The sequence below is a fragment of the Puma concolor genome, chromosome E4, assembly GCF_028749965.1.
Source record: "Puma concolor isolate L17-30 chromosome E4, mPumCon1.1.hap2, whole genome shotgun sequence".
Taxonomy (NCBI): Eukaryota; Metazoa; Chordata; class Mammalia; order Carnivora; family Felidae; genus Puma; species Puma concolor.
The window spans coordinates 11,042,903-11,114,536 of NC_141683.1; the positions used below are offsets into that span (position 1 = coordinate 11,042,903).

At 46.7% G+C, this 71,634-nt stretch overlaps 1 protein-coding gene across 1 annotated transcript; it reads left to right on the forward strand.

The window, feature by feature from the left end:
* The first annotated feature begins 18,063 nt into the window (after window positions 1-18,063).
* On the forward strand, window positions 18,064-59,418 carry DUSP10 (dual specificity phosphatase 10). Its single transcript, XM_086694471.1, has 4 exons — window positions 18,064-18,537; window positions 20,757-21,595; window positions 53,063-53,434; window positions 57,019-59,418. The coding sequence occupies exons 2-4, from the start codon at window positions 20,800-20,802 to the stop codon at window positions 57,282-57,284; spliced, it is 1,434 nt and encodes a 477-aa protein (XP_086550597.1). The 5' UTR covers window positions 18,064-18,537; window positions 20,757-20,799; the 3' UTR covers window positions 57,285-59,418.
* Window positions 59,419-71,634: the final 12,216 nt, after the last annotated feature.

The window sequence follows — 71,634 nt, forward strand, 5'->3', positions numbered from 1 at the left end:
GGGCAGCTCTGTCCCCTGGTGGGCTCGACAGGGTCAGGGTGCCTGCCCCCGGGAATGTGGTACTTACACTCCTTGGTGATGGACGGGGATGTTCCCCCCAAGGTGAGGATGGCCTTAGCATGGTGGCTTACAGCAGGAAGAACGCACTTGGAGAAGACCTAGAAGATGGTTCGAGGAGCCACGGAGCATCGGAAGCAGGCATCTGACCCACTGGGCTGGTGGACTGTTTGCTCAGGTCCGGAGAAGGAGAAGGCAAAGCCACGTTGTCTTAGGTGCCCGGGCGGGAGGGAAGGGGTCATCTGCAGTTTCGTAGCCACACTCCTCACAGGCAAGGGAGCATCTGTGAAGGTAGATATGGTGACAGAAGTGAGCCAAGGCTAGACATTCCCTTTCTGAAAATTTATTTATTTACTTCAGTCATCAAATATGCATAGCGCTCCTCCTGTGTCCCAGGCTGTGGCTAAGTACTGGGCGTCCAGGACCGAACAAGAGAGACAAATGCCCCTGCCCGTAGAGGTTTAATTTGAGAGCCTCTCGCAGCACGTGAATCAATCAGCCACCAACAGGCACCAGATCGTGCTGGTGACGTGGGATGCCGGCTCTGAAGGTGAGCACTGTTCGAGCTGTCAAAGGAATGGATCCGACAGCAAATATTCACTGTAAGAAGCTTCTTGGCTACACAGCAGAAGTCTATTCGGAAGTCCTTTCAAAGGTGCACCAGAGAGAGATCCCTGAGAACCTGCAAAATAGAATCTAAATAATCAGAAGTGTATTTATGCCCAACGTTTCAGAACAGGATGTTCCAGTGAGCAGGTACTAATCAGGTGGCCTAATTTCCACGACTGACTCTATTAATACCTGGCGGAGTTACTAGTTCTGCAAGTCGTTTGATAGTAAGGTTATTCCAAACATTGCAATTAACGCGCATCTAGTGATGACAACCAGAAATTACAGTCTCTAATATTCACTTTGTAACTAACGTTTTTTGTGACCTTGAATAAGTCATTTAATTTTTAAAAAGTTTTAATGTTTATTTATTTTTGAGAGAGAGAGAGTGTGTGTGTGCGCACGTGTGTGTGAGCAGGGGAGGGGCAGAGAGAGGGGGGACACAGAATCCGTAGCAGGTTCCAGGCTCTGAACTGTCAGCACAGAGCCTGAGGCAGGGCTCGAACTCATAAACGGTAAGATCATGACCCGAGCCAAAGTCGGAAGCTTAACCGACGGAGCCACCCAGGTGCCCCAAGTCATTTAATTTTTATAAATTCCATGTTCCTCTCCTGAAAGAAAGGGGGGGGGGCATGCATTACATAATTTGTATGTTGCCTTCCCACCTCACATAGTATCTCTGTAAGGTTTCATGAAAGAAATCATCACAGGGGATTAAGGACCGGAATGGAACCGAGCGGATGCTGGCACGTTGCATGCCGGATGCACGAGAAAAGCACCCCATCAACCAGAGAGGGGGTCAGTGCTGACAGCCCGGACCTGGGCATCCTCTTGTATCGGGAGCCCTGGATGAGTGGTTATATAGACTATAGGCATCACTCACTCGGGAGATATTTTGTTCTTCTCCCCGTAGTTCACAGGCATGCTGTTCGTGACCATTTGTATAAATGCTGGAGGTGACTCAAAAGCAGCTGCACCCGGACGGGGCCCTCGGAGAAGGAGGCACTCTGCATGAGTGAAGTCCCAGAACACCCAAGCTTACTTCTGCAGGCATCCACACTCTTTTCTAGCATCTAACCTACTTCCTCAGGGCCAGCACGAGGAACACCTACTACTGTTCTGTGTTGAGCTTTTGCAACACGCTGTGGCTTTTGCACCGGGGTTAGGTCTGCCCCCCAGATCACTGGGCACTTTTTATCTTGAAAGCTTTTATGTGTCTGTTTGCTTGCTTGCTGATTTCTTTTCGTTCTTCCCTCTGCAACCCCCTCTCTTATCGCCCTTGATTTTTTTTTTTTTTTGTTTCATTTTGCCTTTCTTTTACATATTATCTTTATTGCTTGGATGAGGTCCCCGAAGGCACTCTTGCTTCCCGAATGTACGTTACCTGTTCCTCAGAATGAGGCTTTTTAAACTCTCTATCAGGGTGATCTACACGGCTGATCTTCATGTGGTTACAGGGTATAAAAAAAAAATGTATTTAGCAATAAAGACTTAATTCAGGAAATAAACAATCATTTGCTTTAATGAGTCAGTTTTAAATGCGGAGGATGTGGGCACTGGGGATAAGACCTGGAGGGAAAAATCAGATGTTGTCAAGCCAGGACTAGCTCTTGCTCTGTGAAATGTGAAAGACTGCCTCCTTCCTTGCCTGTCACGCTTTTTTATCTGCAAAATGAGAATAGGAACGTGCACCGCAAGAGCTGTTGCAAAGTTCGTATGTGGTAAAAGTGTCTGAAATCACTTTGCAAAGGACAACAGGAAATACAGTTGTAACCATTCTTATGAGACAGCATTACACTATCCTTGTTCCTGGGCATACCTCATCCTGTAAACTGTAAGCTATTTTAGGACAGAAAGTTTGCCTTATATCCAAGGGTGACATTCAAAATATTTAACAACTGGTGGGGCATCAGCCAATTAGACGCTGGCTATAAACAGCCAGAGAGCCTAAGCCGATGCTCAGACCAGCCCTACTCGCACGCATGGGAATCCCACGAAGGAATGGTACAGTGCCTTAACATAAGGGATGCTCAGTGAATGAATTTAAAATATGTGAAACTTTGTGAAACTTTATTTCACTAGCAAAATTTTTAGAGGAACTTCAAAATAAAAATGAGCCACGTCCTCTCCATTTCCGCCTGATTTCTTAGGGGCGGGTGATCTCCCCCTGCCCTACTTGACTCCCCAACAGAATTGTTTTTTTTTTTTTTTTCCAAGTTCAGTTCCAGGTACTAATCCCTGAACACCCGAAGCCTCTTTTATTTTACCTGAGTTACAGATTCATTAACCCAGACTTTTTAGACATGTTATTATTAGAACTTTAATCACCCATGTCCTCCTTTTAAGGTCTTTCTAAAATTACTTTCTGGCAATAATAATTATGTCAATCAGGGGCCAGCCAAATATAGCTGTGGCCCTTGAGCCAAATCAAGACGGAGTTTCCAGCTATTATCTATTATTTGGCTCCGAAAGGCTGTGCTAGTTTCCCTCCACCCCTTCTCTGTCCTACTATGATTCTTTTGGCATAAAGTGACAATGTGACAGCGTAGCAAACAGAGTCCTGAAGACCAGGGGAGGATGTTCGACCTCAGCCTTTCTTACCAGCTAGTGCTACGTTGGAATCTGGGGCCAGATTCTGCAAGCCATCTATTACAGGAATGCAAAGGAGGCCACGGGATGTTAAGTAACAGGATCTAAGTCAAGGGCAAAAGCCCAAAGTGTAGTGGTGTCGGTGGGGCTTGGGAGGAGGGTGCCACTTGGGTTGCAAGAGAAACCAGGAAGCCTAGACGTGAAAAGTAGCCGATGATATGCACAGGTGGTAAGAATCTCATTGACAAAGTTGGTGCTTTCCAGAGGTCCAGGAGACTTTTCATGAATGTACCAGAGTCAGTGAGCGAAGCCACAGCCCGTGGCAGCATTGCGGGGAGAGCCCCCACCTCTACTGCTGGAGTTCTAGGACTCCATCCACAGGCTTAGTCCAGCCCCGGCTCTGAGACCACCTGGACCATAGTCAGGAAGCATTTCATGACCCCACTTCCAGCACCTCTGCTCAGTACAAGGTCAACTAAGTTGTCCTTTTCTGCTTGATCCATTCGTTCATTCAACAAACACGTACGGGCTGTTTACTATTTTCTGGGGACCGGGCTAGGTGTTGGTATTGCAAAGATTCTAAGGGACTGAGGTCACAGACACCCACGCCGATGATCACATGTGAAGGGAGCAGCGTGCATGAAAACTTGGAGGTCAACCAAATGGCCAATGCCAGGGGTTCAGAATGCCTGGCTGAAGGGGAGGGGCCGTGAGCCACCCCAGGGTGTTCATGTGGGCTAGAAGGAGCCACTGGAGGGGTCAGCCAAGGGAGTGAAGGGTTTAGCTGTTGGTAGCGGGGTGGAGCATGGCTTGCCTATCACCTGCGGAGATATCCAGGCAAGATGTCCGTGGTCTCGACTGGATCCTTCCAACAAGGATGGAGAGAAGAGTGGATCTGAGACCTATGTGTATATGTAGGCGGAGGGGGGCGGGGGGAGCAGGTTCTACCCGGCTGATGAATGACCATGACCGGTCAAGGTTGGAGAGGGAGATGTGAGATACAATACCCTCCCTGACATTTCTGGCTTGGAGACCCGGTCGAGGGAGATACCGACTCACGGAGGACAATGAGGGAACAGGAGCAAGTTTGGAGCTAAAGGTGATGAATTCAGTGTGGTGAGAGGCGCCTGTGGGGCACAGAGACTGAACCGCCAGTAGGAGACTGCACCGATCAGTGCTACCCAGGAGCACCTTCTCCGTGCACCGTGATGAGCAAAGGAGCCCAGCCAGAAGGTATAATAACGCTCTGCTTCATCCAGACAGAGGAAAACAATTCAGCTGAACTAAACAGCGTGCTCAGCAGTGCTGTTTATTTGCACCTGAACACAAGCTCCTTCTCTGAATTCAGACCAGCAGCAAACAGTGTGTGGTCCGGCACTGGTCCTCAGACCAGACTTCTAGAAGCCTAGGTCTGGGTTGTAAGTTCAGGAGAGCCTGGGCTGGAAGTCCTCTGGGCTGGAACACCAACCTCTGATGCCCTCCTCACTCTCCCTAGAGGGTCCTGCCTCCTTCTTCACTTCATAACGGTCCTTCTCTCCCCTCAACATAGAACTGAATATTTATCACACTCCCTTTTCATCTCAGAAGCAAAGGTGCCCCCTCACTTTCTAAGGCTACCGATCGCCCCTGTTCTGCTGACCCACTCGTCCCTCTCCCTTCTGCCAGGACTTGGGGCTCACAGCTGCTCTCGTCCTCTCTTGGACCACCTCTGCCTCCTTTTAACCAGCGGCTCAGCTCAGCTCAGCCTCCACTGCGTTCGTGTCTTCGGTTCTAAAACAAAAACAAACGGGCATCTGGGTGGCTCAGTCAGTTAAGCGTCAGACTCTTGGTTTCAGCTCAGGTCACAATCTCCCAGCTTCGTGGATTCGAGCCCCACATGGAGCTCTGTGTGGGCACCGCAGAGCCTGCTTGGGATTCTCTCTCTCTCTCTCTCTCTCTCTCTCTCTCTTTCTCCCCCTCTCTCTGCGTCTCAGTCTCTCTCAAAGGAAATTAATAAACTTTCAGAAACAAGCAAACAAAAAGCTCCCTGCTACTGCTTCCTCCATGAGGCTCTTGGCTCCCTCCTTTTCTTAACCACAAAACATCCTAAAAGAGGAGTCCTTGACATTGTCTCCAGTTCCTCACCTCCACTGCCCCTGGGTCCCCACCTCCCAGCCTCTCTACAAGCTACTTCCAGCTCTTCTCTGGCTCCAGGCACCTGCTCTCTTCTCCGACTGCTTTTCCACAAACTCTCCTCCTCTCCTTCCACAAGAGCCTGGCAGGTGTGACCGGTGTGTTCTCTCCCAAGAGGGATTGTTGGGACTGTGTTCCTGGATAAGCTGCATCAACTCTGGCTTCTATCACCTTCTGCAGATGAGGAGGTTTGTACCAGGACTCTTGGAAGGTCTGTTCCAGGTATAGTTTGACTCGAGAAATGTTGACTGAATGCTTCTTATGTGCAAAGAGTTGAGTTAGGAAATGTCGCCAAGAAGTTTGAGTTCCATCGGGGGTCAAGATTCACCTACCGTCTGCGATGTGACAACAGCCTACCCAGTTCCTACAGAACGCTTCGTAGAATGAGGCATCGTCCTACTCACGGTTCTCCAGAGAGACAGAATTGACAGGATATATACAGATATCCAGAAAAGGAGATTTACGTTTGTAATTGGCTCACATGGCTATGGAAGGGAGGCCGAAAAGTCCACGAAGTGCAAGCTGGAGAACCCAGGAAAGCCGGTGATATAGGACAATTGAGTCCAAGTTCAAAAGTCTGAGAACCCACCTGGCAGCGGGGATGGGGAGGTTGGGGAATCATCACTGGTGTAGGTCCTGGAGTTCCGAGGCCAGAGAATCAGAAGCTGTGATGTCTGAGAGCTTTTTCACCTGTTGGGCTCTGTTTGGACCCTCACTGGATTGGGTGAGGCGTACCCATGATGCTGAGGGCTATCTTCTTTCCTATCTACTGATTCAAATGCTAATCTCTTCTGGAAACAGCTCACAGACCACGCCCAGACATAATGTTTATCAGCTATCTGGGCATCCCATGTCTCAGTTGAGTTGACACATGAACTTGCCCATCACAGGCTAGCATATAAATAAGCAAACAAATAGATATGATCTGGGCTGCTCAATTTTATTTAGCCAGCCAGCAACTGTTTGCTGAGCACCTACTCTGGGTCAGACGAATGCTAGCTACGCAAATGTAATCGCTATATGTAGTCCTCACAAAACCCTGGAAGGGGGTGCCTTATTCCTGATCCAAAAATCAAACTGAGGCTCAGAAAGGATAAGGAATGTTTCACATGAAAATGAGAGATGCTGGGATAGTATTTTGTCATCTCTTTATTATATGCTTTCTAGCTTAATGTCTGTTTTCTCTTTTGAACGTTAAGCTCTTTGGGGGCAGAGAAGGTGATACTTTTGCATTGAATCCCTAGCACCTAAAAGACAAGCGTAGTATAGCTTATTGGATTAATAAATTGATCAAATTAAACTCCAGAGTCTCTTGGTTCTAAAGCCCAGGCTCTTTTTGCTAAGAGGCTCGGTCCCTTATAAAGACAGTTTGTGTGCCACAGACTTTTGGGGGAACACAAGAGAGCCCCATTAATGAATTTTTAAGAGTGTTTCCATGTCATTTTGGGCGAGGCCTTGCTAGAGAGCACTCACCCTGACTGATGGGACCCAAGATGGCCAAGCTGGCAGATGACCCAACTTTGAAAGGGGTGGGGAGCGGGGTGCCGGGGGAAACAGTAGAGCAACAGTCCTGAGGCACCACAGAGACGAATCAAGAGATGAATTCAGTGCCTGGTGAAAAGGAACCAAAAGAGTAGGGGATTCACTCCCTCACACATGTCTCCAGGGCCGGCTCTGTTGATCTGGAGCTGTTCCCTCCGAAAGACACTCAATGCAAGCCACAAATGCAAGCAGTGCATGTAATTGAAAATTTTCGAGTAACTCCATTTTTAAAAAGTAATTGGTATTGGGGCACCTGGGTGGCTGAGTCAGTTAAGCGGCCGACTTTGGCTCAGGTCATGATCTCACGGTCCGTGAGTTCGAGCCCCACGTCAGGCTCTGTGCTGACGGCTCGGAGCCTGGAGCCTGCCTCCGATTCTGTGTCTCCCTCTCTCTCTCTGGCCCTCCCCCGTTTGCGCTCTGTCTCTGTCTTTCAAAAATGAATAAATGTTTAAAAAAACTTTTCTTAAAAGTAATTGGTATTAAAGACAGTAAAAGTAGTTGCAATATGTTATTTAACCCCTTATTTCTAAAATGTCATGTCAACATGTAATCCAGATGAAACTATTAATTTGATATTTTGTCTCTTTTTTGCTACTGAACCTTCAAAACCTGGTATGTGTTTTATACTAGAGTAAATGTTAATGCAGACTAGCCCCAATTCAAATGCCCAAATGGCCACACGTGGCTGGTGGCTTCTGAATCGGGTGGTCTGGGTCCAGATGTGTGATCTGTGGACCAGCTCCATCAAAATCACTGGGAAGAGTGTTAGGCAATGTAAACTCTTCCGTCCTAGCCTCGACCTGCTGAATCAGAACCAGCATTTTAACAAGATACCCTGGTGATCTGTGGGTCCTCAGAGTTGGAGAAGCTCTGGTCTAGAGAACGGGCTTCCAGTCGACTCGAAACCCGGGAGGGTGAGGCTGAGTTATAGATTCACAGTCCAGTTCTTCACACATTCCTGATAAAGAGCCAGGGAAACCGAAAACACGAGGCAGCTGCGAAAACAGAGTACATTTTTGTCTCCAAGGTGGTTTTGTAAACTGTGACCCCTTCGTGTTGAGAAGTCCACTCTTTAGGCCCTTGCACCGAGATCTTATAATAACCTAATTGCATGTCGATTACCTTGGAAAAGCAAAAGTAACAAGAAATAAGTAACTGCAACGTTAAGTCTGCGATTTAAAGTGGTTCTTTCTTAACACATGATGGAAAATTGGGACTGCAATCTGTATTTACTATGGAAACTCCTGACAGGCTCCAAATTCAGGATGTTTAAATTTTTTTTTTTTTTTCAACGTTTATTTATTTTTGGGACAGAGAGAGACAGAGCATGAACGGGGGAGGGGCAGAGAGAGAGGGAGACACAGAATCGGAAACAGGCTCCAGGCTCTGAGCCATCAGCCCAGAGCCTGACGCGGGGCTCGAACTCCCGGACCGCGAGATCGTGACCTGGCTGAAGTCGGACGCTTAACCGACTACGCCACCCAGGCGCCCCACAGGATGTTTAGCTAAAAGATTAAATATGTATTTGGGGGAAAGCAAACATATTCATATCTTTCTTCCTTCAGGCTAAATGGACACAAATAGGGGCTCAGAAACATGACTCGGGTTTATTTTTATCTTTCCAATCTCTGGATTGCTTTAGAATCCCAAAGCCAGAAGCCTCACTGGGATTTACTAGTTTTTCCTAATAAATTGTGGAGGGGGGGGGGGGGGCGGTGAAGTGGGATATTTGTTTTCCTTCTGTATCAGTAATCCTATCTTAGATTAGGTTTAAAAAGAATTTCTGTTTTTAGATTTATCTAGTGTATCCTCATCACCCTTTCACCAGTTTTAAACTCTTGTACCTAGAGGCACTGAGACAAAGATGCTCTCAATTCAATGTCTTGAGTAATTCAGGACAGGAATGGAGATGTGTTAACATGTGATACAATGTTTCATCTCCCAAGCTTTCCTCTGCTTTGTCCACAAAAGGAAAGAAAGATATATTGGTCAGGGTTCTCCAGAGAAACAGAACCAAAGGATGTGTGTGTGTGTGCGTGTGTGTGTGTGTGTGTGTGTGTGTGTGTGTGTGTGTGTATACCCAGAGACACAGAGCGATTTATTTTAAGGAATTGGCTCATGTAATTATGAAGGCTGGCAAGTCCAAATTCTTCAGGATGGGCAGGCAGGCTGGAGACCTGGAAAAAGCCGATGTTGCACTTCAAATGCAAAGGCCATCTGCTGGTGGCATTCTTTCTTGCCTGGGTGAGATCAATCTTTGTTCTATTGATGCCATCAACTGATTAGGTGAGGCCCACCTACGTTCTGGAGAGCAACCTGCTTTACTCAAAGTCTATCAGTTTCAGGGTTAGTGTTATCCAAAAAACAACCCTCCTGGAAACATCCAGAATAATGTTTGACCAACCAGCTTGGCACCATGGCCCAGTCAAGTTGACACATGAAATTAACCAACAGAGACGAAGATCACAGTAGCTTAAACACACAGAGGGAAAAGCTCTGCCTCCTCTTAGGAGAGAGGCACCATCTGCTCCTCCTACTGTGGGATCAGAGAAACTTGCCTTTGGGGTTGCCCTGGACTTCAATAGAGTGACTCTCCATTCACTTTAACATCACGGAGCTTCCCTTCGCTCAGCTTTCCCAGAGGGCAGGGACTGGCTTCTTTCATCTTTGAGGCCCCGTGGCCCGGCACAGCAGCCGTCAGCTGCTGCCTGAGTCAGTGTCTCGGAGAGATGCATCGAGACCAAAGCCCGACCGCTTCCTTGCCACCCCAGTGTCTGCTGGGGACAACCAGGCTCAGCTTTGGTGCTGTGCGTGATCTCGCTGCACAGCCTCCCACAACCCCTTGCAGCAGCCAGATTCTGTTTGCGTCTCTGTCTTGCTTGTGAAAACGAAAATGTCTGGAACCAGCAACATTTCCTCTATTTGTCCACTCTTTGCTTTGTCTCTCTCTCCAGGTGTACCCTTCCCGACCCTGTAGTCAAAAATACAAGCGGAAAAAAAAAAAAAAAAATATATATATATATATATATATATATATACATACACACACACACACATATATATATATATATATATATATATATATATATATATATATAATGTCTGTCTTCCTTTTGCCTTCTTTCTTTCCTTCTTTTGGTCCTTCCTTCTTTCTTCCACAACTAAGTTTGATGATTGGAGGGCAGGAAGAGGGAAGGCAAAAGTTTGACCTTTTGGAAAATAGTCACGAATGCTAGATGGGCTGGGAGCAACCCTCGGTGCAATGTGTTGGATGAGCTTGGTGGGTAAAACGTCTAAGTCTCTATGCATATTCTGGAGAATGCATGTAATACGTGAGGATTGGGACTGTGCATGGAAAAGGGAATCAGAGCCTGCCGGCGTTTCTGTTCTGTGAAGAATACAGAGGAAACACTTCAATGGACGGCTTGTTGTTATTCACCTAATTTAAAGTTCACAACAGCAATTTCAAGTAGTATCCATTTTCCTAGTTCCCAGGAATAGGAATTGCACAAGGAAGCGCTGCAGGAGGCTAAGAATTCCCTGTAAATTACACGGTAATGCGTTCCTTCGAAAGGGGACACAGTCACTCAGCCGTGCGCACCTGCTACGTCCCACGCTCTGGGCTCTGGCAGGTGAGTGAGATGCAGCTCCGACTCTGTGTGGCTGCCTTCGGATCCAATCCATTTATCTTCCTTGAGTTCTGAATTTTTGTGAACACTGGAAGTGTATGGCATCGATAACATTTTCTTCTTCTCTGAGATTCCTACTTGAACTAAAAATCTAGTCAACTTCAATAGGGATCTTACTCTGACCCATTGAATAACTTGAAGTGACATGACCTGACCTGACCTGCATTCATTTGGGCACCTATTATTTTTTTTTTTTTAAATTTTTTTTTTTTCAACGTTTATTTATTTTTGGGACAGAGAGAGATAGAGCATGAACGGGGAAGGGGCAGAGAGAGAGGGAGACACAGAATCGGAAACAGGCTCCAGGCTCTGAGCCATCAGCCCAGAGCCCGACGCGGGGCTCGAACTCACGGACCGCGAGATCGTGACCTGGCTGAAGTCGGACGCTTAACCGACTGCGCCACCCAGGCGCCCCTGGGCACCTATTATTATTATTATTCAGGGTGTTACAGTGGGCTCAGTCGTCAGCCCACAGTGGATGCTTCAATTCACCCAGAAGGGGACTTCTCCACCACATTTCTATATTCGTGGCATCGGAAGCCAAGAGCATAATTCTAAAGTGGTTGCTTTATCCACCACATAAATCAGGGGCAAAACTGAACACCCACCACCCGCCCCCTCTGGGCAGGTGTCTAGGGGGACATGGGCCACATTATCACAGAACACTAGAACCAGGACTTTTCAGGTTGGAATAATGCCAGAATATCTTTCTTTTCTTTCTTTCCTTTCTTTTTCTTTTCTTTTCTTTTCTTTTCTTTTCTTTTCTTTTCTTTTCTTTTCTTTCTTTCTTTCTTTCTTTCTTTCTTTCTTTCTTATTTTTATTTATTTTTTTTCTGAGCACATCACCGACTCCCAGGAGAAGGCAAAGTGAACCTCCAGGCACCGGTCTGGATGCAATGCCTGTTTCTGAAAAAAGCGATTCATCAGCATCAGTCACATGCTGGAAAATAAACACTGGCCGGGTGGCTGGTCCGGGAGAGGAGCACACAGAAACGGATGCCTTTGGATGCTAAAAAAGGGAAGATGTTGAAAGTGAAAAAGAACGTGCCTTCCTTCTGCTCAAACTCAAGCGAGCAGGAAGGGCGAAATTTCCTGAGCGTGGAAGATAGCACAACACACAGGGGGCGGCCACATATGAAAATTCGAGGATGGACCAGAGTGAGATGTGCGCTAATGGAGATGTGCGCTATGGACCAGAGTGAGATGTGCGCTAACGAGAAAGATGCTGATGTTTGTTTGCGTGGAGGCCAGGAGAAAAACAAACTGAAGTTAAACTATGAATGGAAGACTGAGGAGCCAACGCGGCGATCCACAAGCAACGGGGCTCCCGTGGTTAATATCTGCGTTAAGTATTTCAAAAGAGGACTGAATTTAGGGACTTCCCAGGGGCCTTGACTTCCCCCTATCGCAGAAGGCCCAGATCGGTAGCTTCAAAGGCGTCAGCCCAGCCAAGCTGCGCATCTAGGGAAAAAGAGTTCAAGGGGCTGAGTTAAGAAAAATGCGCAGTGGGGCCGTCCCCTTGCGTGGAACGTTCTGCGCTCCTGCTGCGCCCTAGCTCTGGGGCCAGGCGCTGGGATGGGAGCCTGAGCGAGATGCCGTCGGGGTAATGGAGTTGTCCTAGCCTCTTCCTGGACTCTGGCAGCATAGCCTGAAGAGGGGACCAAAACACTGACCGAGTTTAGAGCACTCTTTGGGAGGATTCTGGAAACACGGTGGAGGTTTTGATCCCGTCCCAAACGTGGAGGATCCAGCAGTGAGAGAGACCATGTGAGGACATAAAGGACTCCAAGAAGTGCAGGAGAAAGCAGGGGAAAATACAGCGAAGTCTCACAAGCAGGCAATTAAAAGTACGCTGGCAGTCTGGAGGCTGAAGGGGATGTGATAGAAGTTTATAAAATCACAGAGAGAGTGAATTAAATCACACAGAATGGTTAAAAGCAGATGCTGTGGCGCCCGGTTGTCTGGGTTCAAATGTTGCCTCTGCTGCTTTGTAGCTGTGTGACCTGGGGCAGATTCTTGCCCGGTCTGTATTTCTGTTGCCTCCTCTTCCAATTAAGGCTAATCAAAGCAGTGCTTCCTTACAGCTTTCAGTGTGGATGGGAAGATTTCAACGAGTGGATGCGCCTAGATCGCCGACAACAGCAGTGGGCCCAGAGCAAAACGCTCCGTGCGTGTTAACCCGTTATGATTATGTTTCCCACTGCCAGATCCCGCAAGTCAGTGCGGTCAATGCCGAATTGTAAAGACAAGCGAGGCGCATCGTGACACGTTGGGCAAAACGGAAAGGAGTCTATTCTATCCAGGGGCGGTACCGTCCTCAGCCACCGAGGGTGTTAGATTAACGCCTTCACTCCTCAGACCTGAGGCAAGCTGGGAGGGGCTCCAGGAACCCTGAGCGGGAGTGTTTGCCTTTCCTCTTTGCAGCCGGCAGTCACAGCCTCCTGGGCTGGAGCCACTGTGGGTCCAAGAGCATTTTCTAATGAGAGAATGATTGCTCAGCCTGGCAAAGGGGAAAACGGAAAGTCTTTGATGTAGCAGCTCATAATAATAATAGGCCATCCACTGCAGAGCAAGGCATTGCTGGAAACCTACCGCCAGTGAGTTTTTGGTTTGGTATTTTCAGAAGGAAAATTGTGTCAGTGATCCACACACTCGGGCCTAGCCAGAATTCTCTCTTGACAAAGAGCAGTAGGCATCTCCGAGGTCACCAACGGAGGGACGAGCCGAGGGGGACGAAGAGCTAACTGCTCGGGAAGGGGACCGGCTTGCCTCAGTTGACACAGGGAGTTTATTAATTCCCCCAACGGGGCACTCACTGCCTGCACTGTAGGGACCACGCTGGACCTTCAAGTGAAGTTGAGGGCAAGTCCTGAGGTCAAGCATGGCTTTGACTCGGTTATCGCCATTCGCCGGACCTCAGATTGCCTTACGGGCAAAGTGATGGGCCCTGAGTAAAACACCACAAAAGAACACAAAACACCAGCCAGAGTCCTTTCTTCAAAAGCAATCTTACTTTGGAGTCTCAGGAATAAAAGAATACATCTCCAGTGTGTGAGGAAGGAGGAGTGGTCCCAGAGCTCCTTCAGCTCACCCCTCAGGACTTTTTCTCTTCTTTGTTTTTTCTTTTTAATATGTATATATTTTTTAACGTTTATTTATTATTGAGAGACAGAGGGAGATAGAGCATGAGAATGGGAGGGGCAGAGAGAGGGGGAGACACAGAATCCAAAGCAGGCTCCAGGCTCAGAGCTGTCAGCACAGAGCCCGACGCGGGGCTTGAACTCACAAACCGCGAACCGGTGACCTGAGCTGAAGCCGGAGGCTTAACCGACTGAGCCCCCCCCCCCCGGGCGCCCCCCAGGGCTCTTTCTTTAATCTTCCCCTGGCCTGGGTGTCTCTATTCCCTGTGGCTCATCCTCACACGGTTTGAAAAACACCAGCCTAGATAAGCTCTAAGGCCGGTTCAGATCTAACACTGAGTGGTTCTGGTCCCTTTGGCCCCAAAGTGACCTCAAATCAAAGGAGAAATTGCAGGTTCTAGAATGGCACTGCCCACAAACCTATGTCAAGTGCATAAGTCTTTTTGAATTTTCTAATAGCTCTATTCTAAGAAGGAAAATAAATACAAAAATAGGGAAAATTAATTTCATCAACATATTTTATTGAACCCAACATATCTGCACAGTTCCACATGTAGTTGATACAAAAATAATTGAGATATTTCACATTTTTACATGAAATTTTCAAAATCTGGCATGTGTTTTGTTACTTTATTTGTAAAGTTTGGGAAAGAAGAGAGAGAGAGCATGAGAGAGGGACAGGGAAGGGAAGAAAGAGAGGGAGAGGGAGAGAGAGGAGAGAGAGAGAGAGAGAGAGAGAGAGAGAGAGAGAGAGAGAATCCCAAGCAGGCTCCATACTCAGAACGGAGCCTGACTTGGGGCTTGATCCCATGAACCATGAGATACTGACCTGAGCTGGAATCAAGAGTTGAAAGCTTAGCCAACAGTGTCACCCAGGCACCCTCGGCATTTACTTTAAATGCACAGCACATTTTAATTCCCATTTGCCACGTCGCCAGTGTTCAGTGGTCTCATGTGGCAAATGGCTACCCTACCAGAAAGCACAGAAGCACAGAATCTTAAATGGCTCGGGCATAGGTCCATCCCATCCATGACTTTACCGGGAAACATCTGCGGGCTCCCCATTTCCAAACTCATGGAGAGAGACACGCAGATGGTCCCGCTTGTGTTTCCACGGCCGCACCAGATGCTGCGGGAGCCACTCTTCTTCTGGGCCTGGAAAGTGCTGCGCGACGTTTCATCAGGCTGGCCTCGGTGACCTCAGCTGCTCGACACCTCACCTTTCTGTCACTCAGCTCATGTTCCACCTCTTGTGGATCCGCGATCACCTTTACCCTGGGATTTATTCCTTCTAAGTTTTCCTTAAGCCTTTCTCTGCCTTCATTCTAGAATTCTAGAATTCCTCCAGGAATCCACCTTGACCCGGAGGAGTATTTTGAAAACCCGGCTGTCACACCCATCCCTACCTTCTGCCGTCAGCATCTCACACTCATCACCATTTGAGTGCGCATTAAGGAAGTCGTTTAATTAGTATGTGTTTTTTTCCCCGACGTTATCCATATTACGTCTTCTGTGTCAGTCTAAGTCGTCTCCATCTTTTGGCTTTAACACATAGTGCTTTGCGGTGAAACAGTATTTTCCTTATGATGTTTGTCGGAACAAAGATATGGCTCAGCATAATCACGTTAGAACACTCAAATATGGCGAAGATGTTTTGCTGTCTCTTTGGGACTAAAACTGAACATTAAGGCTTTGCTGGTTATTTGTATACGGATCAGGTTCATAGCCATCGACTGGCTGGTATTACGGACAGCATTCTCACATTTATGACTCAAAACAAAAAATTAAAGGAACACAATCACCTCTGTTTGTACAAAAGAAGCTCAGAAGTATAACGACTGAAACAACATCCACCTGTAAACTGTTTCCTACCATTCTATAATTTGAACATAAGCTGTACCTTTAGAGATGCTTAGTTTAAAAAAAAAATGACATGTTTGTGTGTGAATGATCTGGTAATTCTTCCATGTTTCAAGTTTGATAAATGAGGAGGAATGTTGTCGTTTTTCCTAATTTTGCAACTTGGATGGCTTCGATTCTTAGTCAACTAAATTATAATAATCCACTAGTTTGAAACTATAATAAAATAATCATCTCATTAAATGGGTTACATTTGTTTTTGAAGTGACATTCCCCTCTGGGCCTGTGGCAGAAGCTGTTATAAACTCCTCTGTAATTGTATAAAGCCTACTTTGTTTGGGCTTAGTTCGTGAGGCATTGGCAATGAATTCATAATCTAGAGATCACAAGTGCTTTGAAACAGAGGCACCCAGTTATCAACACAAGTGTTCGATTCCCCCGCCCCTCCCCACCAGGACTTTTCCTTCTTCCTTCTGGGCTGGGGTATTACCGTTTTACAGATCAACAAATGAACACAGTGACTCTGGATGAACAGACACAACAGATGTGTGTCAGAATCAGGACTTCTATCCAGAACTCTCTGACCCTGAATTAGTGAACGCTTATTCAATAGTCGTCTATGGTTAGGGAAAAGCAAGCTATTAAAGCTCCAAATAGATCCAGGGTAGACCCTCTGGGAACTTCTTCTCTGAGGTCTATGGAAATTACCCAAAACCAACTTCCTCAGCCAGGACCTGGTGATCCCCAAGGTGTAAGGACGAACGGGCTTGCCCTAAGTACTCAGTTATCATGAAGGGTGTAGGTGCCTTGGTGTGTGAATGCAGAAGGGTTACACAAAAGATGATCATATGATTTTTTAAGATGACTGTATTCACTTACTGCACGTTGAAACCCTGGAGTGAAAGCTGGACTGTGTATGTGGACACACCTATGTGAAAAACTATACAGGTATTTTCCCTCCAGAGGAACCCGAAGGGGTTGCTCTTAGTAGCTCTTGGAGCACAGCCGGCCATCGTATGGCATCTTCTGATTTCCGATCTGCACTTAAAGCAATTATAAGAATATGTCACCGCCACTTAGCTTACTTAATAGGCCTGGAGCCTGAAGAATGTCTCCAAACACCTTCAAGCTCCTAAGAGAAAAATCATCGCCAAATGTCTGCAGTGCTCCTAATGCAATGTCCTCCACTGTAATTATTTCACTCCTTCGCTCCCGTCTGAGACCAGTGAGGGGAACGGAAAAAGCTCTTTTCTCTTCAGGGCTCTGTGACGCAAGGCTCTCCGCAGTCCATTTCGTCATCTCCACCTCTTTTCGCACCTTCCCGCAGTGGCCCTGATATTTTCCCGACCAGGCGCGAGCCGGCTTCTCGCCCCCCACTCTTTTTCTCCGGACGCGTGCCTGGGCCCGCGACTTCCGCGGGCGGCAAAAGTCTGGAAAACCCAGAGGGTCGGCGCCGCCTCCTCGACGCTCCGCGAGCTACACGCAAGCTGGTTGTTTACTCTCAGCTCCAGCTCCTGTCCGCCAGCGGCGGGGTTCCAGAAGCGCCGGGCTGACTGTCCGAGGCTCGCCTGGGGCCTTGCGGGGTGGCGGGGCGGCTGCCCAGAACGCGGGAGGAGGGCGGCACGCACGGCGCGGGGATGCCGCGCGCCGGGTGGCGGACGGGTCCCCGGGGGTGTGGCGAGCGCCCTGCGAGCCCCGTCGCGACGCCGGGCCTCGTGGGCGCGCACCCTGTAGCTTCTGGCCTGGACGCAGGCCGCCGCCACCTCTGAGCAGCCCTCCGCAGCGCCGCCTCGGCCGAGCCCCGGGACGCGGGCGGGGGGACGGCGAGGGCGTGACCGGGGCGCAGATGCAGGCGAGCCAGAGGGCGCCGCGCCACCGCCGCGCGGGGTAGCAGCAGGGCAGCCGGAGGGGCAGCGACATCTGCGGGCGGGCGGGCGGCCGACGCTTCCCGGAGACGCAGAGCCGAGTCGCGCGGCCCGAAGACGCGGGGCGCAGCTCGGCTGGGTGGGCCTCGCTCCCCGGGGCCGGCCCGCCCGCCCGCTCGCCAGCCGCGCCCGCGCCCCGGCCCCCAGCGCGCGGCGGGTGCTCGCGGGCCGCCGCCGAAGCGACGCCCCTGGCAGCGCGCTCACGTCGGTCCCACGGCTGGCGGCTCGGCGACGTCCGTGGCTCTCGGATTCGCGTCTGTCAAAGCACCTCGAGCGACTCGGAGAACCCGGTTCGCCCACTGGGGACGGTGATTGTTCTTGTTTCTTGCCTGGAGAAAGTTACTCCGACACTTTTGATCTTCCGTCCCGAGTGAGAAGGAAAAGGAAAGCGCGGTCTGCCCACCGGGAGCGGGGGTGCAGGGGGCGGGGGGGGGGGTGGATCCTGGCAAAAGGACCCAGCCAGTTTTAGCCGGAGCGGCGAGTCCAGCCCACTGACACTTCAGCCCCGGAAAGGGTTAACCGCATCCAGCCGGTTCGGTTTACATGTAAATAGAGAGCAGCTGCTCCGCGCGGGCCCCGGCTGGCCCTTTTAAGTTTTTGATTGGTTGCCAATGACATCACCGCCCGTGTTCTAACTCTGAGGACCCGGAGCGGCGTCGGATAAACCCTCCTTAAAGAGACGAGGCCACGCCCCCGGCTCCTCCCCCCAGGCTGCCCATTGGCCGCGGGCCGCTGTGAGGCCGCGGTCGGCTTTCTCCGGATCCCTATTGGCCCAACGTGCCGTCGGTCGGCAGCCGGCCCGCCCCCCCAGAACCTTACATTTACAGTGTAGCAAAAGAGAAAGTAACTATGTTGCTGCTGGAGATCAATGAAGCCAAGTGAATGGGGGCTGAATGGGCGAATCCATAGCTGAAGCGGAGCGCCAGATGGTGGAGGGCTACGCTTATTTATGAAGTAAGTGGAAGTCACCGCGGCTGCTCCCGAGAGCCTGGGAGTGTAAGGCGGTGTGAGTGTGAGTGTGAGTGAGTGTGTGCGATGCGATGCTCACGGGGGAGCCACAGCAGGTGAGGTTAGAGGGTTCCGGCTGTTGGCTCACGCTGCCCTGTGCGTTTACTCTGTCTGCAGTCCAGTTGGGTTTGGAGAGAAGAAAAAATGAGGTTTGTTGGGATGCTTTGCGGCAGTTTTAAATGCCAGGGGCTTGTTCGTGCGCTCTGTTGCGAAGGGGGATAAGCGCCCAGGAGTGGGGAAGTAGCATTCTCGAACGACTTAATTTTCTTTCCAGCCCCTGCCTTGAGGTGGAAGGACGACTAGCAAGGGAGAGGGGGTAGCTCCGTGTTTCGCTGGGAGGTTTCCTGGGCCAGTCTGGATGGTTTCACGGGCAATATATACGCCCGACCCTCTGCTGCAGGGATGCAGATCTCTTTATACACTCCGTGCGCGCGCGTGTGTGTATGTGTGTGTGTGTGTGTGTGTGTGTGTGTGTGTGTGCGCGCGTGTGAGCCGCGCACTCTGTGTGGAGGTGGGGGTCCCAGCCTGTGTCTCCGTGAAACACGCTTCTGCGTCCCTCGCAAAGGAAACGGGCTGTTGATCCCGGGACGAGCCCTACCTGGTAACACAATAGCAAAGACTTTCCCAGCTTGGTCCAGCTGGGAAACAGTTATAGCTTCTGGAATAGTACTTGCTCTTCAAAAAAAAAAAAAAAAAAAAAATACTACGCAAGGGAGGGAGGGAGGAAGAAGAGAGGGAGGGGGGAGGGAAGGGGATGGAACCTTCTCTCCCATCCAAAGGTGGGAGAGAGAAACCTGAGTCGGTGGGGATCTGTGAACGTGTTGGGTGGGTGCCTCTGTGTGTATGCGTGCGCGCGCGTGTGGATTCTGCCTGTGACACTTTGGCTCTGTGTCAGAGAATGGTGACGGTCGTGTGTAGACGGATGATAGATGACATTTTTCCAGCCATCTCTTAAAGTTCCTTTAGGTGAGCGATTCTTGCATGGGGTTTGGTGTCTTTTCTCTGTGCATGTCTAATAGCAGAGGACCCAGGAGGGTCTGGTCAGAGAGTACCCCTGTGCCCACGGGAAGGAAGGAACTGTTCCTTTGCACGCGTCCTCTCATGAAACAGGAGGTGGACCTAGCGGGCAACCCTTCCCTGCGCCCTTTAACAGGGACCGGCTAATCGGGAAGTCCTTTCTACGGAGTTCATCCTCTTCAAGGGGCAAGGGTCTATCTGTGGGGGATTGAAATGTCCTCTATGGTGGCTGCCTGCCATTGAGAGAAGCTCTGGGATGCACAGTGTGTGCCAATAGAGAAATGAAGGAGGGAGGAGAGTCGAAGTGGTCCTTTCCTTAAAGGCAGGAGTGGGGGTGGGGGGGGCGATGAGGTCGGCAGCAGAGGAGCAAAGGGTGATGGGTCCGCCAGAGCTGGGGGGTTACAAGACTTGGCTCCTTGGCCCGAGGCTTTGTTTCGGGACATTTCGTTCGTAACAAAAGGGGAAATGCAGATTAATTTATAGGAGACTGACAGGAAACATGGGGGGGGGGTGTTAATGTGACCGTGCTGTGCCTCTCAAAGGAGTGGGAAGCGAGACTAGCTGCTGGTTAAAGAGATTCACGAAGGGGGACACTTTCATTCTGATGTGCAGAAAGTTGCCATCCGCCCCCGATGTATATTTAGCTGCTGTATATTTTGGTGAGCCATGCCAGCGCTCTTGGCCATTGCTTTGCCTTTGCAGCGGGTGAGGGGATGAAATGGAAAGTATGTAAGGGTGGACAAGTGGCTCTTTCTCAGATGGCTGCCCGATGCTTCTGCCCAGGAGATGAGGCCCAGAACAGATGCCTCTGAAGAGCCTTCCTTTCTGTCTTCAGCTTGTCTGAGTCTTCGTGCCTTTGCTGTCTCCGAGGCCGACCTTTGCTGTGGGTCCGCAGAAGGTCGTTCGTCAGCGTTGGTGTAGATGGTCCATGCAGCCGTGGACTTGGTGACCACGTAGGCGGGGGCCCTCAGGTTGACATCCTCTTGGCAGCTCTAAGGACGAGCTCCAGGCTTGGAGAGTGGCGTGGTAGAGGGCCCTTGGGACCCCTTCCCTCAGAGGGAAGCGGAGACCTTGCCCAGGTTTTGGAGCCGACTGCCTTTTGTGTCACGTGACTTTATTCTCTCTTTCCCCCCTCCCCTTCTTTACAGACTGTCTTGAGTTCTTCTTGAATTGCCAGTTTTCAGCCTCCTCATGCCTCCGTCTCCTTTAGACGACAGGTTAGTGGTGGCATTGTCTAGGCCCGTCCGACCTCAGGACCTCAACCTTTGTTTAGACTCAGGCTACCTTGGCCCTGCCACCCCCGGCAGTAGCAGCCGCCCTCCGGTCATTGCCACCACCGTCGTGTCCCTCAAGGCTGCGAATCTGACGTATATGCCCTCATCCAGCGGCTCTGCCCGCTCCCTGAATTGTGGATGCAGCAGTGCCAGCTGCTGCACTGTGGCAACCTACGACAAGGACAGTCAGGCCCCGACCCAGGCCGTCGCCGCTGCCATCGGAACCTCTACCGCCTGCCCTGCCAGCCAGATGGTCAACAGCAATGAGAACGCAGGCCCTTTAAGTCCGTCAGGTGGGGTGGGAAGCCCTGTGTCAGGGACCCCCAAGCAGCTAGCCAGCATCAAAATAATCTACCCCAATGACCTGGCGAAGAAGATGGCCAAAGGCAGCAAGAGCCACCTGCCGAGCCAGGGCCCCGTCATCATTGACTGCAGGCCCTTCATGGAGTACAACAAGAGTCACATCCAAGGAGCTGTCCACATTAACTGTGCCGACAAGATCAGCCGGCGGCGACTGCAGCAGGGCAAGATCACTGTCTTAGACTTGATTTCCTGTAGGGAAGGCAAGGACTCTTTCAAGAGGATCTTTTCCAAAGAAATTATAGTTTATGATGAGAATACCAATGAGCCGAGCCGAGTGATGCCCTCCCAGCCTCTTCACATAGTCCTCGAGTCCCTGAAGAGAGAAGGCAAAGAGCCTCTGGTGTTGAAAGGTAATGCCCTCCCTGCCCCCTTCCCCCGCGCAGTCCCGGTCAGCCTGGGTCCAGTGCGGGTTCGGTCTTAGAAGTTCCGGCAGCCTCCTTACCCTGGCGACCCGAGGCCAAGCCAGGCTTTCTTCTTCTCGTCTTCCCTTCTTGGCCCTTCGTTGTTCTGGTAAGAGTGAGAAAAGCCCAGTAACACAGAACTGGAAGCCAGAAGCCCTGGGTTCCAGTCTCGATTCAGCCGCTCGGTTGCGTGGTGCAAGCATCTCACCTCTCTGAGACTGTTTTCTCATCTTTCTAAAGAGGGGCTTTGTGCCACCACATGGTTTCTCAAGTCCTAACTGGGCTGGTAGCACCATTCCAGTCAATAACCAGCTGGAAAGGTATTGTCCCTCAGATTTAACCCAAGTTGATGGAACGGAGGAAGCAGCAACTATGGTGAACTACAAGTAAACCTACAGGTACCAGTTCTTTTGGTGGGGAAGCTTCTTCCTCACCTCTCTGGCCAGCTGGGCTTTTAGGTGGTTTATAAAGTGACCTTCAAGAAGGGCAGAGACCCTTCTTATAAGGCCCCACAGAAAGCGTTAAGTGTAGCCAAAACGTGCATTCTTCTGCCAAAGCTCCAGGGGGACAGAGACATTTTTATGAAATACCTCCCCAACCCGTTGTTCTTTCTGGCCTCACCTGGCAACCGTTGGCATCATGGCTCCTTCCAGGATGGAGTGGTGGGTCACTTGCCCACGTACCCTGGATGCGGAATAACTGTGAGGTCAGCGTTGCTGAGCCCTGGCAGGAAGAGTTAGTTACCCACTCTTTCCTGAGCTCCTTTTCACCCAGGGTTGCCGAACCCAGCAGGGGAGCCCTCATCTGGGATCTTTCCCGGTTGCTCCTCCTTGGCGTCCGATATTGTCCTTTGGGGCACTACGCACTGCTGTGCGTCTTCGGTGTCTTCTGTCCTTTGGTGATCGTGGGAGACAGTCATCCTCTCTCTTTTCTTCTCTTGTATTTAGAGCTAAGGTATACGGTTTCTGGGCCACATCACCACCAAGTCTCCTGAAGAGTGTTGACCAAAGGCATTGCTGGGTTCCTTTAAATACCTTCCATATTTCACTTGCAGCAGGCCACTGGAATGAGCAAGTCGGTTGTTCTGTCTTTGTGTGACAGTTCCGCCATTCTCCTTGTCTTCCCAGTGACGCATTCTGCCTTTTCTTAAGTAGTGTTGTTGGAAATACGGTTCTGAATTGCTCTGATATTGTCCCCCGATCCCATCCTCTCCTGAGCTCCTCAAGCTTGCTGTCATTGTGCTCCCACAAAGGCACAACTTTTCTTAGGGTCGGTGGGGTCTGGTGGGAAGGAGAACATAATGGAGGTCACATCCAGAGAGTTTCAGCAGGGCCCAGACTTTTTTGTTGTGGTTGATGGGTTTTCTCAGGGTTACGGATATATTCAGATTTCCTCTGTGGAGGAAAATCTGTGTATTTTATCGTTTCCTATTCTGGTTTGGTTGACTTTGAGTAATTCCCAGTAGGCTTACCCAGCTAGTGTTCTCTCACCACGGTCTTGGCTTGTCTTGTCTTTTTTCGGGTGGGAAAAAATACGACCTACAAATTTCCCGTTTGTAATAGTGGGGAGCAAAGAGAGGGGCTAGCCGGTGGTCGTGTGGGGCATCTCTTTGCTCACGTAGAGGAGATGTTGTTAAGAGACAGTAGACCTTTTACGTCTGTATGATCTGAGGGCGGCATCAAACAATAGAAATGAAGATGACCCTGACCTTGTACACGAGGGTGATTAGGAGGAGTTGTAGATCCTACCCTCTCGTTTGCAGCGGACACTGTTGTGTTTGGGGGTGGCTTGTCCATCGCTGGGAAATGAGTCTCCTGGGTGCTACTGATGGAAGTGGGGTTCCTCTCTGGTGGATGCAGCTTGAGAGTCCAAGCAGCCTGGGCTTGTTCCTCGGTGTCACTGAGTAAGACTGCCTCAGTGGGGCGGGGCCGGACATGCTGCTGACCTCACCACTGGGCACCCTGGGCGGCCGCCCCGAGGGCTCGTCATTTTCGGGTTGGTGAGACACAGCGGCGGTCGACCTGGAAGACGCGCTGGTGGTAGAGGTTGGATTATTTGTAGTTTTGGGGGCTTTTTCTTCAAGTATCTGGGAAGTTGGTTGAAAATACATAGTTTAGGAGCAAAAGGGCCTGTAATCTAATTAATTTATTATTGTCGTCATTACCGTTTTGGTCTCTTTTGGGGGAACGGCTTAACATTGGGACCAAGATGCGAAAGAAAGGAAAGCGATGGCGATGAGAACCCCCCCCCCCTTACCTACGCTTTCATCTGGGTAAATAAACCAAAGGTTAATCCCGTAGCACCACTGAGGTGAAGAACGGGGTGGGCCTCTCGCAGAAGCGCATGGCCAGCAACTTCTCCCAAGTTCTCGAGGGGGTCAAGCCGACCACTCTGTCTGGGTTCTCTGCTGGGGTTCATTCTACTAACCCCTCCCTTGGTGATGTAAGATTTTATGTTAGCGAGGTACCATTTTGGAATGAGCGATGTTCACAGGGAAGCTACGGGGGTGAAGGTGGGTGCAAGACTAAGGCGGAAACTTCTGGGGCCTCGTTAATTTCTCTTCAGAGATTTCGGCACAATCTTGGGTAATTTATGGCTGGCCCAACTGATTCTCCAGGTTGTGTTTGTAAACACTGGTTGCTACCCTCCCTGTCCAAGTTTCATGTCCCCCTATTTCAATGCCATGTTCTCCATTTTTGGTGCTATCACATAGAGTGGCTGCTCAGTTACCATTTTAGTAATGCTGTGTCAGGTTGGGAAGAAACCGATCAGAGGCGCAGAAGCCCCTGGGATTAAGTTACTGTTCTAATTTACAGTCCCCTCCCTGTGGTGACCTATGTCTGAATCTATGCTTTATTCTCAGCTTCCGAAGAATAAATGGCATCAGACCAGTGCTTCTGCTCATCCTGGTGAAAATGATCCAGATGAATAAATACGTAGGGATTTGCAAAGTCTCTGAAAGGGCCACAATCTGTTTCACCCCAAGTTGCCTTTTGGTATAATTTCTAACCAAATGGAGTAAGAAGACTAGACCGTTCCGGTCCCTTCCTTAATGGGAACTACCACCTTTGTCATGGTGTTTATAGGGTACCCTTACTTTTCAGGAAAGCTGAATTCAGGGAACTATTTTATCACCGATAGGCCTATGTTGGAAAGGATAGTCTATGGCTTTGCTCCTCTCGAAAGACGGTGTGTGCCCTTAAAACTTTAATAACGATTTTCAAATAGATAGAAAAGTAGAAAAGAGGTTAAAGAGCACCCACATGCCTATCACCTAGAGTAAACAGGTGTCACTATTGTCCCAAATGGCTTTCTCTTCCTTTTTCGGTTGCTGAAATATTTCCTAGCGTAGACCATAATGTATTCAAATATGTTTCACGTTGGAACTCAGTGTCTTAGCCTTGAGAAGGCTGGGAATATTTTATAGTCTAGCGCGGACAACATTTGCCCTCCCGAAACCTTCAGGGTCGTGTGACCATTTTTGAGAGTTGTTTAAACTTAGAATTCCACTCTGGCTAGGTAGCTCTCAGGTCTGTGGAGAAGCGAGTGGGGGAGGGGGCTCTAGGCACTTCCTTGGGGGTCTGTAGGGCCCATGCCCATACTTGCTCTGTGCTGTCAGGATACAAAGACTGACCCACTGCCTCGGCCCCCCACAGGCCTGCTGCCGTGGCTAGAGGTGTTGAGTGGGGAGCAGGGGAAGAGAGGAAATCACGCCAGGAAGGCTGATCCATAAGGAAGATTTGATAACATAGAGAGTTAGATTGTTATACCATAAAACCTTCCATCATGATTCCTAAGGAATGAACAACATAGATTGCACATTTTTCCATAATCACAAAGGATTCTGAAGTTAACACTTCTGGGCAATACTGAGTTTGACAACAAAATAAACGCCCGTGCTTGGAAAATCAGGGACCCTGTGACAATATTCTATTCCTGCTTTGTTTTGGGGGGGAACAGACAGTCTTCCTCTTGTCTCTCAGGGTGTTAGGAGGATTTTTTTTTAAGATACGTGAAATCAAGACATACCTACATGCACGAACTTATCATTGTTATTCTGAACCTCCGCTTACCATCCAAACGTGCTGAACGTTTGCCTTGTAGCAAATGGTGGAGACATTCAGGCGGGATTTGGGATCCCGTCTGTCTGAAGCTAGTCTTGGTCCCCTCTTACCAGCCATGCGCCCTTGGGCAAATTGCTAAATCCCTTACTTCCTTAGTTTCTGCACTTATAAAAGAGGATATAACAGTAGCTAGCTCATAGTGTTAGATTAGGAATTGAATGAATTCATGTGTGCAAACTGTCTAGACCGGTTTTCATATGTGGTAAGCATTCAGTAAATGTGGCTTCATATTGTTATTACTATTGGTTGGGGAGAAATGGTGGTGCCAGTAAAAAGGCAATCTGTGCTCCTTTGGCAAAGGAGTACAAATAGCAAGCTAGATATAACAGAGAGGGAGAGAGAGGGAGAGAGAGAGAGAGAGAGAGAGAGAGAGAGAGTGTTTGTGTGTGTGTGTGTGTGTGGTGTTATGGCCTAAAAATAACTTGGTGACTGTTACCTAATTTAAGTAGCATACGATTGGAGTGCCAAATAATTATAAAAACATGTTAGGTCAAGAGGCCAGGGTTATTTGGGCATATCCTAGAGTTATTTATTTGTAGGGGAATCTGTAAAAATGTGATGATAAATCTGTCCAACTAGCGTCCCATAACTAAATGATGAAAGTATAAAACCATTAAGCGTCACTTTTTCTGGCCTCTCGGGCTGATTTATTTTTGGAAGAAGGATTGTAGTCTGACTATAAAAGGGTAGGTGGAAGGAGGGGGGGGAATGTGCTTCATTTTCAAAGGTTCTCAAAGCTTTGAGTTGTGAGGAGATGGCATGTGAAGGAAAGGCGGGGAATCGTGGGAAGGCCTGTTCTTGAAGCGAGACCTGGGCCTTTGCTCTCAACTGGTTCACGGTTGCCTGTATTTTGAGCTCTTGGATATCCTGTCCTTCTTCCTAATTAAGCTGTAAGTGAAAGGATGTAAGTGAGCTCCCCGCCCCCCCATCCCTGTCCTTGCTTTATCTGTTCCCCATTCGCTGTGTGCTCAGCAAAGTGTGGTTTAGCCCACTTACGCCTGAGCTCAGTTCTAGGCTTTTCTATTGACCAACTGTAGGTGTCCTTAGGGAGCTCAGGCCACCTCCCAGAGCCCCGGTTGTTTCTCTGCTGTGAAACAGGAGTAATTCCAACATCACAGGATGAACTGAGACAGCGGAAATCAAGTGCCTGGTGCATGGCTCTCAATGAAGCAGCCCCTGGGCCCTGTTCCCCTACCCCTGTGCCCTTGCAGATCCTCTGAGGTTAGACACTGGTCACTGGGGAGGATGGCAAGTTGCTCTAAGCACGGTACTATGGGAGCACGTTAAATATCAACCACTTGTCCTTACCAATTCAGATCAGTTAAGTTAACCATCTGGCTTGTCAAGGACAAGTTCAAGAAACTGCTTTCCTGGCAGTAGTAGATCATGATTTTAGATTAGAAAAAGGAGGGTAAGGGGAGGGAGTTTTGACAGAATCACAGGCGCAGAAAAACTCTGCACAGCCTAGGTGTGAGCCTTTGACCAGGAGCAGACCCACTTCTCACTCCTTAGGCTCAGCATTGCCACCAGCCAGGCCCTCCTGCCCCAGCCTGGGGGAGCAGTTTGGGCATAAAAATGTGTCGATTTGCAGTGCTTTGGTGATTGAACTCAAGTAGGTAGGCAAGGATACACTCCACATTAGGGAGAGAAATTCTGAACCCAGGAGAGGTCTTCTCATGTTCTTTGAGCTCAAGATCCCAGTTTTTAGAACAGGAAGGGACTTTAGAGGACCCCTAGTCCCACAGTCGTCCCTGCAGGCTGCCCAGTGGAATCCACTGGGGTGATTTAAAACCTGCGATGCTCTGTTCCCACCTCTGGAGATTCTGGTTAAACTGGTCTGGGGTACAGCGTGTGCATAACGCTTCCCTGGTGATTCTGACGTGCAGGAAAGTGTGAGAACCATTGATCTAGTCCAGTCTCATTATGCAGTTACTGAAATGGGGCCTAGAGAGATTTAACTTGCCCAAGGTCACATGCATGATTAATTTTAGAGCCTTGGTCCTCAGTGCTAAAATAGGTCTTGCCAGGTTGGTAGAGTGTGCGTGTGTGTGTGTGTGTGTGTGTGTGTGTGTGTGTGTGTGTGTGATTATCTAATGATAACAGGATCTACTGTATAGCTTACAAATATGAAGTAACATTTAATCAATCATTTTTCGTATTGATACCATTTTTGTTGAATTTTGAGATTTCAGTCTAGAACTATAGGGACCTAAGTCTAAGCTCTTTTGAAAACCAGCAGCTCATGGGCCCGATATTTGCCTGGGTCCTAGATTAATAGGTCAAATATTGACATTGACTTAAACCCATCTTCTAGGGAACTTAATGGTTTATGAAAGAGCTGGAAAACATGTATCAAAATGCACCCTTGTCCCAAAGTATCTCAGGTTTCTAGGGACTTTTTGATGTGTTGGTCTCCATGGATATACAGCCCGTGGGTAGAGGAGATGCATTCATTTGTTCAACAAATATTACTGAATGCCTTCTATGTGCTGGGCACTAATTTTTGAGCTGGTGAATCTGTAGCTGTAACCCTCAAAATCTAAATGCTAGCATGGGAGCATATACAGACCAGGCCAGTATATTCCAGATCCTTTCTACCTTGAAGATCATGTACCTGTTTGTTTTCTTCATCCTCTCGTGCTACACAATCTTGTTTAGGGAGCAGTTCATCTTTAGAAATGCCATTCTCTTGGGAAGTACATGTTTGTGAAGCATTTGGCATTTTTCTCCTTTATTTCTCCTTTGCAAGATAAAGTCTGGCCTTTTCTAAGCACATCTTCATGGGCCAACAGGATTTCTTTCTAAGACTTGATCCAAAAAGAAATGACTTTTTAAAAAAATGTGTTGGTTTTTAATGGAAAAGGGAATATGCACTCTCTCTCTGCCTTAGGAGCTCAGGGCTGACAGGCCTTCTCCAAGCATTAGAGTAGAACTTTGTAATTTGGACCTAATTTTGGACATGTTGCTGATAGGAATGGACTGGTGTTTATTTTTTCCTGCATGCTCCCAACGAAAAGAGGGCATGCTAAGCAAACAAGCATTGTAAATGATATTTCAAAGACAAGGTTTTAGCCTGCTCAGGGAAAAAAAAAGAAGAAGATGATGAAGAAGAAGAAGAAGAAGAAGAAGGAGAAAGAGAAGAAGTTTGCAAGTACAATTAAAAACCACTCTAAGAGACAGGGCTGGGGTAAAAACACAAGCCTCTGTCATTTCAAAGCCTGCGTTATTTCCCCTAAACCATATGGGTCCCTCTTGGGCAAATGTTCATTGGCTGCGTTTCCATATACTATTTACTCTTCATTCATATTGTATGACCTTACTAATTCAGAAAAATTGGAGGGAAGAGAAAATGACGAGTATGAATCACAGCCTGAATTTTACCGTACATTTTCGAAATGTACATTTTATATTGAAGTTGATGTGTGTTTTCTAATTATGACGTCTTTAACTCTTGAGATGTTTTCATCCATAAGCCAAGAGGAAGATAATAATATCTTTTTTTTCTAGCTTGTGCCTCATCTCATCTATTACTTATAAGTGTATACACACACACATATATATATATTTATACACACACACACATACACACACACACATATATATATATTTATACACACACACATATACACACACACACACACTTTCCAATCTTTCACCCCAGCAAGACCCCTATTTTATATGTAAATGAAAGGGAAAAAACCTTGAGCCTCTGCTCTGGGAGAAGGAAATGAGCCACACAGCCTGGTACTTTCATATAAGATAAAGGCTGTGACCCCAAGCCCTGCCTCTGGCAAAGTGGAACAGCACTAACAGGAAGAAAAGAGTTTGTGGATTCATCAAATTATCTGCGTTGCCTTTGAGGTTTTATTTGCAGTGAAGGCCTACTCATAAATATATATATATATATATATATATATATATATATATATATATATATATATATTTTTTTTTTTTTTTTTTTTTTTTTTTTATTCACCTTCTAAGACTCGAATTTCATGGAAAACAAAACGAGGCCGAACATCCTCAGGGCTCCACCAAAGGGTTTCAACGTCTTTGTCTCACCACCCCAACAGGACCCCTGTGGGGCATCTGTTGCCAAATTTCTCCACCAGGTAAATAGATAAAGCTGTCTGGTCCAGGGGTAACGCCCAGCTGGTGTCCCCTTTGCGGCACCACTCCTCAGCTCATAATGGGAGCTCAGCTCACCTTCTGTGGTGTCCCCAGGTGATGAGGCAATCACCTCTTTGCGTCAGAACATCAGTAGCTACTTCTTTAATACTTCATATTTATTCTATGGAAGGAATCATCCCACACAGTTTGAATCACGGCCCCAAGGTCCACAACCACTGGGCTAAATATCTGCTGCTGTTGCTACTGGCAGGTGAAAAGAAAACACAGATTGGGACGTGCATAAGGAGAGGCAGTGGAGAAAAGGGGACACGACAGTATGAGGACAGAGGATACCTTCAGGGTTATGGTGACAGGATCGTCCAGGACCTGGACTTGAGTCCTGGGTTCTAGTGTTGAAGACAGTGAATTGTTGTCATTAGTTATTAGAGCATCTGCTTCCCTCTTATGAGAGGAAGTCTAGACGCAGACTTCTAAGGGGGGGGGGCTTCTTTGGAGGGATAGGGGACATTTTCTTGGGGCTTGTATTTCTAGTCTTATTAAAATAGCACATTTTTATGATAAGACTTTATCAGGATGGTTTTATGGTTCCCATGAAGTGGTATTTTAATCTGACCGCAGAACAACATTTAATCACATATAACCACCCTGGGTCTGGCCAACCTATCATCCCTGAAATTAAAAAAATAAAAAATAAAAAATAAAAAAAGAAAGATCTTCCCGATAGTCTGGGACAAAAATTAAGAGCTCTTGAATGCTTTCTGTGTGCTGGGCATCGGGCTGTCCTTTCTGTGTCTTATTTCTTTCTCAGAGCAGCTTCATCAGAGCGGTTTCAGATCCCCAGTTTTACAGATGCAGAATCTGAGGAACGGATTCAATAGTTTCTCCCATGTTATTGACCAGTGAGCTGGCGAACAAGAACAGAAACCCAGTTCTTACAAGGTTGGGGCCCAAGTTCCTTCCAAGCTGGCCACATGCTTAATTATCAGGGAGCATGTATCTCATTCCCAATGGTCGCCTTAACTGTGTTTTATTCTCTGATGCGCCCTAAGTTATGTTTTACCTCCTCATCCCCTCTATTTTCTTGTATATCCTCAATTGAAAATGCTACTGGTGAGAATATTGGCCCCCTCTGTGTCCTCAGAGAAGAGCCGTCTTCTCCGTGACCTCACCCTGGGTTCTATCTCAGCTTTTGGCAACTTCAAACTTTTTAAGCTTGAAGCTTTTTAAGGAGTAACAGATTGATTAAAGAAACTTTGAAAACCGCAACAATTATCTCCAACATTATGCGATGTTTATTGCCTACCAGACTCTGTGCTCGAAGCATCATAGCTCGTGATAACACTCCAGTTTCTATACGAGTGCCTGAGACCCAGAGAGGCCCAGGCACCTGTCCAAGGTCATTGGACTGTGAGAGCCTGGGCACAACACTGTTGGGTTTCTGTCAATGGGGAGAACCTTAGGATACCTGCGGATGTGAGGGTGATGTTCTTTCTGCAAGTATTAATCTATTCACTTTCTAGAGTGGAATTAGAGCAGGAAGAAAGACGGGGACAAAGTTAGATCTAGGAAGTGAGAAGGAATAGATGATACACTATCTGATACGAGGTGTGTATAAAATAAGATAATGTGTGATGACAGCCCAAAGACCCTAACGTATCCATTATCCATTCTGTTAGTGTGAATAATAAACATTAACTATAGATTTCCCTCCTCCCCCCCCACCCCCCTCCCTGAATTGTGTGAAGAAGGAACTTCTAGTAGGTTCTCCTCATCCTTTGGGGAAGCTAATTCTCTGGGATAAGGGAACAGAGTTCTTACCAAACTATTTACTTTTTATTCTTTTTCCCCTCTGCTTTCTTTCTCCTTTCTTCTTCCCTTCTACAGCCTAAGTGTACAAATACAGCTCAGATAGTCAGGGAGTGTGGCAGGGACGGACCCTGGAAAAAGCATAATTGACACTCTTGAAGGCTAGCAGAACGGCCCCCTGGGAACCTGGGCCGGAAGCATCATTCATTCAGGCGGTACTACTGAGCATTTGTTCCAACTCTCCCATTTTACCGATGGGGACGCTGATTATTTACCCAAGAGCGTCTAAGTAGCTGGTCGCAGAACTGGTATAGGATCCGTGTTTCCTAACTCTAGTTCAGTAACAAATTATTTATTATTATTTCAAGTTTATTTATTTATGTTTAGAGAGAGAGGGTAGAGGGGCAGAGAGAGAAGGAGAGACAGAACCCCAAGCAGGCTCTGCACTGTCAGCATGGACCCAACGCAGGGCTCCGTCCCACAAACTGAGACCATGACCTGAGCTGAAATCAACAGACACTTAACCTACTGAGCCACCCCCCCAGGTGCCCCGTAATTTTTTTTAACCCCAGTGGGACTGTAATCCTTTGGTTTGTATCTGAGTTGTTATTAAATATGAAAATCTCAGGGGTCCAAGTGTTTGGCCAGATCACTCCATGTTTTTGTTCCCTTTCCCTTTGCAGTGAGCTTGGTAGCTGACTTCTCAATGAGTTGGTCCGCTGATCTGTATTTGTAGGCACTGTTCTTTTTCAGAATTTATATCGCTTCCAGCAGGCAGAGCGTAGAATGGAAGTTAACAGCACAGGTCCCACGGCCAGGCTGGCTGAGTTGGAAATCTGACTTGGCCACCTATTAGAAGCATGCACTTGAGCACATTGAATGCGGTGTGCCTCAGTTTTCTTATCCATGGAACGGGGGGGGGGGGCAAGGGCACTTTCCTCGTGGAATTAATGGAGGATTAAATTAGATAATACATGTACAGGTGCTTTGAACAGTGCCAGACATATAATGACTAGCATTTATTAAAAAGGTTTCATGATTATAATATCAAATACCCACACTAATAATTCATCATTAGCTACTTGTGTCCAGGGGTACAGGAGTGCTATAATTCAGAAAAATGACGTTGCCACTGGTACAATATAAATAGAAACAACTCTCCGTTGCTTCGTTTAAAGGTTTGAGACAACCCAGTGTTTCTGGTGGGGTGGATAGATACCTACATCGTATTTTTTTCTGAATCAGTGCCATCCTGGAAAATTATATACTATTTCTATGTAAGGAAATCTTACAAAATTAAGTCTTAGCAGAGACTCAATTGTATACCCATTGTTGGAATATCAAGGACGTTTTAGAAAGGAGAAAACAGATCATCTACTAATCCCCCTGACCGGCCTAGTTTCATTTTTATATCTTGTCTTCATTCTTTACCCATATATGTGCATATTTTGCAGCATTTCTCGTATAGAAACTGAAATTCATTTTCCCTTTATATCGTGTGTCCTTTTGATTCCTGTATTACCATCAGATTTTCTTTTCATATTGTAACATGTCTTATTTTATGGATGCCTCACGTTGTACTTAACTAATTTGCCTATTAATGAGGTTAAGGTTATCTCCAAATTTTCGGTATTATAAGAGAAACCTCTTAGGAGAATCCCTTGCCTGGAATCTTCTTCACTCCTGCCCCCACCTTGAGGAATGGTGGCTGGGGCCAGCTACCTTGGCTTTATGGTTCCCCCTCTACCGTGATTCCCTTCCACTTGTCTATTCCTGTTTTTCTCTTGAGGATACAAGAGCCAACTACCTATCAAAGTTACTGATTTTTAGGGAGGTCTTTGTCCTCGATCGTAGGTCTCCCTGCACATTCCAGCTGCCTGTATGGCACCCGCACCCTAGAGGGATATGTTGTAAATCTTGGACTTCTGCTTTGGTGGGCAGAGCGAGGAAGTATCGAGGCACCACTCAGCACTATTAAAATAACAGAAGCGTTTGTGGACGTGAACGGTCCGGCAGGGCCAACCCTATGTTGTGTCATAAATATGAGTCACTCCCAGTTTCATGCTGCTGATAAGACACTTTGGAAGGGACATCATTACAATAACAGCACAAAGAGTTAGACTTTGGGAGATGCTGAGTGATACATGTTTCTGTGTTCCTCCCTCCCCCTTTCTTTTTTTTTTTTTTTAACGTTTATTTATTTTTGAGACAGAGAGAGAGCATGAACAGGGGAGGGGCAGAGAGAGAGGGAGACACAGAATCTGAAACCGGCTCCAGGCTCTGAGCTGTCAGCACAGAGCCCGATGTGGGGCTCGAACTCACGGACCGTGAGATCATGACCTGAGCCGAAGTCGGACGCTCAACCGACTGAGCCACCCAGGCGCCCCCCTCCCTCCCCCTTTCTTAAGCCCTGGGGTTTCAGGGCGGTGTTCAAGTCTTCTGAGCCCTGAAGCTGGTGCAGCCCAAAGAATGCATCAGAATGGAAAGACTATTCCCATTAGTTCTTTTTGCCAAATTGAGGTAAAATGCCCTTTAAATAGGAGCTAATTCTCCAACAGATAATTAGCTTGTCTTCCTTGATAAGGTATGTGAATTGGATTGCATTTATTATAATTAATCTTGCATGTTATGTAAAAAGTGCATTCGCCTGCCCTTCTTAGGGGCCCTTTATTCCTACCTTGAGGGTGGCTGGCACCCCCCACCGCAACTCCAGTGAGAACTGAATGAATTGGAGGAATGCCAACGTGACGGGCCGCTCTCCCTTGTAAAAGCTGGGAGAAGCTGAATGTGGGGCACCACGATTAAGACACAGAGCTTTCATATTAATATCGACATTGTTTCCACCCCCCCCCCAAAAAAACCCCAAAACCAAAAAGAAACCGTGGAGAATGTTTTGGGGCCTGAGAATCTCATGCTACAAAGCGGCCTGAATAATTGCTTGAAATCGGTCTCCTGCTAGTGATATTCTTCTGGATTTACAGGACACAGCTTTTTCTAGGAAGTGAAGGGGGTGGGGGGGCAGGTAACTGGTTTGGTAGACTTAGCTGGTGGCTGGGCAGTGACTCTGGGAGGTGGCCTGGGGTGAGGAGGGGCTGCTCAGTGACTCAAGAAGCCAAAACTCCTCCCTATGGTTTTTCTCCCCCGGCCCCCCTTTAGTCCCCAGCCATTCACACTTGCCCCTTGCAAGTGGCACTTCTTCATCTGGCCGCGCCATGATTTTGGGCATCTTTCCCCATTGAAAGCTGTTGCCCACAGTCCCTTGATTTTGCCGTATGAAATGTACGTTGGGGGAACGCCCGGGTGGCTCGGTCCATTGAGCGTCCAGCTCTTGATTTCGGCTAGGTCATGATCTCACAGTCGTGGGATTGAGTCCCGCGTCACGCTCCTGGCAGAGTGTGGAGCCTGCTTGGGATTCTCTCTCTCCCTCTCTCTCTGTCCCTCCCCTGCTCTCTCTCTCTCTCTCTCTCTCAAAATGAATAAACATTTAAAAAACAATGAACACGTGTTGGGGAGACACAGGAGCATGGGAGTAGAAGAGCCCACTAGGGATGATCTATCCGAAAACCTCTCTACTCCAAGCTACAGTGGTTCTTTTTCTGAGAAAAGAGGGGCTCTTTCCTGTTCTGTGAAGCTGACCGACAGTGTGGCTTTTGGCATTTCAGATTTTAGTCATTTGCCACTGCCTCTACCTACGTGTGAGCATGTGCACATACATATTTGAGTTAACATTTATAAAAGGGGATGGGATGGCACTAAGCACTAACTCATTTAATGGAAATAACAACGGCTGTTTTCTCTGTCTGTGCTATCCACTACGGGAGCCATGAGTCCCATGTGGCTACTGAGCCTTTGAAATGGGGCTAGCCCAAACTGAGATGTGCTGCACGTGTAAAATAACACCGGGTTTCAAAGACGTCGTGTTAAGAAAAAAAGTAAGGGGCGCCTGGGTGGCGCAGTCGGTTAAGCGTCCGACTTCAGCCAGGTCACGATCTCGCGGTCCGTGAGTTCGAGCCCCGCGTCGGGCTCTGGGCTGATGGCTCAGAGCCTGGAGCCTGTTTCCGATTCTGTGTCTCCCTCTCTCTCTGCCCCTCCCCCGTTCATGCTCTGTCTCTCTCTGTCCCTAAAATAAATAAACGTTGAAAAAAAAAAAATTTAAAAAAAAAAAAAAAAGAAAAAAAGTGAAATATTTCATGAACTGTTTTAACACTGATTGCATGTTAAAATGATACGATTTGAGGCATGTTGAAGTAAGCAAAATGTATTGTTACGGTTAATTTCATCAGTTCCTCTTTACTTTTTTTTTTTTTTTTAATTTTTTTTTTTTTTTCAACATTTATTTATTTTTGGGACAGAGAGAGACAGAGCATGAACGGGGGAGGGGCAGAGAGAGAGGGAGACACAGAATCGGAAACAGGCTCCAGGCTCTGAGCCATCAGCCCAGAGCCTGACGCGGGGCTCGAACTCACGGACCGCGCGATCGTGACCTGGCTGAAGTCGGACGCTTAACCGACTGCGCCACCCAGGCGCCCCTCCTCTTTACTTTTTTACATGCAGCTACTAGAAAAGAATTTTGTTACATAGTAGCCAGCATTACATTTCTTTTGAGTGGTGTTGATCACTGTATAACAATAACAGTATTATCTAGACCTACTTGTTAGATGAGGAAACCGAGAGCCAGGTTAGGTCGATAGCCCAAAGTCACACAGCAGGAAGTCAAACTCAAGAGCCGTCTGACCCCAGGGCCCATGCTCTTCCCCACTAGTGAACTATACTATAGAGAACTTGTCTGGCTTTTGTCCTTGGTTCCTGGGTCATAACCTCTAATGGCAACCAAGCTTATGCTAATGAGATGGCTTATGCTAATGAGACAGCTTATGCTAATGGGATAGTTTTTGCTAGTGAGATGATTCCCAATAGGGGTAGGCCATTGGAAAGACAAAGAATGCCATTAGGGGATGGGGGCTTTGTATTAGTTAGACCTCCTCCTGGTAAGAAAGGGGAGCTGGCAATTGAGTTCAGTCATGTGACCAAATGGTTCAATCAGTCAGGCCTATGTGATGAAACCCCAGCAAAAACTCTGAACACAAGAGCTCAGTTCAGCTTCCCGATTAATGAATGCGCTGATGTGTTTGGAGGGTGATGGGGTCCTCAGGGCGTAGAAACTCCGGTGTTTAGGACCCTCCCAGACCTTGCTCTCTGTGTCTCTTCATTTGGCTCGTTCTTATTTGCATCCTTAGAATAAAACTGTAAGAGTAAGTATGGCATTTTTCCTGAGTCCTATGAGTCATTCTAGTGAATTATCCAACCTGGGGGGTTTGAGTGTGGGAGTCCCACAGCTTTTGCCTATCGGTCAGAACTGTGAGTGGCCTGGGACTCCCAAACTTACGGCTGGCATCTGAAGTGAGGGCAGTTTTGGGGGGACTATGCCCTTAACTTGTGGAATCTGTGCTGATTCTGTTGTTAGTGTCAGAGTTGTGCTGTAGCCTTACAAGAATAGACACCTTTCATCTGGATATATATTTTAGGGGCACAGTGCCTGGGAAAGCAAGGTTCTGTACCTTCACTTGCTGATCTCCCTAACCCCATTTCATGGGTGATGGTGGCTAGTTCCATTCTAGACACGCAGAATGACTCAGCCTTTGAGTCATTAACCACTAGCCAATGCTTTTGACCACTAGGTTCAGCCCAGAGACGGGAGACGGGGAAGTCTCTGAGACCAGCACAACCAGTCTCCTCCAGCCTGCAACTCGTAGGGTCCCCTCTGTGTCTTCATTTCCAAGACAGCACCACTCGAGTGCTGGGGACATACGTACTGGCATCTACTTGATTCTGGAGACTTTTAAATATTGATGTTGGGATGGAGATCCTTATAGGAAACTGATGTAGGTTGATGCTGTGAGTAAGGAGTGTTTTCCATGGCATGTTTTTTTTAACAGTTTGCATCGTCTAGAACCATACTTTGGTAGTCTGTGTTCTGCTACATCTTATAAATGCTGTGCTCAAATCAGCTGTTGTCTTTTCTTTGGAAACTTTTGTTTGGATTTTTAAGCCACGATCCTGTGTGTTTTATCTATTGATTTTTGTTTGGTTTCTCCTCCCCTGCCTAAAATAGACCCTGTCTCTTGCCTGTGGTCCTACTAACCATTACCCTTCTGGTCATACTCAGGCCTGGCCCCAGTCCTGCAAGGCCCTCTGAGGTCACCAGCTCCTGGAAAGTGGAATCCTGCAAGGGCATCTTGGGGCTGCCCTCAAAGGCACATTTCTAAGAAGAGACAAACTTAAACTCTGTATTGTTGTATTGCAATGTATATGTATATATATATTGCCTATATATATTTCCTGTGTATACATTCAGGTTTGAGGTTTGGGGAACAGGTTACTCTCAGGCACCTCTCCCTGCCACTCTCAGTGACTGTGGGGGTGTCAGCCAGTCCTGGTTTCTAAAAGGGAAGTGGGTTCATCAGAAACAAGTAAAGAGGTACAGAAAGTTAGGCGTTCCATTCTCACTCCCTGCCCCTGAGCCTCTCACCTTCCAGAAAACCAGAGGCCCCTTGTCTGCCTTTCGAGAGCACCCACAATGTTATTCCTGGGAGAGATCCCCCCTCCCCCTTTTTTAGGGAAGAGGAAGCTCCTATGTTTGAAGAAAAAGCTCTTGTGATGTAATCATGCTTTACAATGGCCTTAAGATTAAGTAACTTACCCAAAAGTGCATGGTTAATGACAGGGGTAAGAGGAACCCAGAATTCCTGATTTTAGATCCAGCGTTGTCTCCCTTCAACAGGAAGCAGAAGAAATAGCCCCCAGGGGTGGTGAGAACTCTCTGTCTGCACCATCTATCTGTTCCTGCTCACTGTGCCCCAGTGGGAGGGCCAGTCTGTATGCTCAGTACCAGCCTCCAGCTCATATTCAGTGCTTAGTGAACGTGTGTAGAACTGAACTGGGGGCCCCTTCCACTGTCCCACGATGTCCCACAGGCTGCTGTGCCCTCCTGAGCCTTTTTTCCTCCTTTCCATCAATCTCCACTTTGTCTTTCTTTTTTTTCTTTTTTCTTTTTTTTAATGTTTGTTTCTTTTTGAGAGAGAGACAGAGTGAGAGCAGGGGAGGGGCAGAGAGCGAGGCAGACACAGAATCGGAAGCAGGCTCCAGGCTCCGAGCTGTCAGCACAGAGCCCGATGCGGGGCTCAAACTCACGGACCGTGAGATCATGACTGATCGTGACCGACTGAGCCACCTAGGTGCCCCCGTCCTCTCTACTTCTCATCACTCAGAATGTCCAAGGGAGAGGCATGGAGAGAGGAGAAAGCGTTAGAAGCCACCAGATATAAACTGTCTTGGGTCCCAGCCCTCCCACGTCATAGCCAGTCCCCCGTAGGCTGTTCATCTCCAGAGACTTGTTGGCCCTCCTTCCTAGCCAGAGAGTGACAAGATTTCTGTGTCCTCATGCTGAATTCACCTGTTTGGTCCTACACTGCCTTCCATGAGTCACAGCTTGATGGTGTCATTTCAGGTTACTCTTTAGTAGGTTCTTAAAAGATTTCTGCCCGTCCCTTTGTTTTCTCTAATGTTCCTTTATCCTTCCTTCTTTGTCTCATTAGATTTATCTTCAGAGACATATGTCTGTTTTTTAATCCCTCGAATCCCTAACATTATGCTGAACCACACATAATAGGTGCTTGCCAACTAAACGGCCTTTTCTCATCTCAAGCCAAAGGTCATGAATCTAGACACATTTAATGAGCGTCTATACAAATCAGGTATTGCTCCAGGTGCTAAACAGTCAACCCCTTTATAATTTCTTTTCATAACTCCCAGTATTAGCTCATTAAGAGTCGCAGTAACTCCCTTGTTCCCCGTTGGCACTATTATTAGCCCCATTTGACAAATGAGGGAACTAGGGTGCAAAAAGGGTAAGGCAGCTTTGCTAAGATCATACTAGAAAGTGGTGGAGGCAGCCTGAGCCCCGGCACAGTGAACTGTTAGGCTCTGTTTCCTCAAAAACAAACAGCATATGGACATTCTCGGGTGGGGGTGAGGGTGGGAGAAACTACATTTTACTAACAACAACCCACCGGCAAAGAACTAAGAAGCAACTTCAGATTGTGATAAGTGTTTTGAAGACAACAAAACTTTGAAACTGGATGATGTCACGGAAGAGTGCCATCAGAGGTCGGTGGTAAATTGGAGGCCGGGACGACCCCCGTGAGGAGATCACATCTGACCTGCGTTCTGAGCCACCTACGTGAGAAACGAGGGGAAGAGAGTTCCGGGAGGAGGGAACAGCGTGAGCTAAGGGAGGCAGACCCCCCCCCCAGGCCTGGCACACTCCGAGACCGCTGCCCTCGTCCTTGCCATCGTCCATCCATATCTGGTTTATGGAAGCTGTGTTGAAGTTATAGAGTGCCAGACCTTGGGGCACAGATTATCCACACTCCCGACTTCATAGAAGTGGCAACAGGGGCCCCCAAGCTAGAACCCAGGATCACTTCAGCACAGGAAGAAGGGCTGTGTTTCGAGCGCTGGCCGTTGGGACTTCTGTCGCCCTGAGCAGTGGTGGGCATTGGCATCGCATTCAAGGGCGTGTCGCCGGGAAGTCCGATGGTGTCCCATGTGGGGGGCATCCCAGGCTGGCTCTCCATTGCACATGTCCCAGGTTGAACCGACCACTACTCGGCTGGCCCTCCACCGCATCCCTATACCCTCCCAGCCCACCTCCTCAGAGATGTACTGGCCTCTTGGTTGTTTCCCCCTTAATTTCAGAAGGTGGTCCACTAGGTGGAGACGTGCTAGCTTTTGACCTGGTGTGACCCCCTATCTCTCTCAGTGCTCCAATGAGGTCTTCCCTGGCTTCCGGCTGACCTTCCCAAGCTCAGCCCTCACTCTGTGATCTAACTGTTGGGCATGGGCGGCTGGGTGAATCCATTGCAAGTGGGGCTCACGCCCGCTCTTTCTGGCAGTTGATCGCTAATGCCCAGGCTTGCTGAGTATTCTTGCCAAATATAGAATTCGGCTCCGTGACTTGAGGAACTTGTTGCTATGCCTTTCGCGAACTGAAAACATTGGTTCTGTAAAACAATTCAGATTTTGATGTTGACATTTAATCTTTTCCCCTACCACTTCCTGAATTCCCTAAGCTAGAGCCTTTGACCTCCAGATCATATTAAACCATCGTCATACAAGCTGTCCGGACACAGGCTTTCATTCAAAGCAAGCTAAGAGGCACACAGGATTTTTGGCCGGGCACTTCTTCCAAACACGATGATAGTGAACCCCCACCCCCACCCCTACCCCCCTGGGGCTTTATTTGTGTAACTTTGCCTTGCTTCCTGCCTTTCCTCCCCTCCTCTTGTCATGGATGTTTCCAGATGACCTTTTGTGAATGTAATTTCCAATGAGAATGTTTCACAGTAGAAATATGCTCTCCCTTGAGGCTTGTTCTTGATATTTCTAGAGATTTATTTAATTGGACTCTACTGAAATCCCATTGGGAAACATACTTTTGCTGTGAAGTTGTGATGTGTTTAATTTGGGGTCTTAGACAAATGTCGGTCCTCAGGGGAGGTGGACCGTTAAGCAGCCGTGTTCCTTATGTCCAGTGGGGTTGTTTAATGAATAGCTTCACTGGGCTTTCCTCTGTTTGTTTGTTTAGCAATGCTTCATTATTTAAACTTCTGCACTGAAAAGCAAAGAATGTTTTCCCTCTCTTCAGAGAATTAAACAATAATGGAGAGTATCTGGTTGAGCTCTTGGGAAAAATATGGCTTTGTGTTTTATAGCACTCTCCTATTAACATTCTTCCCTCTGCAGCCTTCCAGTATGATCTCATGGATTTTTTTTTCCCCTCCCTTAATCCGTCTTGATGGATTAACGGGTATTGAGCTTTTTAGGGAACGGAGAAGGTGGAGCCCTCGCATGGTATAGAGTAGCGTCCCAAATACACGGAAATTCTCCAGCAAAAATGTTCTTTGGCCCAGGAGGATGTAGCACGGAGGGCATTGGGTCAATGCTGATCCGCAGGGAGGTCGGGTGTCTTTGGGAAAGGAATGGGCTTCTCTGCTTGCAGCTGGTTCATGGAACTAAGGTTCTGGGAGGCTCCAGGGACTTGCTTCTGATGGCTATGCTGGTTCTTTAGGCACCGTCTTCCTCCTGACCTTGGAACATTTCTGGTTCGATTTTAAGATCTTAAAATATGGTACCAACTTGGTTTGGCTCCCAGGGGCCAGGGTCTCAGGTAATTGATAGGTTTGGGTGTGGTTCTTCAAAAGTAGGAGTTACAATTTATATTTTTAAAAAGAAAGCCTTACTGGGAATTTAAAAGACTGTATTAGTCTGCAAAATACCACAGACAGAGTCACTTAAACAACAGAAGTGTATTTTCTTACGGTGCTAGAGGCTGGAGGTCTGAGATCTGGGGGCCAGGATGGTCAGCTTCTGGTGAGGGTCCTCTTTTCCTGGCTTGCAGATGCTCGCTGTGTCCTCAGTGGTCACAAGAGAGTCACCAAGCTCTCCGGTGCCCCTTCTTACAAGAGCATTAATCTCATCATGAGGACGGCACCTCCATAACCTCCTCTAAACCGAATTATCCCTCAAAGGCCCCATCTCCAAATACCACCATGCTGGGGGGTCGGGCTTCAGCATGTGAATTTGTGGGGTGGGGTAGGGGACACAATTCAATCCACAGTAGGTGCAAAAGATGTAGTTTGGGAACGAGAAGTCATGATTTGGGCCCAGGTTTTAGAGTATAGGTAAATTGCACCATCTGGTAAATTAATTTTTTTCCCTTTTTCTTTTGATCCCTTTTCTTGTCAAACACATATTAATCCCCCATTACGGACTTCTGAACATTCAAGAGCTTCCCACTGAACTTAGAATAAAATCCTCGCTGCTGAATGTCCCTAAGAGGCCCTCTGCAGACTTCTTTGACCTCCACTGGTCACTCCCTCCCCCCATCCCTCCACCTGCTCATTAGGCTTTAAACATTGGGCTCCCTTGAGTCACCGCAGACCTAGCAAATGTCCTGCCCTTGCCAATGGTGTGGTTCTCCCTGCCTCGTCTGCCCTTCTGGGCCCCCCTCCCCTCTACCCCTTTCCCAAACCAGCTAATGCCTTCTCATCCCCAGAGAGGCCCTCCCTGGACCCCGTCTAATTAGTTCCCTCTCCTAGCACCCGGGAACTGGAGGGCGCCCCATGCCCTCATCATAATTAATCATTACCTTTTTCCTTGTGTGTTTTAATGTTTATCCTCCATCTCTTCCCACTGGACCCTGACCTGTGGGCAGGGAGAGAGGTGGAGAGAGGGAAAGGGCATCTGTGGCACGTCTCTCCAATCCCAAAATGTTTGGGAGGGCTTGCTCTTAGATAAAAGAGATTATAAAAGTGAAACGTACGTAATATCTCTGGTGTGTCCGTTTAGAACAATCCAGAGACTTGAGCTGAGTGTTTGTGATGCGCCTTTCTCCCTGGGAACTGGTTGGTCTGTGCTGAGGCTTTGACACAGTTCAGGGCTGGACGGTCAGAGAAACGAGAAGGGAATCTGAACTTGCAAGTTTCCGGGGACATGGGGCTCGAACTTGGCTGTCTTTCTTCCTGTGCATTTCCCTTCCGTATACACAGCCTGTATTTTGATAGGCACAATTCTTTTTTCTTTTAGGTTTAGTTATTTATTATTTTGAGAGAGAGAGTGCACAGGCCCTGCGATCAAGGGGGGGGGAGGGGCAGAGAGAGAGGGAGAGAGAATATCCCAAGCAGGCTCCCCACCATCAGCCTGGAGCCCAATGCGGGGCTCGAACTCACAAACCACGAGGTCATGAACTGAGCCCATGTCGGACGGACGCTCAACAGACTGGGCTCAACAGACAGGCGCCCCGATAGGCACACTTCTTCGTGGAAAGCTATTTACTTGATTGGATTCCAAAGCCCTGTCATGAAAAGAAAACAATCACTTTCACTCTCTTTCATTGGCATTTTTGTTAGTGGGAGTGAAGCTTGATGTAGAGGCAGGCGAACTCCCCATGAACATGAGATTCCACAGGCTGGTCTTCCCATGGTGCCAGAGTGGGCACCCGGACCCATCCGGCATGGCTGCTCAGACCAGTCCAGACCAGGCTGAAGGGTGAACAGAAGGCTTCTCCCAGCCCCTCAGGCAAAGGGATCGACCCCCAGGAGTCAATGATGCCCACCCCTGCCTTCCAGATGGTTCTTCCGACAGAATGGGGAGAGTGAGTGTGAAGGTGGGGTTCTCCATTAACAGGGCCTCGCTATGTGGGGGTGGGGTAAGGGGGCCTGACCACTTTTCCCACCCTTACCCTGGATTCTTTAAAAATAGGTTTCAGGGGCGCCTGGGTGGCTCAGTCGGTTGAGCGTCTGACTCTTGACTTCAGCTCAGGTCATGATCTCACGATTCATGAGTTCGAGCCCTGCATCGGGCTCTGTGCTGCCAGTGCAGACCCTGCCTGGGATTCTCTCTCTCCCTCTCTCTCTCTCTCTCTCTCTCTCTGCCCCTCTCCCACGGGCTTGCTCTCTTTCTCAAAAGAAATAAATAAAGTTTTAAAACATAATAAAGATAAAAATCGGTTTCAAAAATATTCTGTGGATTCATTGGCAGTCCAAGCAGAAACCAGTTCTGGGTAGAACCTCTCCCTCTCCTCTTTCCTTCCCCTGTTCTCCTGTCGGGTTTCTGAGAGAGGGAGGAGGTAGGGAGGGAGGCAGAGAGAGGGAGAGGGGAGAGAGAGGGAGAGAGAGAGCTGGCTGTGAGGGAGAGGGACCCAAAGCTTGGTCTTCCTTCAAGTCCCAGGGACTCTGGCAGATACCTGAGGGGGGGTCCCGGCTGTGGGAAGTCTGAAATCCTAGTTTGATTCCCACTCACTCAGAAAAGTCATCTGCTCGCTAAAATAACACAAAGCTGTTTAATTGTTGTCTTTGTGGAAAATTACATGACTGTCATCAGCTGTTGCTTCTGGCAGTGCTTTCTGTTCTAATGTAAATAAATGAGGTAACAGATTTAAAGAAACAGGCTGTATTTACATACTTGTGAAGCGGCCTCCCAAACCAGCTGCTTGCGGTATTCAAGCACACACAGATGAGACTGGTGGTATCCTGATCTCCGGGTACCCGTGAAAGCCTTAAAGTTGGGGGTGGTAGGAAGGGGACATGAGAAGGGCGCCTCCCCTCCTGGGAGAAGGTGCCCCTTTGGTGCATTTGAGTGACTTCAGCGGGCTGAAGTGGAATCCCCAGCCCTTTTCTGACCGGTTCTGGAGCGAGGGCACGTGTCTACACCAGAGGCCACTTCCGAGCTAGGCGGTGTGGGGTTCTGGGGACACAGGGGGAATCTTTTCAACTTGGACAGAAACATGCGGGGATCAGCGCTTCTTGGAAGGTGTGCAACCAAAGCTTTGTCTTCAACGTTTAAAAAAAAAATTTTAATGTTTATATTTGAGAGAGACAAAAGTGTGAGCAAGGGAGGGGCACAGAGAGAAGGGGGACACAGAATCCGAAGCAGGCTCCAGCTCCCAGCACAGAGCCCGATGTGGGGCTCGAACTCACGAACCGTGAGATCCTGACCTGAGCTGAAGTCAGACGCTTAACGGACTGAGCCACCCAGGCGCCCCTTTCTCTTCAGTTGTCGGAAGTCGCAGTTCTTCAGTCATTGGATCTTTCCGACTCCGTTCACTTTTTTTGAGGTAAATATTTAGGCAGGGATTTATTAAAACTTCTTTCTGTTGAGGACATTACAAAGATTTTATCAATCAAAGAAGAGAGCAGCGTGTCTTAAAACATAAGAAAGAAGAGCCCCCAAGCAAATTATATACAGAAGTATCTAGAGATAAAAATGAAGCTAAGAGCTCATTGCCAATTATACAAAGATTAGGAAGGAGCAAAAGTGGAATTTCGTTCTTGGTATATATTATAGTCGAGTATTAGCTTATTTGCAGAATGCTAGACTTTATAATCTACCAAGCTGTTTTGCTGGGAGCAATGGCATGTCATCTGAGGGGTACACAAATAAGTAAATTACCCGAGTTATAATGACTGTACAAGCAATGTCTTGCCGGTAGATTATACATGTGTATATATGTACATATACGTGTGTGTGTGTGTATATATATATATATATATATATATATATATATATATATATCTCCAGAAAATTTGCCAGAAATGCATGTATTTTATGCCTGTTTCACAACCCTATATATCTCCCCCTCCCATTCTATTGAAATCTTAGAACATGAATAACTAAATATAATGAAGTGTCCAATGGAGACCACCAACCACAAGACCCGCCCCCGTTCTGCACGCCACTTCCTCCTGCGTTTGTCTAAGCTGGGACCCAACAGCACTGAACCTGACCTTTACAAGAGCAGAGCTGCAGGCCGGCAGCCCGGTGGCATCTTCCAGCACCCTTTCCCTGGGACTGGCGCTGGAAGATGGTCTCCGATTCCCTCCGCGTACCTTTCTTCAAGGTCCCCCCTCCAGCTAAACCTACGACAGCTCTAGAGCAAGGAAAGCCCCCCAACGTCTCCCCCCCCCCCCCCCCCGGAAGTGCTCCTCATCTTTGTCCCCTGCTGACAATTCTTCTCCAAATAGCCACAGGGTTTGAATACCTTCTTAAAGATACCAGGATGGATGTTTTACATACAGTTTCACTAAATCCCTACCACCCACCTGAAGAGAAGTATTCCAGATTTATACTTATGGAAAACTCATCCAGGAGCACCAGTAACGTTCACAAAGCCCCACAGCTGGCACACGACAGAGTCATTTTTCTGAATCAAGGCAAAGCTTTGCCTCTCTGCCTTATATATCACAGATGGCCTTCTAGAGCTGGGTTTTAAGATATATCTGTAGATAATGTGTATCTCCTACCAAAGAGATCAGACAATAAACAAACAGATAAAAACAAAAACCCGTGAGGCAACATGTATCTATCTTTCTGGAACACTTAACGGTATTTACCCAAATAATCAATATGTACTCAGTTGGCGTCAAGATACTGATTTGTTGAGAATTTTAAGCTTAACGTACCTCTTGTATATGTGTTGTGTTTTTTTTTTTCACACTGGGACATTTCACACGTAGGCGATGATGTGATAGGATTGTAGGGATCCTAGGGAGACTCATCTCTGACTCGTGGTCCCGGCCACCATGGCTGCTGGACCCAACCTCCTAAGTCTCTCTCTTCCCTGGGTAACAAAAGTGTTTCTTAATCCCTTTGTGTCCTCGTCTACCTAGTGACACAGTGCTCTCACTTGACTCATCCTCTCTAAGATAGCCTCCCCACGTTGCCTGGGGACAGGATCATATGACAGCTTAGGTGACACCACCTGGCATTGAACTTGAAATCATTCCTACTATGAAATCCTCAGTTGTGTCTGTGGACTATGAAGACTGTTTCATGTGAAACAAGCCAGGGACAGTAACCTCTGTGGTTCTAGCTGGCATCCCCAATATTTCCCCTGTGAGGGTGGGTAATTCTCTGCCTCGAAAAGTATGAATTGACTGTGACTCCCGCTCTATGAGAGTTTCAGTGCTAGAAGCCTGACATCCACTCTGGTTTCTCCAAGCTTTGTTTCTTCCACAAGGATCCTTGTGTGTATAGAATCTGGAGAATCTGCTTCGATATACTGCAGTTTCCTTGGAGGAGCCCCAAAATAGGATCCATTAGGGCCCATTTTACACCGATATCTTTCTCATTTGTCGTAATATCTAACTCATATAGCATCGTATCCATATGAAGAGACCTATGAGATAGATACTAGAGCTAACTACGTGGATGTGGACACCGAGGGGCAGGGACGTTACGTAACTTGCCCAAGGTAACATAGCTAGCTAGTGATGGCAGCCAGAGGTTTAAACCCAAGCAGCCTGGCTCCAGAGTCTGTGTTCTTAACCACGGTCATCAGAGCACCAGTTTGCTTTAAAAGACTCATCACCCAGTAAGGAAAAGTAGACAACAAAAAGGAGTGATCAGCATGCTGTCACTCTTCGAGAAGAGTTCCATTTTCATCCCCCTCCACCTTCCTTTGGGGGCTAATTCCATCTGCTGACCTTCAGTGAGGGTTTTCCTTCAATTTCTGGAAAGTGCTCACTTTCCGGCCTAGCGTGAAACGAAAAAAGCGTGTGCGCGAAAGTGCTGTCCATCCCCAGAATACGGAAATCTCTTGCTTGTAGATTCTGCATTTGGATGTGGTTCTTTAATTTGCCGCCCAGAGCCCTGCTTCTGAATCACATTACAGAAGGCTCCTCTGTTTCTAGGACGGCAATAGTCAACACGGCAACGGGAACTGAAACAAATCTGCCGGGAGGTTTCCCACTCACACTGGGATCCATTGCTTCAGCGGGACGGTCGCCTTGCTGTTGGGGGAAACCAAGGCGACCTGTATTCCTACATATTTTTCTCTAGGGGTTGGGTACGCTTGGTTGTTGCCATTCGGAATCAAAGTGCTGACCATGCTCATTTTGGCAGAGAACCTAGTTTTGCGGATAAGGTTTGAAATGTTTGCCCCCAGCAATGGTGCTCCTGCCTGGAAAATAATTGCACGGTAACTGCAAGCAATTGTGTGCGTAAGAAGGTCAAGATCGCTCGGCCCGGTGGGGACTGGGGAGGCGTGGGGGGGTGGGGGCAGGGATGGGTGTAGAGCACTTTTATTTAAAACACCATCCGCCTCTGGAAAAAATAAAATAAAACAAAACAGGAAGTCAAAAACTATGCAGTCGTTATTGGGAAAGCTAGGGCCAACAAATGAAATCAGATATATTTGTTTAGGCAGGATAGGGAGCTATTTGTTTTCTTTATGATGAAAGTATATTATTTCAGTGTTAAAACTGCTCAGATATGTTTGTCCCTGGTTCTTTTTAAGTAAAAATTTAAAAGGAAAAGCTCTGGAATATTAGCTTCCTGATCGTTGTTTAGGGTCTTCTTTTTTTTTTTTTTTAATTTATTATAATTTATTGTCAAATTGGCTACCTATAACACTCAGTGCTCATCCCAGTAGGCTCTTTATATTAAGAAATTTGGGGGAGGTGGCACCTGGGTGGCTGGGTCGGGTAAGAGTCCAACCTCGGCTCAGGTCACGATCTCGCAGTTCGTGGGTTCGAGCCCCGCGTTGGGCTCTGTGCTGACACCTCAGAGCCTGGAGCCTGCTTCGGATTCAGTGTCCCCCTCTCTCTCTCTGCTCCCCCACCCCCCACTAGTGCTCTGTCTCTCAAAAATGAATAAACTTTTAAAAAATTAAAAAAAAAATTTTTTTTTAAAGATCTTTAAAATGGTAGTTTCCCAAAGTAATAGAAGTAGAAAAGTGCTCACCATGGATAGTTGTTTTCAAGTACTTTATTTTTACTACGCAGTTTAATCCTCAAAATAGTAGTGTGAGGTTGCCCCTGTTTTCTATCTGGGGGAAAGAAATTTGCTCGGGGTCCGGAAGCTAGTGTTGGCGGTGCTGGCGCTCAGACCCAAGGCGGCCGGCCTGAGGACCGACCACGCATGGCACTTAGAGTTCTCACAAAATGCAGTGTAGACGATCAAAGGGAGATAAGGACAAGGAGGGTAATGATTGTGGGGTAAGAAGACATTACGTATCAGATGCCTGGCTATATATCAACATGCTTACCTAGGCTGCTCAGACCACAGCCCTGCGGGCAGGTGACATTACGTCCACTTTACAGATCAGTAAGCCGAAACTTAATGAGGGGCAGTGATTTGCATCAAGACTCGCTGCTCTGATGGGGCAGAATCAACATCACACCCTGGGTCTGTCTGCCTCTATCAACTGCTCTTAACCACCAGCCACTTTGTCTCTACTTTGCTTGTCAGTTATCCTGCTGTAATGTTCTTACGTAGTGAAGGACCAACAGGATGGAATCAAAGCTCCTCACTAGGTGATCAGGCAGTTCAGCCTCTAGTGATACATGGTAGCGTAGGGTCCGGGGAAGGTGGTTGGAAGAGAAAACCGTATCAGCCTTAGTCTTCCCTCTCCTCCTTCCCCGGCTCCCAATTCCAATTCCCTAAGAGCAGAAAAACCATCCTCCCTGCAGACATCTCTCTGAAGAACCACCACGGTGAGATTCGACCCGTTCATTTTGCCTGAAGCTCCCTCCCAGGAGAGTTGTGTAACTGCGGATGTGCATGACCCGTAGGGGGACTGATGCTGAAGCTGGTCAGCAGACTGACGAGTGAACAGGAGGCGATTTCTTCGTGCCCCTCAATGAGAATTCCCTTGTCCAACTAATGTATTTGAGCCCGTGGTATTTCCTTTTCTAGCCTCGTCATCTTCCAATATTCTATGAACGGAGTCCCCACATGGCTGCAACATACAACACACACGTAGTTTTGCACGTGAGCACCCCCTGTGAGTCGGAGCCTTCTGTGTCTGTCTGTCTCACATTCCCTCCTCCCCTCCCCCATGGGTTTTTTTCCCCCATTAGGCAAATGCAAGGCCCATGCCACCTGTTAGCATTACATCATTGGCTCTCCAGAACACAGTTGCACCAAAGGCCTTAAACAAAGTAGTTCTTCTTGTATTGTTTGTACTCAAAGAGCTGATATCATGCCAACTGATGTCATTGTATGTCTTTGTGTAACTGCTATGGCAACTGGGCAGGTGGGGAGCCTCCAGCTGATGTCATTGGGAAAGGAGGTATAGAGACAGAATTTTAAAAAGCTGTACGGTGCTTTTTTTCTGTGTGTGGGTTTTTTTTTTTTTTTTCTTTTTTGGCATGCGTTTTTTTTTTTTTTTTAAACTAGCCGCTTTTAAGACAAATTACAGCTTGAGAACCCTAAATAAGAACAGAGAAAAGTCCCCTCCCCACCCCTTCGAGACTTCTTTTGAGTTTATTTGGTTCTTTCCTCTCATCTTAGATGAAAAAGTGTAACGACTGCCTTTTTCTTAAGGGGAAAAACAAAGTGAATTAGGTTCCCATCACAGAATCAGTGTAAATCATTTACTTGGATTTTATGGAGCCAAAGCTAAGCGGATTTTAAAATAACTCTTTAAAGTCTCTTTCGTGGCATTTGTGATGGTAACAGTGGGTGATTTCAATTTGCTTTTTTTTTTTTTTTTTTTTAAAGTTGTCACTAGTGAAGTCTTTCTGGCTTTCCATTTCCTCTGTCTAGTTGACAAATAATCTCTTAGGGCCCAAACTTTTTAATCATGATTTCGTAGCAGAGTACGCTAATAATATGTAAGGGCAGAGTTTAATTCTAGAAATCCACCAAAATGAATACATAGCTCCTGTTTTTTCTTTTTGAAAAGCAAAGATAGGTTTTGACACTTACAGATGAATGAAATGACCATAATATTACCCTCTTTGAATGATCTTTGTGTCATCGCTGGGCCTTGATGAAAATATGACTTAGCCTGTTGTCACGCCTGGCTGTGTGTGTTTGGGGCAAGAACAACCTGAGACTGTCTAGGTTGTGGCCTGGAGATCCCTGCCCTAGTTGCCAAAGATGAGACTTGAAATGGAGGAGGGCAGGGGCGCCTGGGTGGCCCAGTCGGTTAAGTGGCCGACTTCGGCTCAGGTCATGATCTCGCGGTCCGTGAGTTCGAGCCCCGCGTCAGGCTCTGTGCTGACAGCTCGGAGCCTGGAGCCTGTTTCAGATTCTGTGTCTCCCTCTCTCTCTCTGACCCTCCCCCATTCATGCTCTGTCTCTCTCTGTCTCAAAAATAAATAAACGTTAAAAAAAAAAAATTAAAAAAAAAAAAAGAAATGGAGGAGGGCATATGTTAGGTTCAGAAACTAGAGAACAGGTAGACTTCCTGTGTTTATTTCAACACAACGGTATCCTGTTCACGCTTTGTGTTTCCTGCCTTATCTCCTGAAACTATCAAGACAGATGTAAGGCCTGTATCAGGAGGCATAAATGTCATGTTCCGGAGGCTTTCAGCTTCTAGGAGGTCTCTAACTTCCCCCTCCTTTTAAAAGGAAGGCCAGGGTATCTGGTTGTTTGATTAGAATGGGAGCCCACACGGCGGTAATCATATCAACTCAGGTTTCATAGCCCTTACACGTATATCATGTGATTCGACTGTTGTAACAATCCTTTGGGCTTAACCATGTGTACGATGTATCTAACAAATATTAAAGGAAAAACTTAAACGATACTCTGCGATCCATAAATTTCCTACCTCAAATTCTTTTTTGCATGGTCCTTTAGCTTTTCATCACGTGTATGGTGAATGTTTTGGATTGGATCTGTTTCGCTTAACGTTAAACAGAAACATTTTCTTTGTTTTCAGATCCCTTTCACAACTTTCAATGGCTACGTCACATTCCCTGGGATGAATATATTAACTTTTCCTTTTTTTTTCTTGTAATTTGTTTTGGTTCTTGGCCTTTCCTATAAAACAATAATGCTGTGGTCAACGTCTTGCCACATCTAGCTGGATATGTTTGGTTAGGTGATTTTCTTAAGATACATTCCCATAAGTGACGCTGCAGTCGTTGATGGGGACGTTTGCACACTTTGCCCATGTGCATTCATTCCAGACCCCCAATCACGCTCAGGGGTAGATGCCGTTACCCTCAGTTTGCAGATAGGGAACCGAGGCACAGAGAGAGAAATTAACTTGCCTAAGTCACAGAGCCAAGAAGTTGTGTTACTGGGACGATAGCCAAGGGAATCCGGGCCTTCCAAGGTCCCTGTTCATAGCCACTTTGCCGTGTTGGGAGCAAACTTCTCATTCTGGGTGAGGTAAGCTTATGGAAGAGTGCAAGGCACGTGCCTCCAGTGCCGGGGGAGGTCGGCCATGTTTTCCCTGGCTCTCGAAGTACAAGGTTCTATGTAGGCCACTGAGCATATGGCTCTTTGAAGCAGATCAAATCTGCTGCTGATAAAATTGCCTGATGCTGCATGGAACTCTTTCCAGGGGAACATGGCCACAGTTTGTAGAAAGAGCACATTTCCAAAGTACTGCCTGCCATGGGATCATCTGAAGCTTGTCCTGGATCTCCAAAAGGACTCGCATTGTTGTTCTCTCTCTCTCTCTCTCTCAAGTTTATTTATTTTGAGACAGAGAGAGAAAGAGAACATGGGTGAGGAAGGGACAGAGAGAGGGAGGAGAGAGAGAATCCCAAGCAGGCTCCCCACTGTCAGTGCAGAGCCCAGTGGGGGGGCTTGAACCCACGAACTGTGAGATCGTGACCCAAGCCCAAATCAAGAGTCTGACACCCAACCGGCTGAGCCACTGGGGACGCCCCCGGGCTGGCACTTGGGGTCCGATTTTATTTTCTAAGAGGTGCCTAGGCAGCAAAGCATAGTTTATTTCCCGGTGGGGGGGGTGGGGGACGGTGGCACCGTCTTTCCGCCGGCTCCGAAGTTCTAGGAGTGGTCACTCTCACCTTCTGTGTGTCTGCTCCAGGTGGACTTAGCAGTTTTAAGCAGAACCATGAAAACCTCTGTGACAACTCCCTCCAGCTCCAGGAGTGCCGGGAGGTGGGGGGCGGCGCGTCTGCAGCGTCCAGCGTGCTACCTCAGTCCCTCCCCACCACCCCTGACATCGAGAACGCGGAGCTGACGCCCATCCTGCCTTTCCTGTTCCTCGGCAACGAGCAGGACGCTCAGGACCTGGACACGATGCAGCGGCTGAACATAGGCTACGTCATCAACGTCACCACTCACCTGCCCCTCTACCACTACGAGAAAGGCCTGTTCAACTACAAGCGGCTGCCGGCCACCGACAGCAATAAGCAGAACCTGCGGCAGTACTTCGAAGAGGCCTTCGAGTTCATTGGTAACTATCTCCCGCGGGGGCGGCTCACCTTCAGCCTTCCTTTCCCCCTCCAGCTTTCGCTTTGATAGCGAGTCCAAGGTTGATGCTTGGGCTGCAAAAAAAAAAAAAAAAAAAAAAAAAGGCGGCTCAGAGGTGTTTCCAGGCCTCCCCCACCTGGACCAGCCAAAGTATTCTCCCAAGTCATGGCCCACGGAATGCATGGGAGCCCCTGGGATGGCTTGTAACGAATCGGTGATTCCCTTTGGTCGGGATCTGGTCAATCAGAAAGCCGCATCCTTGTGGTTCTCCAGGAAAAAGACGGTAGGGCTTGGCGTAGGTAGGTTCTGGCACGTCGTTTCAAAAGAAGTAATGGGGAGGGAGGCATAGGAGGACAGAGCTGCTGCCATGGCCATCTGGTCTACCGTGGCTGTGGGCGCCTTGCGGGAAATGAAGTGCGAGGAAAATGACACCGCCTCCAAACTCGCCCCCACCTCCCTTACCCCAGGTTAAATGAATTTGCAGTTGGTATAGCTTCTCTACATGAGGTTGAGGCACAGGTAGCATTTGCTGAAAGGCCGCTTCTGAAGAATGTTCTTCAGGAAAGCGGTGCTGTAGCGAGCATCCTCAGGTGTCACATCGGTGCGGAGGAGAGGGAGGAGAGCAGAGGGATGAGTTGGTTTTTTCCCCCTTCTACTTGCTTTGTCTCAGTTCGTAGACATGGGGTAGCGGAAGCGTATGAACGTGTTAGCAAAATGGTACTAGGTTTCGTGAGACCGCTTACCCCAAACCCGCTAAAGTAGGAAAGATCAGGTTGTGTAGCCTGAGCAGTTCCCAAGGAGGGGAATTCTAACCACAGCAGACTTTAGTCTCCAGAAGGAGGTAACCGCCAGCCTCACCCTGATCCCAACGGAACCTTCTGCTGCTCCCAGAGCCTCGAACTGTTTTAAGGCTCTAATGATCATTTGGGGGAATACCTAGCCCATAACCGACAATTTTTTTTCAAGTGACTCCAGCCTTCATTAACCACAACAAGGTGATTGAGTTCTTTCCCTAAATACTGTAGCAGGTTGTTACTGGCCTCTGTCCCAGGAAGAATGCACTCATGTTTGGCGATCCTATTTCAGAAAGAAAAGCCCTGGGTCTGATAGGTTTGCTGTGGATTTCGTGGTTCTGGCCACATCACCCAGCTGTTTTCCTAGCCGATTGTGCCTTCAATGCAGGACCATGGAATATGCAGTCTGGAAGGAAATTCTGAGTGGTCCCTGAACTCAGGAAAGTAAAGTGACTTCTCTAAGATTATAAGAATTTTAGTGGCCAAGAAAGGACCAGAACGCAAGGCTCTTGACTCTGAGGCAGGAGCCTTTCTACAATATGCTGGGGCGATGTTTGTTGCTCAATTGGTTCCCGAATGGCAACACTTGTGGATGCAAAGGTGTCTTAGATATTTTATTCATAATATTCGAGTCAAACCTTGAGACCCGAGGAAGAAATGTATGTCACCAAGTTGACGAGGAACTTTCCGGTTGATATATGGTGTTATGACTGCAATTTTATCTGATTTAATTCCAGTTGGGGGAAGTTAAGAGATTGTTTCCCATTTAAGGAGAAGCATAAGACATGCTTGTTCCAACAGGATTTCAATCCAAGCACCTGCATTCCTTATAGGTTATTCAGGCTTATCTGATTTTTTAGAAGGAAAACAAAACAAATAACAACTAGCATTTAACCTGAAGAACAGCTCAGCATCACAGCCTGCAGAGACACAATTTCATTTTTGTCCTTGTATCATTAGATAAACTGAAATTGTGTAGTCTTGCTTTGGGGAAAACAATAGGCTTTATAAAGATAATAACATTCACTGAGAGTCTCATATAAACTAAGCAGAGTTTAGGGTTTCACGGTGCCAATTTATTTATTCCTGAATTGGGGGATATTATTCCCAGATTCCCTGAGCCTTGTTAGTTAGTAGTATTCCCATTACGCAGACAGGAGGATTGAGGCTCTCGGGAGTTAGGTGATTCACACAAGGTGTTCATCTACTGTGCAGTGAAACCAGTGGTCAAACCTAGCACTTTGCAGCTCATTTTCTTACAACCATGCTTCCCAGTCTTGGTGTGGAGGTGAATAAATAGCGTGTGCTGAGGAGCAGAAACTAGAAAAGGGAGCTGCTTTCTTCAGATACCGTCATCTAGGAGAAGTAAGCTTCATTCATAGATGTTTAAGATGGAATTTTGTGTGAGGTTTCTTTTCGCAGTTCGCCGGAGGGTAACCCATAGAAGTGGTTTAAATTAGGGGAGCCTTGGCTGGCTCAATCAGAAGACCATGCCACTCTTGGTCTAGGGGTTATGAGTTCGAGCCCTATGTCAGGTGTAGAGATTACTTACATAAATAAATAAACTTTTTTTTTTAAAAAAAAAAAGCGGTATAAGTTAGATCACTCCTCTTTGCACCCCTCCCCTACTCCTCATCTAATTGATATCCCTTCAGAGAAACTTTCTTTGGGATGCCTTTTGGTCTAGAATTGTCATTAAGAATCCATGTAGGCAGTGCCCACAAAGCTATTCTCCCGAGCTTCTAATATATCTGAAAACTTACAAAGTATTGCTTCTTTCAATCGTTCTGGGTCCTGGACCATCACTAGAATTCCTCCATCTTGCTTCCCATCACCATGTTGGAACAGCATACATGGATGCGGGGAGGGATTGGACAGTCACACGTAGGTGATGCCCCCTGTGCCCGAGCACTGCGACTCTTTAGCTACATTTGCAACAATAGACTTTTCTGGTAAGAAGCCGCACATAGCAACTTTCTCGTTGCGTTTTGTTTCTTTGGCCTCGGAGTTTAGCAGGACAGAAACCCTCATCGATTTAACACCAGTTCCTACAGATCAATCCTATAATAGAAAGAAAGAAATGCAGGGCTTTTTTTTTTTTTTTCCTCTCTGTCACAGCTGGGACGGCCATTGTTAACAACACTAGTGTTGAAAAGCGACACAACCTTGAGATCCGAATTAACATCCTTGATCCAAAGGGTCTCCTTCATCAGTGGCTTGCTTCACGGGCAAGTTAACTGTGTTGTGACTCTGGCTGTAAGTAGGTTGTCCCTACCTGTGATGTGAACGGTTCCTTTAAATGATTCTTTTACCTCGTCCTCTCTTTATTTATTTATTGTTTTTTAAGTTTATGTATTTATTCCGAGAGAGAGAGAGCGCGCACAAGTGAGGGAGGGGCAGAGGGAGAGCAAGGGAGAGAATCCCAAGCAGGCTTCATACCGTCAGTGCAGAATCCAGCGTGGGGCTGGAACCCACGAACTGTGAAGTCATAACCCGAGCCAGAGTCGGACCCTTAACCCGCTGAGCCACCCGTGCTCTCTTTAAGTGTAGACGTGTGGCATCTTATTCACGTTCATATTGCTGTCAGCCAGTTCTGGAGGTTGGGCCATAAACACACACAATTAACTAGCAAATTATAACTGAGCTCTAAAACCGCTGGAATTTATTCTTTTCTCGACAAAATATAGCCTTGTCACGTCTGGATAAAAGCTAATCTCTCTTTTCCCTTCTCTCCCTTCTTTCCTGCACCTGTCGCCTCCCTCCCTTTTCCCAGAGGAAGCTCACCAGTGTGGGAAGGGGCTTCTCATCCATTGCCAGGCGGGGGTGTCCCGGTCCGCCACCATCGTCATCGCGTACTTGATGAAGCACACTCGGATGACCATGACTGACGCTTATAAGTTTGTCAAAGGCAAACGGCCAATTATTTCCCCAAACCTTAACTTCATGGGGCAGTTACTGGAGTTTGAGGAAGACCTGAACAATGGTGTAACACCACGGATCCTTACGCCAAAGCTGATGGGTGTGGAAACGGTGGTGTGACAGAGGTCTGGATGGAAAGGATTACTGTTCTCCACTAGGAGACGAAGAGAAAGGAGGATGGATTCTGTCTTTTTCTCTCTTTTTCTTTCTTTCTTTCTCATTTTTTTTTTAGATGGGGGTAACGTTTGTGAATGGAAACAAAACTTGTTTAAAAACTCTTTATTTTTAACAAGTGTGAGAAGAATTTAACTTTTGACGCCCATTGAGATTTACTTCCCATGAACCGACGAAGCAGGGAGGCTACAGGAGTAATTTTTTTAAGCCAACAATAAAAATATAATAAAAGCTGTTTCTTCCCCCTTTTCCTTTTAAGCTATTTGTAGAGTTTATGATTAAATAGTCTGTGCAGGTTCATAGACCGAAGATACTACTACAATTGCAACAAATTAAAAAGAACCAAAAGGAAGCGGCAGAAAAAGACATCGAATCACAAAGGCCCAACATCTGTCTGGGTCATCCACGCAGAAAACAAACACCCAATCAAACCAAGCCCAGGCGTGCTCACTGGTGCAAAGAGAAAAATCAGGGCAACTTAAGTGGTCTAAGAACCCTTCACATTCTTTAAAGAGACAAAAGGTACTGTTGATTTTGTGTGTTTCATACTCTGGATTATTCCCCCCCCCCCCCCTTGGGTTTAAGAGATTTTTTGAAATAGCGAGGGACTGACCATGTTACCATAAGCCTTGACTGGCTTCTCGTGCAATAATACGGGGTTTTGAGTGTGCAAACCAGTGAGAGCTGACAGCCAAATAATAGGCAAATAGTGTAAATTTGCCAGCTTGGAGATAGAAAGGAATTCAATAAAAATCAGTTACTTTCCTCCCCACCTTTTTTCCTTTATTATTATTATTATTATTATTATTATCATTTTTTGGATTTGATTCTGGTTACAGTGCCATAAACCTTGTTACATATGTATATCAGAATGTAAAAAAAAAAAAAAAAAAAGACAAAAATTTATTTAAAAATATTTTTCGCAAAAAACAAAACAAAACAAACTTGATGTGTTTCTGTTGATTGTGTAAAAATTTATTTTCATTATATAAATGAAACTCATTTGGGGGTGTGTCTTTTTTCCTCAACTCAGGTTCAAGCATCTCTTACCTCCGGTACCTTGTGTATGTAACGTAATTTGGAAAGAAACACATGTTTTTATATGGGGAAAGAAAGATGAGGAAGGGAAAACATTCTGTGTTCTCAGGGTGAAGCGGAGAGAATTAGCAAGGAACCCAAAGAGCCCCAGTCATCAGCGTGCCCAGTCATCACCCCCTCTTCTACCAACGAAATTCTCTCCAAATTAGGGGAAATGTCAGGTGAAGTCACCTTTGAGGTTTGGGGGGGGGGGTTCCACTCCAGCCTTTGAGTTTTGATGATCAGGTCACTGCTAGATTGATTAGTTAGAATTCTGTGATCTTTTGCAGTGGCTATCTGATAAATATGTGTGAGCATCTGCCATTTAGGGGTCTTGACGGTCCCTCCCCTGCCCCATTGCCACTTTCTCACTTGGCATCTTTGGTAACATTAACCACAGAGAGTACAGAGCAGCAAAGTGCAATTTCCTGCTCTTTTGACAGCAAACTGAACTCAGCTCCTTGGGTACAGTGGCTTTCCCATCACACCTGGTTAATCCATAGCTGGTATCCCAGGGGTTCCCAAGCCACAGAAAAGAGGGTGTCGGGGGAGGGGAAGAACACGATCTCAAGGTTTTCTGGGTTTTATTAAAATACATGTCTAGAGGGAGCTGGCCATAGGGAAGAGTCACAGCAAATTGGAAACATGCCTGGCGTGAGTCGCCGAATTGAAGAATCCTGCCATGTCCTGTTCTAGATGACTACGCTTGACGTATTTTTGTGAACATTGCTTAGAACTGTTGTAACAAACTATTTTTGCCAGTTATTTTTTTAAATAGCTTTTCTACTAGAAGTGAAAAAGAAAGCGAAGACTGGATTTAATGGGAATTAGCTGAGAGCTGTTTGAATTATTTTTACTACGAAGTGTTAATCAGGTGAAAAGTAAATTTCTCTTTTGGTGTTTTCTCTTCTTCAGACTAGTACTTTTCTTGGTGTCAGAACATATTTAAGGAGTCAAGTTGTTATATAATTAGTGATTTAAAATACATGGTGTTTTCCTAGGCGTTTCTTTTTGTTTACTCTAAATCCAAAAGTTAAATTTCTGATAGAGTGTGTAAGGCTTTTTTCCCTTTATTTCTTTATCTTTTCTCCCCCCCCCCCTTTTTTTTGTAACAAAACAAGGAGAAGAATCAATACAATTTCTCTTCTTTAGCTACGTGGAAATGATTGATGGTCTTTGAACTTGATGATTTTGAGAAAAAGACTGTCCTGGGGCCCACAGGAATCCTGCCAACCCACATACCAAGAATTCTGAGAGACCCAGGACTTTTTTGCTAATCTGTTTTGAGTCACTTAGCCTCTATTTCTTCATGAGGAATGTTAACCACTTCATGAAAATAAAGTGGATTAACCAACTATGGCTCTAAAAACCAGACTTCCCAGGTTTCTGGGCCTTGCTAGGTGCCTCAGCTGACTGGGAAATAATTGAGTGTTGTCTTCCTGAGAAAGCAGAGCTTCTGACCGACCAGTACATGCGTCATTCTCAGCATCCAGCAAGGGTTGCTTTGTGCTGAATGGGTGTAATGATTTAATAGCAGGAGTCTGTTATGTACAGATTCAGCAGATACAGCTGCCATCGTTAACCTTTAGTTGAACAGCCCAACGGGTCTAGCCCCTCGATATACATTCATTACAACAGTTAATACTTTTCCAATCAATGCATATTAACCAAGAGATGGAGGTTGCATTTCTTTTTTTAATTTTTTAAATGTTTATTAATTCTTAAGAGACAGAGCGTCAGTGGGGGGGGGGGGGGGGAGGGGCAGAGAGAGAGGGAGACACAGAATCTGAAGCAGGCTCCAGGCTCCGAGCTGTCAGCACAGAGCCCGATGCGGGGCTCAAACCCACGAACTGTGAGATCATGACCTGAGCCAAAGTCTTATGCTTAATGGACTGAGCCACCCAGGCGCCCCTGGAGCTCACATTGCAATGAACAGCTTGTGCTAACTGCTTTGGGATCAGGACAAGCAGGAGGGAGGTGGGGCATGAAAGCTGTCAGGTGGAGGAAATATGAAAGAAGTAACATACACAACCCAGCAATCACATGTTGACAGTAAATGAGCACAGGCGACCTTCTGGAAAGGTAATAAAGCACGGGAAAGAGAAAATTGGAGGTTACAGTAAAACAAAAATGAAAAGCTATATTAAAATAAAGAACTAGGACCTGAATCACACTTCAGAAGTTGACTAAGACAGAGCACTGATAAATTGCTCTAACTAGGTCTCCTGGAAGGTAAGATGAGTGGCAAGCCAAATTGAATGGATATAAGCAATATGGCCAACACCTTGCTTGTGAACAGGCTTTTGTAGATAAGCCACAACATGTTAAATTTATGGTTTAGCCCCCAAACATACAACATCCGGTCTCAGGAAATGGGGGTTGATGTGTGCTTTCAAGCTCTAACTGGAGACAGTCATTATGTATGGATGTGGGCAGAAAGTGAGTATTAAGCACCGGCCCCCAGAAGAATGGGCAAGAATAAGGTCTCTAGATAAAAAGTCCCAAGGTAAACCTGTCCATAGAGGACTGCCTGCCCGTGCAGAGGTGGTTGTGAATGCCGGTGTTTTCCAGGGTTCCTGATTTCCTTTCCTGTGACAACCTTGCTGATGTTTAGTGGAAGACACATGTATCAAGTTCCGATCAGAAGCCAAAGTGCGGACAGAGAGAAAAGGAGGGGTTCGTCCCGGGGGAATTAGACAGCCGTGGGTCTAGTGAAGAAGTCAAGGGGAGTGTGTTGCCTCCAGGTCTGATAATGGGCTGAAGTCCCTGTGGGTCAGTGGAGCCAACACCCCGGGAGAAAAGCTGGCCATGAAGTCGAGGAGGACAAAGAAGTGGAATCTGGAGGAAGAACTGGAACCCACATTTGCCTTTTATCAACCTTGATGATGTGGGTGACCTTGGAGAAGGATCTGGGGCCCTTTGCCAGGGAGCTGACCACGGACTGGTGCAGGAGTTGCAGAACCGAAGGGGGGGATCGGCAGCAATCACAGCTGCTGCCCGAAGCCGAGGTGAGCCACCAGATCCCTGAGAACGGTGCCCTCCGCAGAGCGAGCGGGCGGCTGCTTCACTTCTGCCTCGCCAAGTCTCATGTACATTTCTCTTCCGGGGAACCCTAGCCCCGTGTGAAACAGGAAGGGAGAACGCAGTTTCCGATTCAGCTAAGTTGCTACTGTAGGAAACCGCCACAGTCCATCCTTGACAACTCCTTTTAACCCTCCGTAACTTCCCAGCGAAGACGTTAGATGATGTTTCTGTCTAATTAGATGCAACTGACACTTCTACAGTTGAAAACACATTAACTCTGTCTCCAAAAGAGGCTACATAGCCCCCTGCGTTGTTACTGTATCCGTTTTTGGGTGATGTTCGTTCCTCCTGTGGTTGAGATCCACTCTCTCTTTGCTATTCTCGAATTCATTCATTCATTCATTCATTCATTTATTCATTCATTCACTTATAATGTTTATTTATTTTTGAGAGAGAGAGAGAGAGAGCACAAGCAAGGGAGGGGCAGAGAGAGAGGGAGACAGAGAATCCAAAGCAGGCTGCAGGCGCTGAGCTGTCAACACAGAGCCCCGCGCGGGGCTCAAACTCACGAACCGTGAGATCACGACCCGAGCCAAAGTCACGTTAACCAACTGAACCACCCAGGCTCCCCTGATATCCTCTAGTTTAAATGCTGAGATGTAAGGATGTTATAGATGGATTTATGTTTGCCAGAAAGATATGCTTTTGAAGTTTTAAATCCCAGACCTCATAAATGTGATCTTATTTGGAAATAGGGTCATTGCAGATGTAATCAGGTTTTAAGGAGGTCATACTGGATTAGGCGAATCCAATTACTGGCATCCTCATACAAAGAGGGAAATTTGGACACACACAAAGGAACAAATGTCACCTGATGAGGGAGGTAGCGATTGAAGAGCTATGTCTCAAGCCAAATAATCAAAAGTTTCTGGATTCCACCAGAGAAGCTGGGGACAGATTGTCCCTCAGAGCTTCCAAAAGGGGCTAACCCTGTTGATACCTTGACTTTGGACTCCTAGCAGCCAGACTCTAAGAGAGTACATTTCTGCTGTTTTAATCCACCCAGTGTGTGGGACTTTGTTACGGCAGCCCAAGAAAGCTAAAACAAAGGATAACTACCTTCCCCACGTTCTATGTTAGATGGGAGCTAGAGGCGAAAACAACAATTGGTTAACATAGAATCAAATATATTTATAGGAAAGTAAGAGATATTTGTCACTCTTATCACCCGAATTTCTACCACTGATCATGTGCTCTTGGCTGATGTTTATAGCCTCCTTCCTTCACTTCCCATTCCAGGTACCCTTTGCCCTCAGCAAGTACATCACCTGGTCATGCTTCTTTGCCTCTTGGGGTGAACGACATCTTCACCTTTGAAAGATCTGAGCTTCAGGCTGTCCTGTGTGCATTGGGTTGTTTTCCACTTTGGTTGCAGGACGTAAGAGTACAAAGGCTGCCCTTCATCCTGATACACTTCTACTCCTATAGTCTAGTGGTAATCCGATTTCCCTCTGGTGGCCCCAATCATCCCAGCCAGTTCGGGAACCCCATCTTCGTTGGCTGGTTCTTTCGTATGAGGAGCCCAGCGTGGCCAGCACGCAGCGTCAGCTTTCAGTGTAATGGAACTTCTGCTGGATCTCCCAGCAGAAGCATCTGCCCCTTCAGAACTAAGCCTCCTAGACCGGCAGAACCCAAAGTTGCAGGACAAGTAGGACGAATTTTACAAATGGATCATGAGGCGTAGCATCGAGAGGAGCTTTTCCCATTTCTGTCCTTTGATTTGGGGACCCACAATCCTGGATAAGGGAGAAGGAGCAACATCTATTGGTTGACAACTTAGAGAATTTGCTGCATCTTACAGAACATTACCCCTATCCTAAAGAGTGTTTTTATTCACATAGCACAGTAACTGAATTATCAAAAGGACCGTTCCACTGCTTCAGAGTGATGGATAACATGGTAAGACTAGTGAATTCCACACGCATGAGCTGGTTGCCACACTTTATTTGCTGTAAAATAAGTTCCTTGGCCAGAAGCAAAGCATCATGAAATACCATGATGGTGAATAAGATAATAATTCTATACGTTTGCAGATACTGACTTCAGCAAAAGCATTTCAGGCATTTGCCTTCAGGGAAGGCAAATCCACCTAACGAGTAAGTTTCTATGGAGTGTGAACAGGAGACTTCCCCTTCCATGATAGAAGTGATGTGATGTAATTAACTCACCATCAGAGGCCGGCCGATTCCCTAGAAATGGTGCTATTTTAGGGGCTCAGTGTGGGGCTCTGCTTTGGATGGGTTTGGACACTCAGCAGTGGCTAGAGCCAGATCAGCCATGGTGAGTAGAATTTCACGTTGCTGAGCCCAAACATACTCTCCATCTCTGCCCCCATGGCTACTTTGTTCATGATCCCATTGGTCAAAGACAATGACTAAAGAAAGGGACCGGACAGGTCCACAGAATGTGTCATCTCGACCATTATCAAGATTCTTCTGTGCTGAGTTTGAGCTTTGCTGAGTATTTGCATGTGACATTCTGTGCTCACTGAGAGAGTTCCATCACTTACTTCTCCCCCAGACTTTCTCATCACCAGTGTTCCAGGCATGTTGAAGTCCCCGATCATCATCTAAACCATTAGCCACTGCCCACGAGGCAACGTAGATTCATACCTCTGGCTATCTCTCCTTCCAGACACAACGAATGACCAGGGACACTGCTGGACATTCCGCCCACTGGGGAAATTCTCCATTACTATTCTTCTGGGCCATGCCAGAGTGTGGCTGAAGTGATATAGCCATTTGTTTTGGATGAAAACTAGGATATCACATAAAACTTTCTATAAACAAGGTCAAATCTTTTTCTGTGAGTCTGCTGGTCACAGAGAACATCTCATGAAGCCACGAGTGAGTTCCAACAATAGAGACCATGGGTATCCGGATCACTGGCTCGTTCAACCTACTTCTACCTGATCTCATAGATTCCGTGTCTACTTAAAAATGACATGTTGTTCATGCCCAGCTTAGAGGTTTGGTGGGTTGACAACACTTAGTTTTTCATGGTAAGTCCACTATAACTTGATGGTCCATGATCAAGCTTCCGGTTTCAAACTGCTATTCAAAAGGAGAATAGTTTTTCTGAAGAAAGCATCACAGGTGAGCTCCAAGATCCTAACGGTATGCTCTAGGATTTACGTAACAGGTGAATGGCTCCACACAGGATCCCTGTCTAACACACACACTTCTGACACTGTGGGATATACTGGATCTACGGAAAAGCAGCTTGCATGAGAGTCTTGAGCTATTGCAGAGACTTTTCTTGTTCTGTACCCCACTCAAAATTAATGATCTTTCAGGGTTCTTGTAAACGGATTGGGCTAGCATGCCCAAGGATGTAAGTGTTTCCTCCAAGATCCCCCAAAGCCCGTTAGACATTGCGCCTTTTTCCTAGTGATAGGAGGGGTCAGGGGCCACAACTTCTCCTTCACCATGAGGTGATATCTTGGCATGCTCCAAACCACTAGACCTCTAGACATTTCACTTGCTGTATGCCTCTGCATTTTGTGGGATTGATTTCTTATCCCCTGGTAGGTGTGCATCTTAACATATCTAGAATAGTTATTTCATCCTCATTACCAGGTATAGTCAGCATGATATCATTAACATAATGTACCTGCATGATGCCTTGTGGAATGGATAGTCATTTATGGCTCCTGTGGACTAGATAATGACAAATTACAGTTATGATTACTATAGAATAACACCTCTGAGGTGGGACAGTGAGAGTATATTACTGACTATGCCCGCTGAAAGCAAATTTCTTCTGATGGTCTTTACCAGGGCTTAGCAATGATTTTTCTTCCACATAAAATAAACATTTTAGACTTTGCAGGGCATATCATTTCTGTCGTAACTATTCAACTCTGTTGCTATAGCACAAAAGGAGCCAGAGACAATATATATATGAATGAGTATAGCTGTGTTCTAAGAAAACTTTATTTATAAAACAAAAACAAAAAAACCACCGTAGTCCAGATTTTGCCCACGGGCTGTAATTTGCCAGCTCCGGGTCTTCACTCATGGGTAGAGAGAAATACGCATCTGTCAGATCAATATTCCTAGCCTGGTGCCAGGAGCTGTGTTGGTTTCTTCCATCAATAAAGACCACACAGGTAATAGGAGCTCTAATTGGAGCCAATACCTGACTGGGATCTTAAAACCCACTATCATTCTTCAAAAGTCATCTGCTTTCTGCATACAGCAAATATGAGAAATAAATAGGGGCACGGCAGGAATCACCATCATTGCATTGTTTTTAGTCCTTGTTGGTGGCCCTAATCTCCACAATCCCCTTGGGAGTCTAATATTGTTTTTTGTTTACTATTTTGGCATGTAGCTGATGGCTGTATGACAAAGTGCTCTAAAATTTAGTGACTTAAAACAATGGAAATATATATATTTTTTTATTGCTTAATGTGAAATTCGGTTAGGTTCGACAGAGACAACTCATCTCTGATGAACTCATCAGGATAAGAAATGTCATCTGGGGTTGGAGAATCTACTCCCAAGATGTCGTGCTCCAGTATTTCTTATAGCTAGCTTGGACCTCAGCCGTGGTTGTCCACTGGATATCTGGGCTTCTCCTCACGTGGACCTCTCCATGGGGATACTTGGGCTTCCTCAAAACATGGCAGCCCTTCTTCAAGAGGCCTGGAGGAAACCTGCAAAACATCTAAGTCACCTAGACTCAGAAGTCCCATATCACTTCTATCATATTCCATATACCCAGTGAATCACTAATAGGAGTTCAGATTAAAGGAGAGAGGCATTATACTCCACCTCTCAATGAGAAGAATGGCAAAGAATTTGTAGCCATCTGTAATCCATCACTGTTCCTTGCACAATAAAGCCAGTATATGGAAAAGTAGTCTGCAGGAGGCAGTAATGTGGGAATGACGGTAAAGAGAGGCATGCCGTTAACTTCCTTCTTAAAGTACCTCAAATAGTGTTGGAGTTCAAGGCTAACATGTGAAATCCACTCTTGACCCAAAGATTATGTTTTTCCATCCTCCAAACCCAAACCCCAGAGGTATGGGGATAAAGGGCAACGGAGGACAGAGATCTATTTGGTGGATGCTTGTGCATCTGGTTCTGACAGGAGTATCAGTTTCCTAAGAACTAAACCACCATATTCTTATTTCACCCAGAGCAGAACTTCTACAACATAATAGATTTTTGAAGTGACAGGTTTGAGAGGAATTTTATATTCCATAACTCATGGCTAATTCTCTGAACTGCCTTTCCTCCCTTCAGCTTGATATACTATAAAGACAAACCTGAATGTTCCTCAAGGGAAAAAAAATCCACAGATCTGTTGTATCTCTATGTGCTGTTAGAAAATGTCTAAAGAATTAGTGACCAAACTACTGGCCTGGTATTGGAACTTGGAATGACTCCTCACCCCTGGGAGAATGGATGCCCCACTTGGCTATCCACAGCATGAACTTTTAGCCTTTGTGCCTCGGTGCTTGGACTCTTATTGGCCAACTGTGGGATCTTGAAAACAGTTTCTGCTTTATCTTTGGTTTACTCAGAAGTAGACCATGAGGATGGATTCCAGACCAAGTAGTCAGTTAGGTAATCTCTGCTAAAACCAGTAAGGGAGAGGGGAATGGAGAACGGGGTAGGGAAAGAAGCCAATAAAGAATGAGTTATCAATAGTTGTCATTGTGGTAGAGCTTAATTCCAGGGTAGATGAAACTCAGAATTATCCTCCCAAGGAGTGAAGGAGTGCGTGAATTTAGATGAAGGTTAGTTGGGTGGGGGAGGAGGCATCAATTGCCCAGCACTTCTAGTCGTAGAAGGTGGTCAGAGGGACCAGAGGAAGCCCTTGGGCAAAGAGTCACAGTTCCCGGCATTTAAAAGATAGGCTGGCCTCTTCTGGAAATGGTAAGTGACAAGGAATAAGGGAGAGCACTGACTGTGTGCATGTCTTACAGGCCCCATAGCTGGCAGTGCAGACGATTGGTTCCTTGGGGTTCCTTGCCCTTTTGGCCAGCTACTGAGTCCCAATGAAAATAGACATATTTAGAGAAGAGTAGGAAACCTTCCCATAATAGTTCAGAAATTCAGAATGTTTGTTTCCTATCTTATTTCATTCTCTATCTATCTATCTATCTATCATCTATTTACTAATTGGACCCTATATCCTCCATTCTATTTCTTCTCTCATTTCTCTCTCATCCTTTTTGCTAAGAGTTAAACTTGCTATATCACAGTCTACTTCCAAAGGATATTTGTTCTCTGATCAGTGGCTCTTTACGTATTCAGACCCAAGTCCCTGGACACTCTATTTTTCTCTTTCCATGTGCCTTTCATTCAGTCAGCGCCTGAACCATTCAGCACCTTGTTTCCAAGGTTTCCTTGTTCACTAAAACCAGTGCTCCTTCGTGATGGAGTGTATGGGGGAGGGGGTGGCGAGGGTAAGTGGGAAGATGTGGTTGAAGAGAATTCTCTAGAAACCAGTTGTCTTGGGTACCAGGATAAGGTTGAGGTGTTTCTCACGGGGCTGCTGACCCCTCTGCAGACATATTTGACATACAATCCCTTTACAAAATGTTTAAATTATAAGTTTGCTTCTGAATTATTTTATGAGTGGTCAAATCCTAAGTTCAAAGGATAAGAGTCATCTTTTTCTTCATCCCCACTATTTTCATCTTAGAGGGTAAGTGTGTTCTCTTCAGGACAAATGCCAACTGAAACGGCCTGGAATACCAAACGCTACATTTTTTTTTCTTAAGGACTCCTCTTGTGTAGTAAAAATTACTTAGGCCTAGAAGTCAGAAGTCCTGTGTGACATTGACCAACTCATTTAACATCTCTGAGTCTTAGTTTCCTACTTCACGTGGTTGTAAGAATGAAATGAATGAATGTGGGCAAAGCACCTAGTGTGGTCCTAACACAAATCTAGAAGACGGATAAATGTTACTTCTCTAGATGAGAGGTTTTTTTTTTAAATTTTTTTTAATGTTTACTTATTTTTGAGAGAGAGAGAGAGAGAGAGAGAGACAGAGCATGAGCAGGGGAGGGGCAGAGAGAGAGGGAGACACAGAATCCGAAGCAGGCTCCAGGCTCTGAGCCATCAGCACAGAGCCCGATGCGGGGCTCGAACTCACAGACAGCGAGATCATGACCTGAGCTGGAGTCGGATGCTTAACTGACTTGAGTCGCCCAGGCGCCCCAGATGAGACTTTTTGTAAGAAAATGATTTCAGTTTTCCTACATCTGCTAAATCACTGGGGGACCCACGGACTCATGCTTTCATTTATTATTTTTTTAATCGAAGTGTAATTGGCACACAATGTTACATTAGTTTCAAGTGTACAACATATTGATTGGGCAATTCTATACATTACTCAACGCTGGTCCCCGAAAGTGTAGTCACTACACAACGTTACAATATTAGTTACTGTATTCCCTGTGCTGTATTTTGCATCTCCATGACTTATTTTCTAACTGAGAGTCCGTACCTCTTAACCTCCTTTATCTGTTTCCCTCATTGCCTCACCCAGCCCTCTCTTCTAGCAACCACAGGTTTGCTCTCTGCGCTGGAGAGTCTATTTGCTTTTTGTTTGTTTTCTCATTTGTTTTGTTTTTTAGATGCCACATATGGTGAAATTATCTGGTATAGAGAGTCCAGAAATAAAGCCACACCTATACGGCCAATTAATCTATGACAAAGGAGGCAAGAACATCCATTGAGCAATATTTTACATGACTTATGTTCTAGTACATTAAGAGGAGAAGCCAGAGAGGCAGAGGCAAAGGCCGAAAGAAGAGAAGAAAACACAACTATGGATCTGTTAGCTCTTGCTTCTTATATTTCACTTCCCAAAGGGTCATCGTAGAGACCTTTCCCTTCTCCTAAAGTGGACACGAGTGGCGAGAATTCTCACGAAAGTGATCTTCCCAAGCTAAGAAGCACCGTGCCTTCACCATTTGCCCACTTATCTGTTCATTCAACAAACACTTGCTTTATTCATAGCTTACAGTGGCCCAGGGTATGACAAGGGCTTATCAGTGTTGTACCCGTCAGGGGGCTCAAATCCTCCCAGATGGTCTGTTCAGACCATATGTCTACGTAGGACAAACAGGCATCTGGCTTGCCCAATAGCAGCCAGTTCCATGTCTTCCTTATAGCAAGAACTCAGAAAGAAATCAGGACATTTGCATCCTATTGGTTTTTGTCATCTGAAACAGTTGTCAGCTCACAAAATTCCAGAATATTCGAACATCAGTGTTCAGGAGCCGGTGTGAGCCATTGTATTTATGTGAGACAGCATCCAAAAGCTATCTTCTACCTCATAAAGCTGTCATGGCAGGCAGCACCCCAAAGATCTATTGTTCTGTCTTGAGCTCACTTAAAGCTGTCTTTCCTTGTTTGGGATGGCAGGAGGAAAATTGCTGGGCGGAAGTGATAGAACGGACAACGGACAACGTCAGCATCCGTGATAGAACAGCAGCAACACAATTATTATTATAATTGTAATGTTCTGCATATAAATGATGCTTTCTTTCCCACGGTCTCACAATGCTTTTCTAAGTATCTCTTTTGAGTTCAAAAGTATTTACTGAAGAAGGCAGAGCAAAATGTAATTATAGTAGAATTTTACTCCGAAATACCATTCAATTCACATCAAGTGGACTTCTTGGAAATTGAATTATTGACACACACAGATGGACATTTTTATGGCGTGTTTTTGACAAAGGGATGGGGATGGGTCTTTGAGGAGAGCGTTAAGCATGGATGCTAACACATTTCCACATCATGATGGGGTAATTGCCAGGAAGCAGATTGAGATGAAAAGCAAGAATCAGCATCTCTCTACTCTCAGCCCCACATTCTTGCTAGAGATGTTTTAAATGACATGGCTCCAGGGCTCCAATATAAGATGAAATCTTTTGTTCCAGGAATAGCAAGAGAATCTAGGAGTATTTCTGTAAGATGGCAGGCATATAAAAAGAATTCGATCCAAACAAGTACCTAAGACAGAGAGCAGGCAACAGGTGAGCAGGGTGGGGGGAGGTATAGCCTAGAAAGGTTCTTCTTTGGTCTTTGGGCCACTACAGAGATTATAAATAGACTTCAGGTGTCTGTGAACCCTTAGAAACCACATGTAAATTGAGTATGTGTATGAACACATTCATTACGATGAGGGTGTCTGTACTTTACATCAGCTTTCCCAATGGTTCTTTAACCAAAGGAGTTAAGAGCTGCCAGCCTAGAGCAGTGTCTTAAGGACGTGGATTTGACATTGCTCCTCCTAGAAGTGACCTCCAAATTTCACTAGCTGCTGCATAATTTGGACCTTGCCTGTCCCTCCAGCCTCAGCTGAAGGGCAGCAGAAAGAGGGCGTAATATGGCAGCTTTTAATGGATTCAACTCCATCCCCTACCACTTTGCAGTGACACGACCTTGAGCAGTTTTACGTGCTTACTCATCTCATCTGAAGCTCTGTTTCCTTATGTCTAAAACGGGGATAAGGAGAATAGTGTGTATTTTGTCCGGTCTGAGGGCCTACCAGGCTCTGCCACATGTCTTCTGCTACTTCAAACCTCAGGGTCTTTGCCCGAGGGATTCCTTCTGCCTGGAAAGTATTTGCTCCATTCTCTCTGTGGCTAACTACTGCTCGCCTCAGCTTAAATTCCACTTTCCCGGGAAGGCCCTGACCCTCGTAACTTGGTTCCATCTCTCTCTCTTGCATTCCAGGTGACCCGGTGGTATGTTCAGGTTGGATCACACTGACTATTGCAAGTTGATTGTTAAATATTTTGGAATTTCATAAGTTGGCAACTGCTGGTAGCCATGCAAGTTGGCAAATGTTACATATCTTTTTTTTTTTTTTTTTTTTTGTAATTTACATCCACGTTAGTGAACATATAGTATAATACTGATTTTAGGAATAAAATTTAGTGATTCATCACTTACATATAACCCCCAGTGCTCATCCCAACAAGTGTCCTCCTTAATGCCCCATCACCCATTTAGTGCATCCCGCACCCAACACCCCTCTAACAACCCTCAGTTTGTTCTCTGTATTTAAGAGAGTCTCTTATGGTTTGCCTCCCTCTCTGTTTTTATCTTATTTTTGTTTCCCTTCCCTTATGCTCATCTGTTTTGTATCTTAAATTCCACA

What these genes read in the sequence shown, in the direction of transcription:
- DUSP10 (XM_086694471.1), top strand. Translation starts at nt 20,800, where the DNA reads ATGCCTCCGTCTCCTTTAGACGACAGGTTAGTGGTGGCATTGTCTAGG. An exon ending in AGAGCCTCTGGTGTTGAAAG is followed by an intron (nt 21,596 to 53,062) that starts GTAATGCCCTCC and finishes TGTCTGCTCCAG; the next exon opens with GTGGACTTAGCAGTTTTAAG. An exon ending in AGAGGCCTTCGAGTTCATTG is followed by an intron (nt 53,435 to 57,018) that starts GTAACTATCTCC and finishes CCCTTTTCCCAG; the next exon opens with AGGAAGCTCACCAGTGTGGG.